Source organism: Hevea brasiliensis, chromosome 1, assembly GCF_030052815.1.
Source record: "Hevea brasiliensis isolate MT/VB/25A 57/8 chromosome 1, ASM3005281v1, whole genome shotgun sequence".
NCBI lineage: Eukaryota > Viridiplantae > Streptophyta > Magnoliopsida > Malpighiales > Euphorbiaceae > Hevea > Hevea brasiliensis.
Window position 1 is genome coordinate 112,123,318 of NC_079493.1, and position 72,089 is coordinate 112,195,406.

General features: G+C 35.2%; 6 protein-coding genes and 1 pseudogene across 9 annotated transcripts in view; 1 reads left to right on the top strand and 6 right to left on the bottom strand.

Annotated features, from left to right (window-relative positions):
* Positions 1–10,762: 10,762 nt before the first annotated feature.
* On the bottom strand, positions 10,763–11,503 carry LOC131183293 (uncharacterized). The gene has a single exon (XM_058153951.1). It carries the CDS (start codon positions 11,501–11,503, stop codon positions 10,763–10,765), a length of 741 nt encoding a protein of 246 aa, XP_058009934.1.
* A 1,131-nt stretch (positions 11,504–12,634) lies between these two features.
* LOC110644889 (uncharacterized) lies at positions 12,635–13,374 on the top strand. Its single transcript, XM_021797844.2, has one exon. It carries the CDS (start codon positions 12,672–12,674, stop codon positions 13,239–13,241), a length of 570 nt encoding a protein of 189 aa, XP_021653536.2. The 5' UTR covers positions 12,635–12,671; the 3' UTR covers positions 13,242–13,374.
* A 128-nt stretch (positions 13,375–13,502) lies between these two features.
* On the bottom strand, positions 13,503–17,167 carry LOC110644888 (putative pentatricopeptide repeat-containing protein At2g01510). Its single transcript, XM_021797843.2, has one exon. The coding sequence runs from the start codon at positions 16,383–16,385 to the stop codon at positions 13,923–13,925; it is 2,463 nt and encodes an 820-aa protein (XP_021653535.2). The 5' UTR covers positions 16,386–17,167; the 3' UTR covers positions 13,503–13,922.
* A 424-nt stretch (positions 17,168–17,591) lies between these two features.
* LOC110644886 (light-regulated protein, chloroplastic) lies at positions 17,592–18,619 on the bottom strand. Its single transcript, XM_021797841.2, has 3 exons — positions 18,207–18,619; positions 17,910–18,068; positions 17,592–17,809 (listed from the first exon to the last, which is right to left on the bottom strand). The coding sequence occupies exons 1-3, from the start codon at positions 18,398–18,400 to the stop codon at positions 17,734–17,736; spliced, it is 429 nt and encodes a 142-aa protein (XP_021653533.2). The 5' UTR covers positions 18,401–18,619; the 3' UTR covers positions 17,592–17,733.
* An 858-nt stretch (positions 18,620–19,477) lies between these two features.
* LOC110644891 (sialyltransferase-like protein 1) lies at positions 19,478–24,194 on the bottom strand. 3 transcript variants are annotated; one of them, XM_021797849.2, is made up of 11 exons: positions 23,866–24,194; positions 23,707–23,831; positions 23,325–23,411; positions 23,135–23,212; positions 22,962–23,053; positions 22,634–22,835; positions 22,210–22,300; positions 21,446–21,504; positions 20,984–21,132; positions 20,491–20,572; positions 19,478–20,392 (listed from the first exon to the last, which is right to left on the bottom strand). In XM_021797849.2, exons 1-11 carry the CDS (start codon positions 23,978–23,980, stop codon positions 20,015–20,017), a joined length of 1,458 nt encoding a protein of 485 aa, XP_021653541.2. In that variant the 5' UTR covers positions 23,981–24,194; the 3' UTR covers positions 19,478–20,014. The 3 variants fall into 3 exon arrangements, with proteins under 3 accessions (XP_021653541.2, XP_058003483.1, XP_021653540.2); XM_058147500.1 differs by having other exon boundaries at positions 23,707–23,783; positions 23,833–24,194; XM_021797848.2 differs by having other exon boundaries at positions 23,707–23,783; positions 23,866–24,193.
* A 29,325-nt stretch (positions 24,195–53,519) lies between these two features.
* Positions 53,520–61,119, bottom strand: LOC110650422 (uncharacterized; annotated as a pseudogene).
* A 2,608-nt stretch (positions 61,120–63,727) lies between these two features.
* The window catches only part of LOC110644887 (probable alpha-mannosidase At5g13980), a 12,041-nt gene continuing 3,679 nt past the window's right edge, over positions 63,728–72,089 (bottom strand). The window contains exons 9-29 of one of the 2 annotated variants that reach the window (XM_058147514.1): positions 71,382–71,482; positions 71,195–71,288; positions 70,930–71,097; positions 70,765–70,854; positions 69,660–69,725; positions 69,521–69,577; positions 69,104–69,323; positions 68,843–68,982; positions 68,605–68,679; positions 68,385–68,444; positions 68,229–68,300; positions 67,721–67,768; positions 67,391–67,510; positions 67,112–67,177; positions 66,620–66,732; positions 65,870–65,954; positions 65,436–65,546; positions 65,266–65,361; positions 64,978–65,025; positions 64,265–64,333; positions 63,728–64,188 (exon numbers count right to left, since the gene is read on the bottom strand). In XM_058147514.1, the coding sequence (XP_058003497.1) occupies positions 63,967–64,188; positions 64,265–64,333; positions 64,978–65,025; positions 65,266–65,361; positions 65,436–65,546; positions 65,870–65,954; positions 66,620–66,732; positions 67,112–67,177; positions 67,391–67,510; positions 67,721–67,768; positions 68,229–68,300; positions 68,385–68,444; positions 68,605–68,679; positions 68,843–68,982; positions 69,104–69,323; positions 69,521–69,577; positions 69,660–69,725; positions 70,765–70,854; positions 70,930–71,097; positions 71,195–71,288; positions 71,382–71,482 (2,121 nt within the window). In that variant the 3' untranslated portion in view covers positions 63,728–63,966. The remainder of the gene's footprint in view (positions 64,189–64,264; positions 64,334–64,977; positions 65,026–65,265; positions 65,362–65,435; positions 65,547–65,869; positions 65,955–66,619; positions 66,733–67,111; positions 67,178–67,390; positions 67,511–67,720; positions 67,769–68,228; positions 68,301–68,384; positions 68,445–68,604; positions 68,680–68,842; positions 68,983–69,103; positions 69,324–69,520; positions 69,578–69,659; positions 69,726–70,764; positions 70,855–70,929; positions 71,098–71,194; positions 71,289–71,381; positions 71,483–72,089) is intronic. The other variant, XM_058147515.1, reaches the window with a different exon arrangement.

Consider the following 72,089-nt stretch of genomic DNA (forward strand, 5'->3'; position numbering starts at 1 on the left):
TTATATCCATAATTTGGGTCAGTTGTGTGAAAAAGGACTAAATGTTATTTTTTCTCCCCATGGTGTCTAGGTACAGGATCCACAAACGAGACAGATTCTTAGGGAGAGTCGCAGAGTGGGTCGATTATTTGAGCTTGCATCTTTACATCTTCCTTAGAGATTTGTGTCTGCAGCTACAATCCCTAATTCCTCCATTCACCAATGGCATCTTCGTCTTGGTCATGCTTCTGCTAGTAAAATTCAACCTTTAATTTCTCGTAGATTATTAGGATCTACTAAGTTTGAGTCATTTAATTATTTAAATTGTCAGCTTGCAAAACAACCTGCATTATCATTTTCTCATAATAATACTACCTCAGACACTCCTTTTGGTTTAATTCATTCTGACATTTAGGGTCCTTCTCCTATTTCTTCAATAAATGGTTTTCATTATTTTGTAATATTTATCGATGATTATTCTCGATTTACTTGGATATATTTTTTGAAACATCGATCTGAGTTATCACAAATTTACATCACATTTGCAAAAATGATTAAAACTCAGTTCTCTTGTGACATTAAAATTCTCCGAACAGACAATGCCATGGAATATTGGGATTCTTCTTTACTTCAATTTCTTAGTCAACAAGGCACCGTTGTTCAACGTTCTTGTCCTCACACCTCTCAACAGAATGGGCGAGCCTAACGCAAGCATCACTATATTCTTGATTCTGTACGTACTCTTCTTCTTTCTGCCTCATGTCCAGAAAAATTTTGGGGAGAAGCAGCTCTTCATGCTGTTTATATTATTAACCGTCTTCCTACCTTGATTCTTCATAACTTATCTCCTTTTGAAAAGTTGTTTGGACAACCTCCTGACTATTCCATCCTTAAACCTTTTGGATGTGTTTCTTTTGTTCTTTTACAACCTCATGAACATACCAAATTAGAACCCCGTGCTCGTCTATGTTGTTTTCTTGGTTATGGCATTGAACACAAAGGGTATCATTGTTAAGATCCTGTTTCTAATAAGTTACGGATCTCTCATCATGTTACCTTTTGGGACAATACTATGTTCTCTTCTCTTTCCAAATTTCATCACTCTGTCAATACTGACTCTCTATTTTTCACTGACTCCTCCAAATAGCTATTTCTAAGTCCTGATCCAGGTGATTGTGATGTGCTCAATATTAGCCCAACTACACCTGCTCCTGTTGAATCTGCACCAGTTGTTGATCCAGTACCTGCGCCTGCATCTCCTCCTAGCACAACACTTCGTCGTTCTACCCATGTAAGAGAAACTCCTCATTATCTTTCTGATTTTCACTATTACTCTACTATTGCAACCCTTCATGAGCCTCGTTCTTATCGTGAGGTAAGTACTGACCCTCTTTGGCAAAGAAGCTATGATCGATTTAACTTCGTGCTTTAGAGAAAACTCATACTTGCGATTTAGTTGATCTTCCACCAAACAAGACCCCTATTGGTTGCAAATGGATTTACAAAGCTCGCTTAGTAGCCAAAGGGTACACTCAAGAGTATGGTATTGGCTATGAAGAAACTTTTGCTCCGGTGGCCTGATTAACATCTATTCGCAGTCTCTTAGCTATTGCTGCAGTTCGTAAATGGAAACTTTTCCAGATGGATGTCAAAAATACTTTTCTTCATGGTGATTTAACAGAAGAGGTTTATATGCATCCTCCTCCTGGTTATCATTCTCCTCATAAGGTTTGCAAACTTCGGCGCGCCTTATATGGATTAAAACAAGCTCCTAGGGCCTGGTTTGCCAAATTTAGTTCCATTCTTGCTCAACTTGGTTTTCTCTCTAGTCCACATGATTCTGCATTATACACTCGGTGAACTGACAGTGGTATTGTTCTTCTGTTGCTTTATGTTGATGATATGATAATAACAGGAGATGATTCATCTGGTATTTCAGAGTTACAACATTATCTCAATCAACATTTTGAAATGAAAGACCTTGGTTCTCTCAGCTATTTTTTAGGCCTTGAAGTTTCTCAAAATTCTAATGGCTATTATCTATCTCAAGCCAAGTATGCATCCGACTTACTTTTTCGAGCAGGCATCACTGATAGCAAAATAGTATCAACCCCATTGGAGCTCAATTGCAAACTTACACCTCTTGATGACACTCCTCTTGATGATCCTACTTTATATCGACAGCTTGTCGGGAGTCTTGTTTATCTCACAGTTATTCGACCTGATATTTCATATGCTATTCATCTGGTCAGCCAGTTTATGTCTGCTCCTCGCTCAACTCATTTCTCTATAGTACTTCAAATCCTTCCTTATATCAAAGGCACTTTTTTTCATAGTTTTCACTTTTTCGCTACCTCCTCCCTAGTATTATCCGCTACTCGATCGATTGATTGGTGATCTCGATGCATCGTTGCTCTACAACTGGTTATTGTTTCTTCTTGGGTAATTCTCTTATCTCTTGGTGTAGCAAAAAGCAAACTGTTATTGCACGTTCTAGCATAGAATCTGAATATCGTGCTCTTGCTGATGCTACATCTGAAATACTTTGGTTACGGTGGTTATTAACTGATTTGGGTGTCACTAATTCTTCTGCCACAATGCTTCATTGCTATAATAGAAGTGCCATACAGATTTCTCATAATGATATATTTCATGAGCGTACCAAACATATTGAAATTGATTGTCATTTTGTACGTCATTATGTTGCTCATGGCACCATATGTTTGATTCCTATCTCTTCAGTCAGCCAAACCGCTGATATATTCACCAAAACGCATCCTTCCGCTCGCTTTCAGGATCTCTTAAGCAAACTCAAGTTGGCACCTGTGCTACCACCTTGAGTTTAAAGGGGGGGTGTTAGCATAATTACAGCAATTAGCATGATTATAGAAGATTTGTGTAGCATAATTATAGCAATTATTATTCTTGTCTAAATTAGCTCATATTCTCATGTATAAATAGATGTAATATCTCTGTAAATAAGACACAGACAAATACACAATCCTTTCCTTCATTATTTGTATTCTTTCTTCTAACAGACAGGTATACATGGTTGAGATATTATCACAATAGATGGTTGGCATGGGAACTGAATACCCAAGTTCACAAAGAAGAGACTTAACCCATTGAACCTCTGTAGTTGTCGATGCAACCGCCCTATATTCAGCCTCGGTAGAGGAACGTGTAACTGTTCTTTGCTTCTTAGAGCTCTAACTAATTGGAATCTAACCAAAATATAACAAATATCCAGAAGTAAAAGTCCTATCTGATGGATCACTCGCCCAATTGGCATCGGAATAGGCATGAAAAATAGGATGACTTTGAGGTGTGATATGGATACCGAAATTGATTGTGGACTGAGGTATCGCAACAATCTCTTGAGAGCTTGCCAGTGAGAATTGCTTAGACAATGCATAAACTGAGACAGTTTGTTGACGGAGAAGGCCACATAAGGTCTAGTTAGATTTAGATACTGTAACCCTCCAACCAGTTGATGATACTCAGTAGGATCTATTGCCTGTGCATTATTAGAAGACTTAATTAGATGGGAGGCAGTAGCCATAGGTGTGGTGAACTCCTTAGCACCATCCATGTGAGCAAGTTGAAGAAGCTTGTGAACATAATGGTGTTGAGAGAGAAAAATTCCTGTTGATGTTTTCTGCACGTCAATGCCAAGAAAAAGGGAAAAATCTGTTGGATCTTTTAAGGAAAATTGAGGTCCAAAATCTTGGAGAAACCGAGAAATAAATGCTAAATTGTTGCCTATCACAATTAAATCATCAACATATGCCAGAAAATAACAACAGATGGAACCTTTCTGAAATATAAAAAGTGAATGATCACGGCGAGATGTTTGAAATTCATATTTTAAAGTGAATGATTTCAAGGCTTAGTACTAGGCCCGGGGTGCCTGTTTGAGGCCATAGAGAGCCTTAACTAACTTGCAAACATGATTAGGCTTGGTAGGATCCACAAAACCCGGAGGCGGCTTCATATACACATCTTCTTATAGAGAACCATGTAAAAAAGCATTGTTGATGTCAAGCTGAAGCAATGGCCATGAATTAGTGATAGCCAATGTGAGTATAACCCGAATTGTCATTGGTTTCACTATAGCACTGAATGTGTTACCAAAATCAATGCCTGGTCTCGGATTGTACCCCATTTGCAACTAAACGGGGCTTGTATCGCTGAACAGAGCCATCTACATGTCTTTTAATCCTGAAAATCCACTTAAAACCAACTAAATTTTGGTGAGATTCATGAGGAAAAAGAACCCAAGTGCCATTCTTAAGTAAAGCATTAAATTCCTTTGACATTACAGACAGCCATGGGAATGAGAGAGAGCTTGAGTGACGTTAGTTGGTTCTGGTATTTCAGGTAAGGGATCTTTGGTGACTTGATGAATGATTTTGGCTTTGAATATATTATTTTTGGACCGAGTGACCATGGGATGGTGATTTTGGGTTGAAGTGGATGACGTTAAAGCTGGAGGGTGAGAAGGAGACGTAAATTGGGAAGCTGACTCTTCTTGGGAAGTGGACGGAATGGGTGGAGTTAAAATAGGATATGAGGTTTGCATAATAGATGGAGAATGAAAAGGAATGAGGATGTGTTGTGGATCAGCTGAAGGAATATCAAACCAAGTGGAGGAAGATAAGGACTATGTAGGTGATTGAGATTGAAAAGGAAAACTATTTTCAATAAATATAACATGACAAGATATAAGGAATTTTTGAGATTTGAAATCATAACAAATATACGCGCTTTGATTAAGAAAATATCCAAGAAACACGTAGGAGACTGATTTGAGATCAAACTTTGATTTTGCATATGGTATGAGGGACAAATAATAGAGACACCCAAATACTTTTAAGGAATTGTAATAGGGAGATCGGTTAAATAATTTTTGGTAAGGTGAGGAAAATTTGGGAAGGGGTGTGGTTAATCGGTTAATTAAGTAAGCTGCTGTTTGGAATGCAAAGGACCAAAAAGATGATGGAAGTGAAACAGTGTGTAATAAGGTGAGACCCATTTCTACCAAGTGTCGATGGCGACGCTCAGCAGCCCCATTATGTTGGGGAGTATGCGGAGGTGTTTGAAGGTGATTAATGCCACAAGATTGAGAGTATCTTTTAAGGGCAATGTATTCCCCTCCCCCATCAGTGTAAATGGAGTGAATTGTCGCATTGAAAGTATTTTCAACCAATTTTTGGAATGCTAGAAAAACGCTGTAAATATCAGATTTTGCCTTTAATGGGAAAAACCGTATATATTTAGTAAAATGATCCATAAAAATTATGTAATAACGAAATCCATTTATTGATTGCACTGGGGCTGGACCCCATAAATCGGAATATAAAAGTTCAAGAGGTCTAGAACTGGAAAGAGTTGAAGTACCAAAAGATAAACATTGACTTTTATTACACTTGCAAGGATGGCAAACGTCCTCCTTGATAGAAGAAAAAGGCAAATCAAATTTAGATAAAAGAAAATTAAAAACTTTGGAGTTTGGGTGTCCATGACATTGATGCCAGGCAGTTGAGGAATGGTGAACATTGAAGCAAGCTGGTGCAGGTGAGGATTTGAGCTTGTAAAGAGATTGATCAATTTTGCCTTTGGACAGAATCTCCCCCGTGAATTGATCCTTGACAAGAAAAGAGTTAGAAAAGAATTCAATAGACACTTGATTGGAATCATAAAATTGAGATACAGAAATAAGGTTTGTTTTGGTAGATGGGACACAAAGAACATTCGATAGATGACACTTTTTGGATGGTAAAGACACAATACCAGAACCAAATGTGATATAGACAAACCTGAACCATTTGTGAGATGCAGCTCATCATTCCCATCATATGGTGCGTCTAGAGAGAGATTCTTCAAGTCATTGGTGATGTGATGAGAAGCCCCAATATCTAGAAGCCACTGAGAATTCGAATTAGAGTTGGTTGTGGAGTGTTGAGCCTGTGGATTTTGCGAAAAGAGATCCCTGAAATAATCTCTAGACTGAAAACACTTCTTCACATGGTAACCATATTTGTCACAAAACTGACACTGCACTTTGGCTTGGGAGATGGAATTTCGAGATTGTAAGGATGACGTAGATGACTGATGGTATGATGAGGAGTTGACAAGGCTCGAAGAGTTCTTTGAAAACTGAGAACTATTGTTAGCAAACTGAATTGGATTGGATTATAGGAATTTCCTTGTCGTTGATGATAGGATGGCCTGCTAGAATTTGCCTTGCGAACATGATTTTGCAGGTTGTTTCAAACAAAGAAGTGGAGAAAAAACTAGTTTCATTCCTTTAATACATATGCATATATAGCATTACAAAAGGTGCATCAGCCATTACATGTTTAATTACTGTTTACATCAGCTTTTCTACCTAAAAAACAAAGAGCCATACTTGGCCATACTTTCAAGACCAAAAAATTAGGCAAACTACATTGATTAAAATGATACAATTTCTGCATAATGTGACAGCAAAAATGTCATAACTATCATCACTCCTCCTTGGCATTTTTGCTGGAAACACCAAGGCTGCTCCTCAATGTTTCAAATCTTGCTTTGGACAGGCCCTTGGTCAAAACATCTACAATTTGAGCTCCTGAACCACAATGAACTAGCTTGACTTCTTCATCTTTTTCTGCTTCTCTGATGAAGTGGTATTTAATCTTAATATGCTTGGTTTTCCCATGAAAGACAAGATTCTTAGCCATTGCTACAGCTAATTGATTATCACAAAAAAATGATAGTAGCCTCTTCTTGATCATGCTTTAAATCCTTCATAATTTTTCTGAACCAAAATGCTTGATTCATAGCAGCAATAGCAGAAATATATTCTGCTTCAGCAGTGGATTGAGCCACAACATCTTATTTCTTTGAGCTCCAGCTGATGACTCCTGAGCCAATAGAGAACATAAAACCTGAAGTGCTTTTCATGTCATCAATTGAGCCACCCCAATCACTATCTGCATAGCCAACTAGCTTTGCCTCCATGCCACTTTTGAACCAGATTCCAAGATCAATGGTTCCTTTCACATACCTGAGAACCCTTTTTGCAGCTTTGAAGTGATTTTGGCTTGGTTCATGCATAAATCTTGATAATAAGCTTGTTGCATACATGATATCAGGTCTGGATGCAATGAGATATAATAAACAGCCAATCACACTTCTGTAAATTCCAGAATCTATCTTCTCAAAACCTTCTTCTTTGCTCAATTTTTCATTTTGAAATATAGGAGTATCAATGCTGTTGCAATTTTCCATCCCAAACTTCTTCATAATTTCCCTTGCATATTTTTCTTGACATATAAATGTTCCTTGGTTTGTTTGATGAACTTCCAACCAAGAAACAAAGTCATTTTCCCAAGATCAGTCATCTCAAACTCAGATTGCATCTCCTTCTTGAAGTGATTTATAAGATCAATATTACTACCAGTGATTAGAAGATCATCAACATACAATGACACTAGTAGTGTTTCACCATTTCAATCTTCACATACAATGTGGCATCACTTGAGCTTCTTTTAAACCCCAATTGCAACAGATGATTGTTTATTCTGCTATAACAAGCTCTAGGGGCCTGTTTTAATCCATATAAAGCTTTCTTAAGTAAGAAAACTTTATCTTCTTTTCCCTTTACTGTGAAACCATGAGGCTGTTCCACAAATATCTCCTCTTGCAAATAACCATTCAAAAATGCTGATTTAACATCTAGCTGATAAATTCTCCAATTTTTCTGAGCTGCTAAGGCAATGAGAAGCCTTATTGTATCATACCTTGCCACTGGTGCAAAGGTATCTATGTAGTCAATACCAAATTGCTGTGAATATCCTTTCACAACTAACCTGGCCTTGTGTTTATTTATAAAACCATTGGAGTTTAGTTTCGTCCTATAAACCCACTTCACTCCAATTACTTTTTTATTCAGTGGCCTATCAACCAATTTCCAAGTTTCATTCTTGTGAATCATCCTCAGCTCCTCCTGCATTGCATTCATCCAACTTGATGATTTCATTGCTGCTTCAAGACTTGTTGGCTCAAGGAATCCCACATTACATCTCTCATGAATATCCTCTAAGGATCTAGTGCCTCTCACTGCAAATTCTGAATCTGTGTCACTATCAGACTCAGCTTCTTATTATGCTTCTGTTATTTCTTGTCCTTGAGGAATGTCCTTTTGAATTGAATTGTTATTCAAAGGCTCTACTTGTAATTTCTCCCAATCCCAATATGCTTCCTCATCAATTTTTAAATCTCTACTAATCATCACCTTTTGTGTTTGAGGATTGAACACTCTGTAACCTTTTTCATTACTGCTATAACCCAAAAAGATTCCAACTTGAGACTTGTAATCCAACTTATCCCTTTTTACTGCTGGAATGTGAGCATAGCATATGCTTCCAAAGACTTTTAAATGCTCAACAGATGGTTTTACCCCAAACCAAGCTTCAAAAGGAGTCTTATCTCTCAATGCTTTTGTTGGAAGTCTGTTCAGAAGGTAAACTGATGTGTTTACTGCTTCTGCCCAAAATTTCTTTAGCAGCTTCTTCTCAAACAAAAGGCATCTAGACATCTCCATAATAGTTCTATTTTTTCTCTCACTCACTCCATTTTGCTGTGGAGTGTAACTGACTGTAAATTGATGTTGAATTCCTGCATCTTCACACAACTTTGTAAACCCTCTATTGCAGTATTCAGTCCCATTATCTGTTCTAAGAGCTTTAATCTTGAAATTGCTTTGATTTTCAACCATAGCCTTGAATTTCTGAAAGATATTCAAAACTTCTGATTTCTGTTGTAGAAAATACACCCAGCAAAACCTTGAAAAATCATCAATGAAAAGCACAAAGTACTTGCTCCCATTGAGTGAAGGAGAACTCATGGGACCACAAACATCACTGTGAATAAGCTGCAACTTTTCAGTAGCTCTCCATGACTGATTTATAGGAAAAGGCATTCTTGTTTGCTTACCAAACTGACATACACCACAAACTCCAACTTGATCTTGCATAAAAGGTAAATCATGAACTAAACCTTTATTATGCATGTGTTTGAGTGACTGGAAATTTGAGTGACCAAATCTCCTATGCCAAAGTGAGGATTCATCAACAACACCAGAAAATGCATGAGCATCTAACTTATTCCACTTCAAGGAAAAACTTCTATCTTTCATTTTTACTGACATTAATTCAGTTCCAACAGAATCCATTATAGTGCAAGTCATATCTTTAAACAACAATGAATAATGCTTTTCAAGTATTTGACCCACACTTAATAGATTTTGATCTAAACCAGGTACGTACAAAACCTCAGAGATGAGTTTGATACCTGTTGAAGTTCCCACTGCAATTTCACCTCTCCCTCTGACTTCTAGAAATTCTCCACTTCCAATTTTAACTCTAGAACTAAATGATCTGTCAAGCTTCTTGAATAAATCAACTTTTAAGGTCATATGATGTGTGCATCCACTGTCAATAAGCCAAGAATCACTGCTGGTAGTAGCTCCATAACATGTTGCAACAAACAATTTTCCCTCTTCCTGCTCTTGGTTCTCTGCAACTTGTGCTTGTTGTTCCTCTTGAGTTGCTTTTGATTTGCAAACTCTCTCAACATGTCCAAATTTTTTACAAGATCTGCACTGAATGCCAGGTTTATACCAGCAAAACTTTTCTAGATGATTAGTTTTTTTACAATTTGGACATGGAGGGTATTTATTTTTTCTTTCCCTTGCTTTGATGTTGTCACCCTCCCTTTTGTTTCTTCTATTAGTTGTCTTTTTGCCTCCTGAGTTGAACTGATCTCTACCTTTGTTCTTCATGACAAATGCATTCTCAGTTTGATCTTCTAGTCTCAAAGATCTTCTCTGTTCAGTAGCTTGCAGGGCATTAACTAACTCTGCAAGTGATATTTGAGAAAGATCCTTCGAATCTTCAAGAGAGGAGAATTTTGCTTTAAACCTTTCAGGAAGACTCACAAGAATTTTTTCTACCACCCTTTTATCTGGCAAATCCTCTCTAAGAAGTCTGATTTGATTGATAACTTTTATAACTTTATCAGAATATTCTTTAACATTTTCTGTCTCTTTCATCTTCAAGGCTTCGAATGCCCTTCTCAAATTCAACACCTGCATCTGTCTTGTACTCTCACTCCCTTGAAACTCTTCTCTAAGACTATCCCAAGCTTCTTTTCCAGTTTCACATGCCATAATGCTTGTGAATATTGACTTAGACACAGCTGAGTGTATGTAGGAGAGAGCTTTAAACTTCTTAGCTGATTCTTCAGCATAATGCTTGAGTTGAGTAACTATTGGGTTTGCTCTTAAAGGTGGAGGATCAACTCCCATTTCTACTGCCTCCCATAAATCCAACCCCTTTAACAAAGCCTTCATTCTCACAGCCCATATTTGATCATTTTCACCATTAAAGAATGGAGGTGAAAGAGCTCCAGCATTGCTTGAAGCCATTTAACACAGCATATTTTTTTTTTTTTTTTTTGGTGAGGTTTCCTTGCTTGTTTTCTCTCAGAACTCACAGTCCCTCAAAGATCATGGAAGGCTCTGATACCATTTGCAGGTTGTTTCAGATAAAGAAGTGGAGAAAAAACTAGTTTCATTCCTTTAATACATATGCATATATAGCATTACAAAAGGTGCATCAGCCATCACATGTTTAATTACTGTTTATATCAGCTTTTCTACCTAAAAAACAGAGAGCCATACTTGGCCATACTTAGCCATACTTTCAAAACCAAAAAATTAGGCAAAGTACATTGATTAAAATGATACAATTTCTGCATAATGTGACAGCAAAAATGTCATAACTATCATAAGATTTGCTATTACAGGGGTGGGATCAAAATTGGGATCAATCTGTTTGAGATGTAATTCATGGTCAAGCAGCTTATCTTGCAGTTCATCAAATGAAATGATAGTATCTCTGGCATGCATTGCCGTAGCAATGTCACGAAACTCTGAGCCAATTCCACCCAATACATGAATGATGAGATCAACATCATTTACGGGACTGCCACACAAGGAGAGTTCTTCCGCAATGGATTTGACAAGCTGAAGATATTTAGCAACTGGGCGAGAATCACGTTTGGTTCGTGATAGCTTTTCTCGTAAAGAAAGAATTTGTGTAGCCGATTTATTTGCAAAGGCTACCTGAAGTTTGTTCCATGCCTCCGTTGAGGTTTTAGCATCTACAATGGTGTTCAAAACCGAGAAGGAAACCGAAGCAATAATAGCAGCTAGGATTAACTGATCTTGGTATTCCCAAAACTCATAATCTAGATTAGAAATGTGAGTACCATTTTTCTCAATATGAGTAGGAGGAGAAGTGATAGTGCCAGTGACATAACCCATGAGATTGTGTCCTCGAAGAAGTGGAGTGATCTGAGCACGCCATGTAGAGTAATTTTGAGCTGAAAGCTTCAATGGAAGTTGAGTTCCATTGATTACAACAAGAGATTTACCAGAGGTATGGATGATGTTACTAGTACTGGATAAAGCCATAGATTTGCAGAAAATAGAAGAAAAATTGATGATTATGGATCAAGCTCTGATACCATGAAAAGCTTTTGATAATAGGTGAAAATTTAGAACTGAAAACCTTGCTTTTCTTTTGTTCATTGATGATGTTAATAAATACATAGTACGAGGTTAGTTACAAGATCCTACAAACAAAGTAATACAAATTCAAATATTTGAACTAATAGATATATCAGATAACATTTGAATTATTATGTTTGATCATGTCCGGATTTGAGGCTTGGAGTAGCAGTAGTCTTAACAAGCTCAACTCTATTCAGTTGTAATCTTGGGCACATGTTTTGTTTTATCCACTTTCATTGTTATGCTGCATTTTGCCCTTTGGTTATTTGGTTCATGTCCACATCAATGACCTGCACTGCAAGTCTTTAAATTGTAGAATTGAAAAAGAAATTTCTAAAGGGGGACCTATACAAAAAGAAAGATTGCTTGTTGATGATTACAAAATACAACAAAAAATGCAAGAAGAAGTATTGGAAAATGCTTTGATTACTGCAGAGATTAATGTCATGTGAAAATATTGTATTAGTCAAGAAGATAGAAACCATTTGTTATGTTTTAAATTTAAATATTAAACAGATTTTTATGCAAGCTATTATGATTTTTTATTGAAACTTTTTTACAAAAATCATCATTAAATAAAAAATAAATATGAGATTCAAGAAAAGAAAAAGAATAATATGTGACAAATTAGACACAAGCTATTTAGTTCACATGTAAAAAATAAAAAATATAATATCAAGTCAGTAAGAGAATAAGAAAAACTTAAATTTCCCCTACGTTCATATATTTATATATATATTATAGATTATAAATATATTTTATAAATCAATTAATCTGTATTTTTAATTTATTATTTTAATTAATTATTTTTTATAAAATTTTATATTTAATTAAAATGGGTATAAATATAATTAAAAATTTTAAATTTATATAAATTTTAAAATTAAGATTTTTAATTTTATTTAAATATTAAATAAATTTAAATAATAAAAATATAATTATAATTAAAGAAAAAATGGAGGACATTTTTGGCAAATCAAACGTCCCCCATTTGTATATAAGCATAGATTTAGGGTTTCGGCAGTTAAAAAAAAAAAAAAGTAGGGTTTTGTAATTCAGCAGCGACGCAATGGCTTGCACCATAGATTTCCGACGCCTCGATGAAGGCTTCGGAGGCAAAACCTACAAGCGAAAACGCGAAGCTCAATCGCATGTCACAACAGACGACGGCGACGCTTCCATGGAGATCGACGGGGACACGATTCCTCCAGCAAAGAGGTCGGCGGTGCCGTCATCGGAGAATCCAGACAAGCCGGTATTCGGAAATCCGACGTATGACGGCGTGATAGCTGGGAGAGTGTCGGGTCGGAAGTGGAAGCAGCCAAGGAAGCAGAGGGCGTCGGCGAAGCTAGTGAGCAGGAAGGGCACTACGTTCGAGCAGAGGGAGCAGCAGAAGGAGATAAAGAGAGCTTACAGAGAGAGAATGAATGAGTTGAAGGATGAGATAAAGAGGAATAAGGAGCAGAAGAGGAAGAAGAGGGAGGAGAGAGAGAAGAAGAAGCAGGAAAATATATTGAGGTCTGGGACTAAGTTGCAGAAGATTACGAATCCAAAGACATTGAAGAAGATTGCCAAGTCTAAGGATAGGAAGTTGCTCAAGGTTGTTCCTGATGATGTATTCAATAAGAACAAGAAATAGCTTTACTGCTTTGGCTTTTTTATTTTTTATTTTTTTTGAGCATTAGCACTTTCCTTTCTAGCAAGATTTTGGTGTAATGGATGTAAGAATTTCAGATTTTGGTGCTTAATTATATTGATCTTTTTTCTGGGTATCAACTGATTCGATTGGAATTATTGATCTTGTTTTGTTCTTTCAAGTAGTAATTGGATTTTGGGTTAGGTGATGATGATAACGGTGCCGAGTTACTGAATAAATATAATCGCATATAGTTTGATTCACAGCAAATCTTCGACGATAAAAATGCATGATTCACATAATTACAATGAGCTTTCTGTATGTCCGATCAATTTGATTATAGATTTGTCTAAGTAGTAATTGAATTGTTAATAAATCATTTGTCATAACATAAAATGTAAACCCAGTTTGTATTTTTTTTTGATTCATAGCCAAACTTGGAGGCTCCAAGTGTACGATTCATTGCAAGATTTTCTTGCTGATTCTTGGGGTAGACACTTATCTCATTAAGCCTCATTACCAATTCCAAACTAGTTCTGTAAATCTCTCTCTTTTCAGGGCCAACCTAGTATGGTCTTGGGTAAATAGGAGTTGCCTTCCAAAATGATCTGTTAATATTCATCAGTCATCACCAAGTAACTTTGAGGAAGGGCAAAGGAACTTGCTTCTTCAAATCTTTTTAGCTTACCAGTAATCCCTACAAGAGCAAATCCCATCTCTAAAATGATGAAACCTGCTTGAATCTCTAACTGTAATCTCCCTTCCAACAATTTTTGATATCACCTTGATTGCAGCATGACAGTCTGCACAAGCTCGCAAATTCTTCATCACCAGAATGGGTGATCCCTCTGGCGTATTGATCAGCGCAAAAGCAATTGCTATGCGTTCGCTATGATATTTAAGCGATTCAACTTTAACATCTTCATCCACATTGTGAAGTGCACAACTCGTATCAGGCATGTATCCTTCCCTTTCCATTTGCTCTGACAACACATCAATTTTTAGCATGATTTCCTTCATCTGTGGGTGGCACTTATCATTTGCTGAGAATACATGGACCTTATGCTTAATTTCAACCCAACTATAAGCTGGAACCTTCTTAAGTCCACGTTCCCTCATTTCCTTCTTTACCTTCCTAACACTGTCCCACTGACCTGCTGCTGCAAGAATATTAGACATGGTGACATAAGGAGAAGCATCCCTCACCTCCATGTTGAAGAGTTGTTGTGCGGCTCTCTTGGCTAAATCGTGGTTCTTATGAATCTTACAAGAGTTCAAAACTGATGACCACATAATCTCATCAGGTTCAAATGGCATTTGAGTCATCAACTTCTCGGCCTTGTCAAATTGTCCACTCCTACATAGCACATCAACTATAGACGTATAGTGTTCTCTCTTTGGAACAAGTTTATATACTTTAGTCATGGAATTGAAGTATCGCAATCCTTCTTTGACCAGTCCACAGTGGCTGCAAGCTGATAAAACACAAAGGAAACTAACTGAATCTGGTTGATAACCTGACCGAACCATCTCTTCAAATGATCTTAGAGTGGCCTCACCATCCCCATTTTGAGCATAAGCTGTGATTAGTGCATTCCAAGAGACTACATTCCTTTCAGGCATCTCTTCAAAAGTTTGAATTGCATCTTTTACAGATCCACATTTGGCATACATGTCGACGAGTGCACTTCCAGAATAAACATTTGACATGAATCCTGATCTGATTATACAGGAGTGCAGCTGTTTCCCCAATGAAATTGAAGCCACATTTGCTGAGGCTTTTAAGACACTGGCAAAAGTAGCCTGGTCAGCACTTACATTGGCTCTTCGCATCTCACTGAAAAATTTTAGGCCTTCTTCAAGACGTCCTTTCTGAACATTAGCAGAGATCATAGCTGTCCATGGAACTGTGCTTCTACTGCTCAGTTTCACAAATATCCTTTCAGCTTCCTCATATTGTCCACACTTAGCATACATGTCAACCAAAGAATTTGCTACCAAAACTTCTGAATCAGCTGCTGTCACAATGGTCTGTGAATGAAGTTGCTTGCCCATCTGCAAGTCTAGTGTATTTGCTGCTATACTCAACATGGTTGCAAAAGGGAAATTTGTCCTATTAAATTTTGTAAACTGCAGCTCTCGGAAAAGATCAATAGATTCTTTTACTTTTCCAATCCATGCATAGGCAGTAATCATCACATTGTAAGAAACACCATCCAACTCTGGCATCTTATAAAAAAGTTTCCTAGCTTCATTTATACAATCATGCTTTGAGTAGAAATCAAGCAAGGAATTCCCCACAAATACATTCCACACAAGATTGGTCTTCACTGAATAACCATGGACTTGTTGGCCAAATGCTATACCGTCTAAGCCAATACCCGCACCTAAAACTGCTTGAAAGGTAAAATCTGAAACGTCAAGTCCCAAACTTTGCATCTCCATGAAAAGCTTTATCGCTTCTTCATTCAATCCTTCTTTTGCATATCCTGCTATCAAAGCATTGTAAGTAACAGAATCCCTTTCAGGCATTTCCTTAAAAAACTGATAAGCTAAATCTGAGCGATGTGTTTTGCAATAAGAATCAACCAATGAATTGCAAACTTTAAGGGCCAAATCGTGTCCCAGTTTAACAACAAGGGAATGAAGTTGAAATAATCCCTTCACCATTTGGGGGTCATTGCACCCTGATAAAAGAGTTACAAAAGTCACATAATCAGGCCTGGTGTCACCCCCATGCATATCAACAAAAAGCTCAAACGCTTCTCTAAATTGATCACAATGTGAATACCCGCCAATCAAGATAGTATATGTCACAGCAGTACGTTCAACCATGCTATCAAAAAGTTGTCTGGCAATAAAAAGATTGCCCGCTTTTACGAAGCCCAAAATCATCATGTTTGTTGAGACAGTGTTCTTATGAGGCATTTGATCGAACAGTTGGCGTGCTTCAGATAGCTGGCCGCTTTCAATAAGATTCTTGACCCGGTAATTGGATCGAGAAGTGTTTGGGTCAAAACCAGTTTTGATAATTCGGGCATCGATACAGATTTTGACATTTGGGTGGGAGCAGTTCGAAGGTTGGGAGGCTGCTAGAGTAAGAGAAGCAAGGTTTTTAAGGGGAATTTTTCTAAATGGTAATTTCATGTACGAAATGATTTATGCTCAAACTCCTGACTGTCTCCTTAAGCCTTCAATAAGCCTACTACCTTCTCTTTACTTGTCCATTGGAATCCACTCTCAAGATATGAGCTTTTCATTTAGGAACGCAAACATTAAATATAAGCTTTTAGAAACTCATTTGAATTCCATTAGACCCAGTGGAAATCAGAGGAATAAAACCAATACAGAATCAGGACCATACCAAGAGACTACTACCACTGTGCTCTAAATTCTTATATAGAATCCCGTCAGATCTAAATTTTATCCTGTCAAGTTAGGATTCAATTCGAACTTCAACTGGTTCAGACCTTGTTTATAAACAGCAGATCTGCAACCCGCCACCTGCTCTCATTTGGAAGCAAAAGAAGTGGCCTGCGTTGGAGCTTGGAGGATTCACAGGGAAAGCACCTTACAGTTATAGGAGCTCAATCTCTTGGATTCTGGTAGCAGTAGTCCCGTGGAAACCATCTAGGCCACGAATATGGCTTCTTAAGCATGACAGGACTCAGGAGCTATAAACCAATCTTAGATTTGAGTCTTGCGACACGCACGCAAGTTTACATGCAGGGCCGAGAGAGAGAGAGAGAGACAGCCACTCTAAATTTTACAAGTCCGAAATCCCATGTTGGCTTACCTTTAATCCATTTGCTTGTCCAAATCCGCAAGGATTAATTGTGTTTATCAAATATAAAAATAAAAATTTATAATATTATTAAATTTTTCATTAAAAATATGAGTATTAGATAAATTCTTGCCCTAAATTGATTGATTATAAATTTAAAAATATAAACAAATTCAATAAAAAAAAATTATATATTTAATCTTTTGCAATTTGATTTAATTATAATATATTTTTATTTTATTATTCTACTCGCATAGATATTTAGACTTTTGAAAATAAACTTTTAAATTATTTTAAAAAATATATTTATATTATATTAAAATTAATTCTAATTGAGACCCGAATTTAACATGATAAAATTTCAGCTTCTTGATTTTCTATTTTCATGTTCAAATCAACAAGAACGGATTCCAGTAGCAATTTTTTTATTTTTTTATTTTAACAACCTGCCACATCTACGTTTCTTAATCGCATCCTCTTATTGGCCATCATGTAAAGAGTTTTTCTTTCTGTCAAATTCAACCAGAAAGCATGGCAGATACCAAGATAGAGGCTGGCTTCGAAGTATGTAATCCCAAAGTTAAATATATACATTATCATTAGGTAAATGATGATATTAAATTACACTGCCAAGCAATAGCAGCAAGTATATACTTTCAACAAAAAAGAAAAGTTTGATAAGATCATAGTATTTCTGGACTTGTCTCTCTTCTAATAGACTCCCCTCTGATATGCACTTTCACAGAACTCTCCCCCAAGATCATCGCAAGCCTCTGCGCAGAAAACCCTGCAGAAAATATCATCATTGATTAGTACATAATAATAGCAATAATAATATTCAACTTGTTACAAAGATTATTCCATTTATTGGGTTCTTGAGGAATTACGTCTTTGCTTCATTGTACTCCAGATACTCTCTTTCAAAAGGCTCTGAAGGAATTCTAGCTGCTTCATTTCTGGCATCGCTTTCAAGCGTTACTTCAGGAAATATGTCTGCCAAGCAGGCATCTCCGCCGATGGTTTCACATGCTTCCGCTGGAAACACACTGAGGAAGAAGATCGAGCACTGTGTTTTAGTGAAAGCTAACTGAAAAAAGGAAAGCCTATCTCTAACCTAGGGAACAGTTCCTATTTCCTACAAACAAATAAGAAGATTGAATGAAATGAGGAATTAAATGGCTTACGAGATCACAGAGCTGTAATCAACGGTGGTGGATGCGTCAGTGTCATAAGCCACAGTAGCAGCTGCTTTGACTGCAGAGCCACGGGGAGCAACAGATGAAGCACCCAACTTTGGAGGAGAAAGGGTCACCTGAGAGAAGTTCTTGGAGGGTTTTAGAGGAAGAACAGGAGGTGCAATGCTCAAAGCTGCCTGCATCTTGACAATGTTGGGTTAGTGAGATACGGTGTTGGGTGATTCACAGGTAGAGTGTGGGCTCCAATTTATAGAATACTTGGTAAGAGCACGATACTTACACGTGTTTTTTGGATAAGGGTTACATTTCAATGGAAGAGATGGAGAAACTTTAGCAGGTTCCCATCACCCTAGGAGATATTTTTATATCTTTCAGATATTTTACTTTTAATCATGCTCAAAATAATATCTATACATGCCTTGTCATTTGCTCATGGGATTGCATTGTCTGTATTTACCTTGTCATGATCATGGCACTAAGACCCATCAACAATTCTTGACTTGATCATTTTGGTGAAGGAACTATTTTTACTGGACCTTACCCATCATTTATTTGGTTCTAAGGGTAATTCAGCTAAAATATTACCCTTGACCAAAACAACTGGGCAAGGTTTTGACCCGAAAGAGCCTTTTGCTAATCGGGTTCAAAGAAAGCAGGATTTGAAATTACCTATAAAATACCTTAATAGACATGGAAATCAAGATTTAAGTAGTATCAAAATTTTTCATCCCCGGACGCAAACTGTTTCCCCTGCACCCCCATCCCCATGCTGCAGTCTGGGAGAAGGGCTCAATGATATTTTAACCCATTCTTGGAATCTACGATATTGGAAGAAATCAAGATTCAGGGGCAAGTCTGTGTTCCAATCCAGTAATTTGACAACATATGCAAATGTATTTGAGCTTCATTTGTTACTAGATATAGTACTTCATCTGATGTCCTGTTTCCTGCGTATCTCAACTCTTCACAAAGTATAAAATAAAAATAGCAGGGTAGTTGTGAGCTCTTATAAGATCCTAACAATCTTGTTGCAGGGAAATGTGTCCATTTCCTAAGATATATTTTCAATAGTTCAACAATATTTCCTTGTGACTAAATTGCACAAAAAATAGTTCTTCATCTTAAGCTTGAGTACAACAGTATTATAACATGGCAAAATTTCATTGAATGATAACGGCAAGCTAAATAGTATGAAAAAATAAAATAAAATATAGCTACTAAATGAACCACCAAGCCCCTCAAACCACTGGATGTGATGCTCTTGAAACTCCCAATGTTAAAATGCATTGAAGCAGTATACATGTCAAACCCTCTTTACCCTATATAAAGAAAGCACAAAAAAAACTCACACAGCAGTTTCTATGATCAACAAACCTTTGCCCATCCAGAATCCCTCAGAATAATCCTCCAAAAGCTGGAGGGATTTCACCAGTAAATTAATAATGTCTCCTTTGTGTGTGCAGAAGTTGAAAATCCTATAATGTCACTTTCTCAGATGAGATTTAGTTTTCATTGCACAGTAGTTTGTATTTCATGCTATTTCTCCTTGCACATGGATATATTGCTACAATGGGCTCTAAATTTCAAGGCTATCTTTGGTAACAGTTGATAAATATTTAATCACTTCTCTTGAGTAATTAAGTGATTGTGGCAGAAATGATAAGCTAACATATTCATCATCCAAAAGGCTCATCTCAAAGGAAGTTTCATGGCAATTGATAATAACCAGCAGAGATCTTTCTCCTTGCCACCAACTGAAGCACAAATCACAGAGTTGCACTGTTGCATGTTGCTGCTTATGCCTCGGATTTCAAGGAATGCCTCACACATACCAAATCATCCAATTTATTGCCATCCATTTTGTAGAGAGAAACACTTTCCATCTGGGCATGGTGGTCACGTGCCTCCTTTCTTAGACTTTCAAATGGCATGACCTCCCATTTATTGTAATTTGAGTATTTCCTGACATCACTCATGTCTGAAGATCCTGAGGTGGGCCCACTGCTGTCAGGGTCCACATTGCCCCACACCTTACAACTTCCGAACTGTCCAGGCCCATGACCCCTCTTTAAGCGCAAGGCAGCAGCATGAGCTCTGCCTATCATTTCTCGACTGGGGACATCTGACCAGTCATGTTTCCTTTGGGCTCTCATGGGGGAATGAATCCTAATAACCTGAAAATTATAAACAATAAAACACGATCAAGATATAAACTTAGCAGTTAGCACAAATACTGCATAACCCTTTGCTGTGAGAAGAAATATAGTCGTACACCAAGGCACTCTAGGAGCTGATAATATGCACGTCCTTGAAGCGGATTGTGCCCTTTCCTGGGAGTAGAGAAGTACCGTGTCCTACAAAAAAATATCACAACAATAGTTAGCAAAAGAAGAGGACAAAAAACAGCATCAAATATCCCATGTGTGCATAAAAGAAAAACTGAAGCTAATCACAAAGGATGACAACTATGAAAATTATACAGCATTGGAGATAGAGAGATGTCCACTTATTTAACATGTACATAGTGAGGAAAGAACCCAAAAAAAAAAAGAATATTTCTGTAAAATTTCAACAATCTAATGTTTAACAAATTCTAATTCGTGTTCTCACCCACATTTGGAAAACATCGATGACAGGTGTCGATATATAAAATTTATGGCTTAATTATGAACATAGCATTTAGGAACAACTACAAGAATCTCTGTAAAATAATGATTTAAGAACTAACCAACAAAACTAAATCGAGGACTGGAGAATTAATTTACCATTCAGTATAGCCAGGATCAACTGTGAATCCATATATGTCAACAATGTCACACATTGAAAGTGCTAGTTCAATAGATTTCATTCCAGTTCCCTTGGCACCTCTGCGTAGCACAATTCCTTGGAAAAGATAAACAGGATTGGGAATACTCTGCAAGACAAATGTGACAAGATGTGATCAACGCAGCCAAGGAAGGTTTGTGTTATCTAATCAGAATCAGACTACAATATACTACACAAACTGAAGAAATGATGTTGTAAAAGAACGGCAGCAAAGGTGATATATATTGGATGGAGTGTAGTGAACCACTCCAAAGTTTCTGTTGGCCATGAATATGATCTAATAGATGATAAATTACCAACCATTGTTTAGGCAATCCAGTATGATAGCTACTTAGTATAAAACAGTTTCCTTCACTTTACCATCTACTTCTATAGAAAAGACAAAATCGACTAACACTTACCTTTATCATAGCATTAAAGTCTCTGTGGGTCACACTTTTGATTATAAGTACTTCATCGGCTGCAGCGGAAAAAGCTGATTAGTATTGCCTTTTGAACTCGTAGAATAAAAACAAAACACCCACACATCTTTGTCAAGTAGGCAACACAAAATCAGAGAACAACCACATAGGTGAAAAGATAAGTGGCAACCAGAAGAGATTGGTTCATTTGTAGTATATTGTTTTACTATCACACTTTAGACAAACTAAAGCCAGAAGTTAACCAATCTCCTACTTTTGTCCAAAACACCCCCCCTCTCCCTGGGCCCCTTGTTCCAAATGAAAAGAAAAGAAAGCAAGAAAAAGGTTCAAGTCTGTGTTCTTAAAAATACTGTGCTGACATGGATCACTTGAATTCATAAGTCTGACCTAGATTCTTTCATTCTAAAACTGCATTTGCTAAATTAAAAACAAAGGTTTTCACTTGAGATTTAGTAGAAGTATAACCACGCCAATGGACAGAGCTCACATTTGATTGCCTTCAACATAGAAGCTATCTGGCATTTAATATCCCATAATGTACTGCAAATAAAATAATAAACAACAATAGACAGGAAGACTACAGTAGCTACTGATGCAGCATTGAGCCAAAACTCAATGAACTCATCAAAAAATTTTTTTTTTCCAGTTCCCAGAATGTGGAAAGAAACATAATTAAACTAGGCCTGGCAGATATTTGTTATAAAAAAAAATGGTACTAACAGTTGCGGTTTCAAGAGACGTACTAGATCCATTGAGAATCTTAACCATGTTACGAGCAGCACCACGAACTACAAGGCGGAAATCCCTTTTTAGCCCAACATACTTGGAATATTTCTAAACAATAAAATGAAAAGCCAAGATAAGCATTCACAGAAAATTACTTGATTACACCTACAAAAAGAATACAGTTGACAACAAAACATCTAAAAGAAGAAAACGATGAAATGACTCCACTAAATTATGATTGCAATTCAAATATCTAATGAAAGGTAAAGGAAAATAAACTTTGACTGCCCTCATCACCCAAATAATACTGAGTGGAAAACATTAGGGTAAAAGGAGTATTTATTGGGGGCAGGGGATGGGGTGTTGTGAGGAGAAAGAGAAAGAAAAAGCAACAATTCATATTCAGGTTTGAATGTTTTGGCTCTAGTCTTGCCAGTTTACCGCATTAACTGGAGCTTCATTGTCTCGTATAACAGCCTCATGACCATCAATCTCTTCTCCAAACTCAGTCTTTAGGAGATCTCCTGAGTTACCAACAACAGCACAAGTGCGAAATTGCCGGGGATGGAAAGGGGGTTTAGCAGGTAGAATCAAATTAAGATGTTCCTCACAGAGAGTCCTGTTGTAGCATTTATCAGATCCCCTGCAACCAAAATAAATGCGTATTAAGCTTTCTCTCATACAAAAGTAATCCAGTCACAGTATTTGAGAAAGGCAAATAATGAATTGCAAAAAGAAATCATAAGAGAGGATGCAGTAAATATCATACAATTGAGCTATCCTTTTTGCTGCATACTCTAACCACCCATCTGGCCGGGCATCAAGGTATTCTCTTGTCAGCACTGTAGTCATGTTACGATACTGCATTTCCAAAGACATCAGAATTCATCATATCCACAAAGACAACTACCTAATGAAATGAAATTACTATCAGGCACCAACCTGTTCCCACAATAGAATTGCTTCACAAACATCATAATGGTACTCCAACGGTTCATAAATTTTGAATTGCTCATTGAACTGAGATTAAAAAGAGAATAATCAGCATGTAGCAGTTTTAAATTTTTGAAGGAGAAAAAAAAAGGCATTTTTAAGATATAATCGAAAGAGACAGAGAAAAAGAGAGGCAGACCCAGGTGCTGTTAGTGCCTTCAGGAAACTTAAGCGTCAATTTGCAAAGGTCAATGATTTGTGCCGTCAGACCAAGCCCTCTGTTTGCCTACATTTTGGCTTCAACCTTTTAGCGCATAATTGACAGACAGAAGGCACGCGCAACAACTACATTATTACATTATCAACAAGACGCATTCCCCAAGTTCACACACCAATTTAGATACTTGAATTTTTCAATATTCAATCTCACAAAAAAAAAAAAAAATCCAAAGATCAGAACCATCGAATAATCATGTTAACACCTAAAAATGGATTTTCAATCCAAAAATTGAAAAACAAGTAACAGAGATGTAGATCTAAGACATAATCTAGTAAAATTGGTAACGAATTGAAATGCCAACCACGCATTGCTGAACAGAGGACTGGAAATCGGATAAATCCCTGATTTGTTCTTTGCTGAGATCCGAGTTTCGACCACCTGCAAAAATCAGAGAAAGTGAAGGTGAAATGCTAGGGTTTATGGGAACTATAAAGGAAAGAAGAAATGGGGGGAAAAAAACCTGAGAAAAAAGAGGATTGGATAGCAAAAACAAGGATAGAGAAGAGAGCAGCAAGGAAGAGAAGGTGGAGAATGGGACGTCTCCTACTGAAATTTGTATTCTTGTGAAGTCTCATATTCGCCCTGCTCGCTGAAACTGAGAACTGCAAAATCAGCTAACTTTTTCTCTCATTTATTTTCTTTTTTTTTAGGATGGAAGATGCCATGCCTGTCATGGAAGAAAAGGGCCAGTAGAACTCTAGAGCATGGAACTTAATAACGACGTCGTTTTGTCTGGTGTAACCCAGTTTGACACCCTGTGAACTTAAGCTGTAGGAGGCTATCCATGTGCCCATCCATGTGGCGAGAGTAATTAGAGACGACAACTGTGATTTAATAGTTGATATGAAATGTGAAACCAATTATGCAATATATGATATATCAACAATCATATAATAATAAATTAATTGTGTAAATAAATAAAATAAATAAATAATAGTAGTAGTCAGTCTTATAAAGCAGTTGCTTTTGTTGAAGTTGACAATATTTGATAAGATTTAATTACACGATATAACTCGATATACAATTAAATGAATTTAAATTTAGCATAAATAAATTTGATAATAAATAAATAAATCCATCAATAATATGTTAAAAATAAAAATTTAATGAATTAATTCACTTAACCTAATAATATATGCATCAATCCGTTTATTTAATTGAGTTAATGGATTAATATATGTTAAATATAATTTTATTCTCAATATCTTATAGTTTATATTTTTTTTATTATTTTTATGAATTGAATTCTTAATTAATATATATAATTACGTAGTGAATTAAAAAAATTATGTTTAAATATTATAATTAATTTTATTATAATTATTCAATTTATATATGATAAATTTTATTTATTTTAAAAACAAAAATAAAAGAATAAATTTAATAAAAATTTACTATTGATTAAAAAATAAATTTTATAAATACACTAATAAAATAAATTATTGATATTATTAATTATTTTAATATAATTGATTATTAATTATAATCCATCCCAACATTTTCAAAATTTGTTTTAAGTAAACAGGCACAAGTAATTAAATAGGTTATACGAGTCGCGTGATCTGTTTTTAATAAATGGACCGTGTTTGGGTTAAGAGTTTATGATATGATTAATAATCATGTCGTGTTCAGATCGAGTATAATCATGTCGTGTTGCAAAGAAACATTACTTGTTTAAACACGACATTATACAAATTGCGACCTCTAATTTTTTTATATGTTAAAAATAATTTTATTCAAAAAATTATAACTATTTTGTTTATCTTATTGTCTATTAATTTATTATTTCAAGTGTTAATTCTACATAGAATAGCAGATGAATAATATAATTTCTCCCAAATCAGAACACACAATGAGGTCCACATTGTATGGTTCTAACTGGATTGTGATTTGAAAAGTAAAAAAAAAAAATATTATTCTAGTTGAAAAAGGATTTTTTTTAAATGTTAAATTTTATTAAAAAATCATCAAATTCTTAACCTAGAAGGTCCAAACTATTTCCATGTCAATAAACCTTCCCAATACACTCAACTTAGGACAAAAAATGTTAAGTGAAAAAACTTTATGTGACATCAGTCCTAAGAATATTACAGAGAAAATTCATGGCTCATACCAAAATGTAGGGCTAACATATAATAAAGCTGCCCTAGTCAAGCTATGAACTACTAAATTAGCTTGTCTTTGAATCCAAACCAAGGTCCAATTCAATCATTGGAACAACAAATTGCTACAATCCTTAATCACTTGACCAAATTTAGTCCAATCTTCTGCATTAGAATGGAATGCTTCCACCACCACTTTTGAGTCTATCTCAATCACATCATTAGAGAAATTATTTTCACGTAATCAACTAAGAACTTCCCTTAAGCCTATAAGCTCAACATCCCTAGGAGAAAGACAATCCTTCTGAAAACCAGAAATTCTCATGAGAAACTTACTTTTGTAACACTGTTAATTTTCAAATAATTATTTTATATATAAATATAAATATTTTACTCTAACCCTTGGTGTTGTGAGCTTTGCGTAGGTACTTTCGTTTCGTAGTAATTCGACAATCGCCCGGATCTACAATTTCGGGCTGAGCAGATAAGCTACCGGAATCACTTCAGCACCAGGTCAAAGTTATAGGCTACCCTACCATTTTCAGACACTCCAGACGAGTTCCAAGTGTCAGAATTGGCATCGGTAAACCCGAACTCTGAGTTTTTTCAATTTTATGGTGCTGAGTTTAGAATAAAGTTTCATAAAATATTCATGGGTAGTTAGAAAATTATAATTCCTTTTGTATTAGCTTAGTAATATTGCTGAGGACTGCAGGGTAAAATTTTAGAATTTTTAGAACTCATTTGGATATTTTTTACAACAAGGGTTAGTTGTAGGGACTAAATTATAATTTTCCAAAAGTGTGGTTGTTGACTGTTTGGATGGGCCCAGGAGGGGCCATGTGATGTGATTGAGATATGGTTGTATGACTTGTGGATATAGATGTAACACCCCTATTTGTATAGCCTGGTATATTTCACTATTCCGGTGACCGGTATCGGTCCGGATAATTAAGAGGGTTAGAACCACACTTAAGACAACTAGATAAGTCCTGAACACAAATAATTAGTAAATGTCAATTAATTAAGTATAAAAAAGAAAAACAGAACATAAGAAGTTAAACGAGCCGAGAGTCACAGCGATCGGTGACCTTCTTGGGAAGGATTGCGAAGTCGATTTAAACTCAAATTTCGAACCATAAAATATGACGCCGCGGTCCTTAGAACTATTGCAAACACAGTGAAAAAGAGAAAATCATGAAAAAGAATTGTTAAACCAGTCAAATAATTAGGTCAGGGATCCAAAAGAAATATTGAATTATTTACAAACAGGGTCGAACCAGCGAGGGGCAAATTGGTCAATTGACCCCTAGAGCTAACTCCTGACTTAACTGTCAAATAAAATTTAAGAAATGAAAATTTTGAAATATAGAATTAAATTAAAGAAGTATAGAAAAATAAGAGAAAAAGAAAAGAAAAGAAAATAAATTAATGACCTCATCAAGATGACAACATGCATGACTTCATATGTAATTTTAATTTAATTACTTAATTTGACTAAGTCAAATTAAGAGATAAATACACAAAAAGAAAAGAAAAAATTGGTTATCTTCCATTTTTTTACTTTCCTATCCACTTCTCTCTCTCTCTCTCTCTCTCTCTAAGCTCTCTCAGCCTTAAAACTCCATTAAAGCTCATTTTGAGCTTGATCAAACTCTAAATCCCACCATAAAAACTTAAGTTTCTATCATTAAATCTTGTACTCAAACCTTGATAAAGAGCTTGACAACAAAAAGAAAAAGAAAGGAGGAAGTTTTGAAGAGGTGAAAATTCCAAGTAAGGTTAGTTTGATTTCTCTTTTTATATCTTTATATTTATACTTAGGCAACTTGATTAAGTGATTATTTGTTGAAAAATGAAACAAAATTATATGTTAAAGGACTATATAAATTTTTGCCAGCAGTATTTAGGGTTGAGAATGAATGAATTTGATGCATTTGAATGGTTGTTTAAATTGAATTATGTGTGTAGATAATGGATAGATGTTTAGAATGCATTAGGTTTGAATTTTATGAAAATTAGGGTTTGGACCTAGGGTTTTGAAAGCCAAAAATTGGAGAATTGGTCAAATGGTGTGTTTGACCTAGTTTGAGCTGAAAAAATGGTCATTTATGACCAATTGTGGTGTGTAGGAAGTGTTGGAATTGAGTTTGAATTCGGATTGAATGTGGGCAGTATGCAGGCAGCATGACCAAGGTCCCTTTCAGGGACCAAAACTGAAAATTTTCGAGCCCAATTGGTGTGAGGCTAATTGGGAATGAAACTAGACACAAAATGACACATTTTTCATTTAGGAATCATGCCCAAAAAGTGACCATAGCGTAGTGAACAAATTGACCAAATCCGGACTTAGGTATTCTACCCAGTACAAAATGACCAAATGAATTTGTTCATTTGGCCATAACTTGGGCAAGGCAGATCTAAATAACTTGAAATTTTATCAGTAGAAAGCTGAGATATAGACCTATAACTTTCATGAAGAAACAAACCCAAATTATGCCCTTAACCAAGTCATTTAGCCACCCAAAATTGTTGACCTAAAACTGCTAGAACCAGAATTTGCCCAGAAAATCTGGGTTAAGTCCAATCCGGCAGCCATTATTCAAATGGCTATAGCTTGAGCTACAAAACTCCAATTGGAGTGATTCAAAAAGGAGAATAAAGTTAAAACAATAGAAAACATTTTCTATGAAGAAAATTTTGCCAAATTCTAATAGCAAAATGATCAATGGAATAGTGCAACATAAGATACCAAAATTGAAAATTTACAAATTTACCTAAAAGACTTAAGTTTTGAGAAAATAAATAAAACCAACAAAATTGGTGACTAAAATGTGGTATGTGAGTATAGTTGGAATTCCCATACTTATTAAACCTTAGAAAGTCAACAAATTGACTTGAATAGTATCGTGAATAGTAACCCCGAAATACAAAATTAAAAGAACACCAAGTTTAGCATATTAAAGTTAAGTATAAGTAAATTTGAATTTATTTTTGGATTTATAATGAGTTATGATACTGAAACACTGTGAAACTGTGTGTTTCAGCGGAAAAGAATACCGGAAAAGAACTCGAGGGATCGAGTCAAGGCCAAGAGGCGACTCGCTTAAGGTTTATACACAACATCAATATGCTTTAAAATTCAATTACAAAGTGCATGAAATGTGTATTATGTTTTTGCTTTGAATTGTTGAAAGTTTATTTGTGTATGTTTGAAATGGCAATAAATATTTAGTAAATTGTTAAGATAAGTTTTGAAACCACAGTGTCATGACCATATATTTGAACACCTCACTAGCATGACTAGTGGGGGAAATCAATTTCGAATTTTGATTCCTTCTCTGACTGAAGTGTTGAGGTGTGTGCCAGTAGAAGAAGAAAAAGAATGGGTTACCATATATTTAAGCTAGCTAGCCTTGTGTTGTGACTTCTCCTTAGCCTCTGGCTCTTGAGATTATATTTGTTTCGAATGGCATGATATAACTGTGTGTTTTTATGAAATTTGTTTTGAGACTTTTGAAATAAAATTGTTTGAACTAAAATCTTGTAAATCATGTTTTATATTGATATCGCATGTTTAGTTTAATTTTTGAATAAATATGTTTTAAATTATGCATAAAGATTATTTTAGTATGTTGTGTACCACTGAGTCCTAGTACTCAGCGATAGCTGTTATTGCTGTCACAAATATAAAGACTAGAGGAGCAGCAGAGTGAGCTGCTGAGGACCGAGGAGCTACCTACTTTGAAGTTATAGGGTATATTTTATACCCTGAATGTAAAAACTATTTTGATATATGTAAATGTATGTAACTATATGGACATGTAAAATTGGTTATGAGCAGTTGTATAAAGTTGTATAGAGTTGTATAAAGCTTGTAATAAATTTTGGTTTGAATTTCTCTTAATGTAAATTTTTACAATGATGTCTATAAATTGTTTTATCTTTAATGAAAAATGAATAGAAGTATTTTATTTTAATTTGAATGAAATTTATTAATAGTATTTTAATGATTGTTAAATTTTGGAAATTGAGAAATGATGTTGAATTTGGTTGGGATGGTTATGGAAATTGATGAAGTTGTTGAGATAAATCTTTGGAAGTGCTTTTTACAGGTATTTGAATAACTGTTTTCTCAAAATACAGACTGCACTCTGCCGAAATTTTTATAAAATTTGCGAAAAAATAAAATAGAATAAAAATTTTAACTAGTCTTCAAACTCTAATTAAATGTTTTAATACCTATTAGAAAATGCTCACCACTTATAAAAGTAAGAAAATTGTTTTAAAATCCCTTGTAGGGTACTTAATGAGTTATTGGTAGGTGAAGTTCGGTAGTTCATTAGGTATTCTACGGGATCATGTTATGCCTTACAGAGGGGTAAGGTGAGATAATGGAAGTGTATTTTTGAGCCCTTTTGTAGGTTGGGTAGGTACTAGGTATAGGGAAAATTCTGTCGGATTTTCGGCACAACTTAGAGTGTCTTTAGTTATTTTTTAAATTTTTATTGAGTCAATTATATTAAATAATTATAATAAAATTATCAGGTGAGCCGAGACAACCTTCCTCCTCCGCCCAGCCACCACAGTGACCTCGGTTTACGTCTGTGAGTAAAATATTGATTTTAATTATAATTTTAATATTATTATATGTTCAGGCATGCCCATGCATCACTTATAAATATATATCTATGTAATTAAATACTAGGCACATTTTATATTGCATTCTTACTTGATGAAATACTATAGATGTTGTTTTATAGTAATTTAGAGCAGTGTGCATGTGGTGTGTGGTATTGAATATGGACAGGACGGGTAGACGTGGCTGGAGCTTGATTGGCTGGGACCCGATCCTTTTATGGATAAGTCGAGGTAGGCACGACTCGAGATGATCTCGCTGGTCCCTGTATTTGGTCTATTAAGTGAAAGTCCGGCTTGAGATATACTCGCTGGTAGAGGTTGGATTAAGTGAGCTGTATAAGGGATCAGCTCCCATATATGTACTGTTTGAATATTATATGGGTGTGTGAGTGCTCCGAATTAACTTTTTGCTATTATGATGTAATTTATATGAAAATTATGATGGTGTTGCATTCCATTCTTTAGGATGCATTAGCTTTAGATAGCTATAAAAATTATACTTAAAATCGATTTTTACTCTCTAAGTCAACGTTCACTCCTGTTCCCCTTATTTTTCCAGGATATAGGAGATAGAACTTGTTGAGTTCTAGCCTACCTCTCTCCTTTGCAGGCAATCTATTAATACCTATTATATTTTGCATAATTTTACTAACTTCTCGAACTTCGCATGTATCAGAAGTATTTTATTTGAATTGGGTCTGTAATACAATATCGTGTAGGATCTATAAATTTATTAAATGCATATATGATTGAATTGGATAAGAGAGCTGAGCTCCCATTTGATTTTATGACATTATGAGTATGTGGAGGGTGAGTTGAGCTCCCTACATTGTTATATACTGTACTTATAGGCCGGGCGAGTAAAAAACTCCCCATTATAGGGTCTATGTTGTGGTCAGATTCTGTCTGGTTGAATTCTTGAAATTGGGCTAAAAAGGACCTTAGGATTAGGTTAAAGAATAGTTAAGCTTACTACGGGCCTCGAGGGCTTTAGGCTGGCCTAGGTCTTAGTGCCAGTCCGACCCATATGTTGGGTCGTGACAAATGTGGTATCAGAGCTTAGGCTTTAGATTCATGGGAAAGTGTGCACCTAGAATTGTCACATGCGGAGTATAGGATTATGCTTTGTCTTCTTCTGTAACTCCTTGTTTTTAGCTTTTGCATTATACCTCGGGTAATATAAGAGTGCTTCAGTTAGTGTCTTGATTTTTGTGGAGTACATAGAGAAGGGAAATAGAGTTAGCAGACATATTAAGGTCTGCCATGAGGATATGTACTCCAAGAAATGCTATGTTTCTGTCAGTATGGGTTTAAGTAGCGTGCCTATTTGGTGCAAGGCACGAGGACATAAAGGTGATTTTTAGCAATATAATAGCCCTAAGTGGGAGTGAGGGTACCACTGCTGGCAGTCATCGGTGGATAGCCTAATCATAGTAAGTTCATGCTATCAGTGGATTCAAGAGAGATAAGAGATCAAGAGATCTAGTATGTCGGGACGTACCATAATAACTATACAATATTCTCAATGTTTGCATTATAAGCTACAGATTACAATACCGATATGAGATTATTGTGTAGAGCTACATGCTTTCCCATGGTGCACCATGATTAGGGTATTTGTAAACAACCTCTTTTTTGGTACAGTTATGTCAAGATAGAGTTTTATTTCTACATAGGAGTTAAGAAAACTCCTAGTTAAGGTTTAAGACCCTAGGGATTGAACACCAAAGGTTGCGGTTGGGTGATAACTAGAGTCAGTGACTCGGTTATCCTACTTTGAGCGTAGAGTTAGAGCATAAGTGGCACAAGACTAGAGGTTTTTAGTATGATTGCAGTATAATGGTGACACCCACTTGGTGGGATCATCTGGTTTCCAGTATAAGATCATTGGCAGTGTTGGCATTACAGTGGACGTATTGCCTAACGTTTAATGAAGATAGCACCTCCTTCGTGTGACATTGGAGCGTAAGTATGAATCTACTCCCTAAAGGAGATTGGAGGTTATGAATAATATTCGTAGCCTGCGAAATGACATTCTAGGAAGGTTGACAATATAAAAAGAGAGCAGGTAGCTTTATATAGTTGTGGTAATGGGGTTGAGGTAGTACCTCTCTTACAGTCAGTTATACTGTAGAGTATGATAATGTTTTTTGAGGAGAGACAGAAGAGTACCACTAATATAACGATCTATGGAATGATATCCTAAATAGGACTGTAATGTGATAGGAAATAGTGGCTCAGGTATCCCCTTAGGGAGAGTACAATTTTTGTTGTAAGGATCATAAGAGATCAGATCATGATGGATGCAGAGCTTTGGAGTAGTAAGGGACAAAAAAAAAAGGATCCTGTAGATTCTCTCCTTGAGGTATTAGAGGGTAGTTTAGAGTTAAATAGAGGAAAGGACAATGATTGCAAGTCAGCTAAAATAAGTCATAAAATATCAGTAGATAAAAGGAAATATAGAAATGAAAATTTGGATAGTTGGTTTTAGATGCAACAGGAAAGAAATTTGAATGACAGTGGAAGTACCAGCCAGAGGGGTTAGAGCACCAATTTTGAGTAACATCAAGGTGTTGATAACATGATAGAGACAGTGAAGGGTTATAAGTTCCTGACATGATAGTCAGATTGTCACACCTTACCCCTCCATAAGGCATGACATGATCTCGTAGTATATCTAATGAATTACCGAACTTCGCTTATCGATAACTCATTAAACATACTATAAGGAATTTTAAAACCCTTTTTCCTTTCAATTTAAAATGGTGGGTCATATTTCTTAATTATTAAAATCCTTTAATAGGAATTTATATCAAAATTAAATTATTGATTAATTTAAAATCTCCGTAATTTTTGTAAAAATTTCGATAGAGTGTCGGCTATATTTGGGAAAAACAGTTCTTTAAAAACCTGTGAAAAATACTTCCAATACATATTTAAATCACAACCTCCAATATTCTCAAACCAAGTCAATCTCAATTCAACTCAATTTCACAATTTCAGAGAATTCTAAAAGAAATTTACATACTGTATTTATACATAAAAATAAATAAATGTAAACAAGTTTATATTACAAAATTTTACATTAATCAAAATAACAGTACAACTTTTAGATAACTGCTCAATGTGTACATATGGGTACATAAAATTAATTTACATCAAAAGGAAAAATTTACATAGGGTATAATTAATATACCAAGAAAAAGTCCAAAATAGCTTCAAGTTCAGCTCCAAGCAGCTTACTCTGCTGCTTTGTCCTTTTCCTTATCTGCGATAGCAGAATAAGCTATTGCTGAGTATTGATACTCAGTGGTACACAACTAAGTAAATTCAACTCATTACAAAGCATAATAAACCAAAATATGACAAATTAAAATTTTCATAATCACATGAGGTGTTTTTCAAAGTCTCAAGTTAACATGAACGATTTATTTCAAATGATTTTTCACAAATCACAAAATAAAGGTATTGCCAAGAACATACAGTCCAGACAATGACACAAAATTTCACAATCAATACCGTATTGTACACCACGACAAAGCAAATCACCTCACTAACTGTTATTAATGAGGGAAGGGCTAGCTAGCTAATGAATACTCATACATTATCATCCTACTAATCGTTATTAATAGGAAACATAATTAATGTCAATTACCCAACCCCGAATAGCCATTACTATTGGAGAGTTCCGAACGGGACTGTTATGCTAACTGTGGTTTAAAAACAATTTACAAGATTTTCTAATCACATAATTACAATTCAAATTCAATAATCACATTCGATTCATTTTCAAATCCATAAGATATTGGCAACACACAATTCATAATTGCAATGGGGAAATCATAATTGCAAACCATTGCCATTTATTCAAAACAATTTACAAAATTAAAATCAATTAAATCAATTTAGTTGTGTACAAACTTCTAGTGAGTCGCCTCTTTGCCTTGACTCACGTTTTTCTTCCCTTCCTTCCCAGTCTTTTTTTCTACTAAAACACACAATTTATAGTGTTTCAATACCATACCTCATAAGTAATCCAATAATTAAATTCATACATACTTGATTATACTTTTAAATTTGCTTAAAATAGAGTTCTTTGTGTTTGGCATATTGGGGTTACTATTCGTTTTACTATTCAAGTCAAAATGTGGACTTTTTCATACATACTACGTATGTTAATTCTAATTATCTCTACATATCACATTTTGGATCATATTTTTTATTGGTATTGATTGCCAAACTCAATTCAAGGTTTCCTAGGAGAATTGGCAAAATTTTAGTTTTGGATCATTTAATTCTACTGTTCCATTGTACCCTCTACAATGGGAATTTGGCTGACTTCCCTTCACCAAAGTTGTTCCTTAGTGACTTAGCTTTAATTCCCTTTTTGAATCACTTCATTTGTAGTTTTGTAGCTCAAGTTATGGCCATTTAACCATAACTAGCCAGATTGACTAAAGTCTAGATTTCTGGGCAAATTTTAGGTTCTGATAGATTTGGTGACCCAACTTTGGTTGGCAATTTGATTTAGTTATAGTCAAAATTTGAGTTTAGTTTCTTCATGAAAGTTATTCTACAATGTCATAGCTTTCCAATGATACAAAAACTAGGTCATTTGGACCTTTCTACATCAAGTTATAATCATTTGAACATATATTGTTCATATAGTCAATTTTGTCCAGTGGTAGGATACCTAATCCAGATTTGACTAAATTTTACACCAATTTAAGGTTAGTTTTAGGATTGGGTTTCTACACAAAAATTGTAGCTTTGGGTCTTAATTTTCATCTCTAATTAGCCTCACACTAGTTAGAGTAACAGAATTGCAATTATGGCCATGTGAGTAGACCATGGTCAGGCTGTCTAGATTGGGGTAGCATCACATTCAACCCCACTTAAATTTCCATGCATTCAATCAACTCCCAAACATACCAATTGACCACTTTAAACATCAATTTAGTCAATTGGCATCAATTGCTCAATTTCCCCAATTTTTTTCCCAAAACCCTAAGGGTTAAGAACCCTAATTCCTCAATTAGTTCAATTCATGAATTCAAAGTGTATAATTTGTATTTACACACTCATTCAAGCATACTCACACATTTAATTCAATCAATTCACATCAATTCCCTACTCAACCTCCAACTATCCGAATTCATGGGGTCCCTCTGCATGAATTTTTTTTTTCAATTTCTTTTACATAATCAATTAATTCTTCATTAAACTTAATTAGTTTCACGAAAGAATTAGATAGACTTGACTTGCCTAACTTGAAGAATTTCAAGCTTCTTAAATTCTTCACTTTTCTTCAATTTCTTTCTCCCAATCTTCTTTCCAAGACTCACAACCAAGTTTTAATCAAAGAAACTATAAAAATTATGGTTGAATTTAGGGTTAGGGAAACTCCAAAGTGAGTTTTAATGGAGGACTTAAGGAAAGAGAAAGAGATGAGAGAGAGAGGGTGACGGGTTGAAGATGAGGAAAAGAAGACCAAATTTTTTTTTCTTAATTTGACTTTTAATTGTTAGAAATTATCCCAAAATTTTCAATTTTTTTAAAATTAAAATTTATTGCATCATGCTTGTGTCATGGATGATGTCATATCTCTTTTAAATTTTGAAATTTTCCTTTCCTTTTTCATTTTCTTCCATACAACTCTCCAATTTGAATTTAGTTTTCACTATTTTAATTTCCTGTATTTTATTCGACATTTAGGCCCAAAGTCACCTCTAAGGGTGAATTGACCAAATTGCCCCTTACCGGTCTGATCCGTTTCTCCAATAGTATTTAATTGCTTCCGAAACCCTAATTCAACTATTTGAACTGGTTCTTGGTTCTTTTCTGTGGTTTTCATAATACCCTTAGCTTTGCAATAATCCTTAGGCCTAAGGTGCCATTAGGTCCCACTCGAAAATAGAGCAGCGACTGATCTCGCAATCATTTCCCTGTACGGTTACCCATCGCTGTGACCCCTGCTCATTTAACTCTTTATATCTTGTTTTTCTTATTTCCATTTTTCATTCATATAATTTCTATTAATTTTGGTTTATTGCTTTTCTAGGTGACTTAAATATGGTTCTACGCCTTTTGACTGTCCGAACCAACACTGGTCATCGAAATAGTGAAATGTATAGGACTAATGAACATAGGGGTGTTACAATTCTCCCCCCCTTAAACAAATTTTGTCTCGAAATTTTACCTGATCTTAGTCTCTGAACAGTTGTGGGTGCTGCCTCCTCTTGTCCTCCTCACGTTCCCAAGTAGCTTCTTGGCCTAAATGATGGTTCCACAGCACTTTACCCAGTGGTATCTGTTTATTCCTCAGCTGCTTCACCTCATATGCCAGAATCTCTATGGGTTCTTCCTAATATGTGAGGTATGGATTTACTTCAATCTCTTCTACTAGTAGAACATGAGATGGGTATAATCTATACCTCCTCAACATGGACACATGGAAGACATTATATATCTTCTCTAGCTCTGGAGGCAGTGCCAATCTATATGCCAAAGGACCTACTCTTTCCAAAACCTCATACAGCCTAATAAAGTGAGGACTCAGTTTCTCCTTTCTGCCAAATCTCATAATTTTCTTTCAAGGGGAAACCTTGAGGAATACCTTATCACCCACTGCATATTCAATATCTCTCCTTTTCAAATCGATGTAGGACTTCTGACAGTCTGATACAGCCTTGAGCCTGTCTCTAATAAGTCTGATCTTCTCCTCTTTTTGCTGAACAATTTCTGGGCCAATCAGTTTTCTTTCACCCACTTCATCCCAAAATAGAGGAGTTCTACATTTCCTGCCATACATAGCTTCATATGGAGGCCTCCCTATGCTTGATTGATAGCTATTATTGTAAGCAAACTCAATCAAGGGCAAGTGTGTATCCCAACTACCTTCAAATTCAATCACACAAGCCCGTAGCATATCCTTCAATATCTGAATCACTCTCTCAGACTGGACATCTGTCTATGGATGGAATGTCGTATTGAAGTTCAATCTAGTTTCTAGGGCTCTTTACAAACTACTCCAGAATCTAGAAGTGAACATTGGATCTCTGTCTGATACAATTGATACTGGCACCCCATAAAGTCTTACAATCTCATCGATGTATAGTTTAGCCAATCTGTCTAGACTGTAGTCCATTTGTACTGGCAAAAAGTGAGCAGACTTGGTCAATCTGTCCACAATAGCCCATACTGCATCATGATTCTTTTGTGTTCTCGAAAGTCCCATCACAAAATCCATTGTGATTCTTTCCCATTTTCACTCGGGAACTGGCAATGGATGTAGTAACCCTGCTGGCACTTGGTATTCTACCTTTACTTGCTGACAAGTTAAACATTTAGCTACATACTCTACTATGTCTTTCTTCATCCCATTCCACCAATAATGCTCTTTTACTTCTCTGTACATTTTAGTGCCACCAGGGTGCATAGCAAAAGGAGAGTCATGTGCTTCCTTCATAATGATTTGTCTTAGTTTCACATCATTAGGAATGCACATTCTGCCCTGGTGTAACAGTAAGCCATCATCATTCATAGAAAATTCAGGTTTCTTGCCATCCCGAGCTTCGTCCATCAATTTCTGATATTTTTCATCATTCTAGGCTGCTATTTTAATTTGATCAATCAACACTGGTTGTACATGCCATGCAGCTACCATCAATCCCTCATCATCAATCTCCAAACTAGCATGCAATGCTCTTAACTCATGTACTATAGACAAAGGAGAAATTCTCAGACTAGCCATAGTCTTATGACTTAAGGCATGAGCTACCACATTAGCTTTCCTTGGCTAATAGTCTATCAAATAGTCATAGTCCTTTATTAGCTCTTACCATCTCCTCTGTCTCAAATTAAGCTCTTTTTCTGTGCCCATATACTTTAGGCTCTTGTAATCTGTGTAGATGTAACACTTTTCCCCATACAAATAGTGTCTCCAGATCTTCAGAGCAAATACAATAGCTGCTAGCTCCAAGTCATGTGTAGGATAGTTTCTCTCATGTAGTTTCTACTGGCGTGATACATAAGTAATGACATTTCGATCTAGCATCAGTACACAGCCTAGCCCATTGTGAGAAGCATCACTATAGATAGTGTATTCTTTACCCGGTGTAGGTAAAGTAAGGACTGGAGCTTCAGTCAAACATCTCTTCAGCTCATCAAAGCTTTGCTGGCATTTATCAGTCCACTAAAATTTCACATCTTTTCGAAGCAACTTAGTTAGTGGAGATACCAACATAAAAAATCCCTTCATAAAATGATGATAGTAACCAGCTAAACCCAAAAAACTATGAACTTCTGTAACATTCCTAGGTGGCTTCTAATTAAAGATACCTTCAATCTTACTGGAATCCACCTTAATGCCTTGAGCTAACACAATATGCCCCAAGAAAGAAATCTCTTTCAACCAAAATTCATATTTTGATAATTTAGCATACAACTGTTTCTCCCTTAGAGTCTGTAGCACAATCCTTCGGTGCCTATCATGTTCCTCTACATCCTTTAAATACACCAAGATGTCATCAATAAACACAACCACAAATTGATCAAGATAGGGCCTGAATATATTGTTCATCAGGTCCATAAATGCAGTCGGAGCATTGGTTAACCCGAATGATATAACCAGAAATTCATAATGGTCATATCGAGTTCTAAAAGCGGTTTTTGGAATGCTCTGCTCTTACACCCTCAACTAATAATATCCCAATCTCAAGTCAATTTTGGAGAACACAGCTGCACCCTTCAACTGATCAAACAAATCATCTATGGAAGGCAACGGATATCTGTTCTTTATTATCACCTTATTCAACTGCCTGTAGTCAATGCATAGAAGGAGAGTGCCATATTTCTTCTTAACAAACAACACCGGTGCTCCCCAAGGTGACACACTAGGGCGAATAAAGCCCTTATCAAGCAATTCTTGCAATTGCACCTTCAACTCTTTCAACTCGGCAGGTGCCGTTCTGTAAGGTGTAATAGAGATTGAGTCCACACCAGGCATAACCTCTATTTCAAACTGCACTTCTCTTTCCAGAGGTAACCTTGGCAATTCTTCAGGAAACACATTTGGAAAGTCTCATACTATAGGAATATCCTTCACTGTGGAACTCTCTACCTGGGTATTTATCACATGAGCCAAATATGCTTCACACCCCTTTCTGATCATTTTTCTAGCTAGTGCAGCTGAAATGAGATTTGATGGCAATAACTGTCTCTCCCCATGTATAACCACATCACCATACTGAGGGAGATCAAAAGTGACTGTCTTCAGTCTACAGTCAATCATTGCATGATGCCTGGCTAACCAATCCATGCCCAAGATAATAAAATAATCTCTAAAGGGCATTTCAATCAAGTTGGATAGGAATGTGTGTCCTTGGATCACCAAAGGAAAATTCTTATATATTCTGTTGACCTGACCTCTTGTCCTAGCAGATTAGATACTAGCACCTCAAAATCCATTTTCACATAAGGGACAACAAGATAACCAATGATGCTAGCACTAAAATAAGAATGGGTGGAACCAGGATCAACAGCACAAACACATCTTGATCAAGAATAGAAAATGTACTAGCAACTATATCATAAGTTTCAACCTCTTCTCGCTGCCTCATGGTGTATACCCTCGCCGATGCACCACTCTGCTCAGGCTGATTTACTGTGGCCTGACTGCCAGAAGTATTACCCCTGCCTCTGCCTCGACCTCTACTAACAGTTTATGAACCTCTAGAGGCAGAACTCTGAACTGAACCTTCAGCTGTAGTAGGTGGCCCAGATCTGCGGGCACTAGTGCAGTCCCTAGCAAAATGTCAAGTCTCACCATAGTTATAGCAGGCTCCTATGGCTTTATAACAAACCCCTCCATGTACTCTTCCACAAGTTTCACAAGTACGGACTGGAGCTGTTCCTCTGGATGTCTGCTGGCTAGGTCGGGGTGGCCTCTGACCTGAAGATCTACCTCTACCAGACTTGCGTGAGCTAGATCCTCCAAAGTGCTTTCTCTTTCCAGACCCACTATCAGGAGCTTGCTCAGTAATCTTTCCAGTTTTCTCTTTCTCTTCTGAACTCTTTTTAGGTGCTCCTTCCATTTCAATTCTTTCTAGTTCCAATGCTTGAGATATCAGCTCGGAGAAATTTTTATGTCTGAATCCCACTACTTGCATCCTCAAACTGGGCTTCAGACTAGCCTCAAATCACTTACATCGGTCTCTGCTCGTAGTAAGCAAGTTCCCCGCATAGTGACTTAAGCGAGAAAAGTCTCTCTTATACTCAGCACTGATATGTTCCCTTACTTCAAACTCAAAAATTCTTGAAGCTTCATATCAATATACATATCTGGGATATATTTATGTCTGAACTCTCTGAGGAAGTCATCCCAGGTTAGGACAGGAGGCTCCACCAAACTGTTGGAGATGATTTTCCACCATTCATATGCATCCCCTTGCAGTAATGAGACTGAGTATTCGAATTTCAGGTCATCCGTACAATGTAGCTTCTTAAATACCAGCTCCATCCTTTCCAACCACTGTTCAGCTTCTAGCGGATCCACAGTTCCCTTGAATTAAGTGGCCCCAAATTTAATTAATTTATCATATTATCTGGCTGGAGGCTGTGGTTGTGCTGCTGGGGTTTGGGTTTGGACTGATGTTGGCAGGTTTCCAGCCATTTGTTGAAATAGTGCAGCCATCTGCTGAGCAAACTGAGCAGGAAACTGCGGCATTAGAGGAGTTGGAGTGGCTGACCCACTCACATTCTGGAGAGCTGGGGCTTCCCCCGGTGCCTCAGCCTCAATAGATTGCTCGACGGAATGATCTTCCTCTTTCATTCTGATTCAAAGAAATTATCTACTCCCTAACAACAAACACGAGGAGAATTATCTCCATTAGTTCGTATTCATGATGTAATGCATCATATGTATCCATAAATGATATTGAGCAGTTGTACTAATTAAGAAAATAATTTAAATTCAAAAGTCAAAACTCATTCAAAACGTTGCTCTGATACCTCTAAAACATGTCACACGTTACCTCTATATAAGGCATGACATGATCTCGTAGTATATCTAATGAATTACCGAACTTCGCTTACCGACAACTCATTAAACATACTACAAGGGATTTTAAACCCTTTTTCCTTTCAATTTAAAATGGTGGGTCATATTTTTTAATGATTAAAATCCTTTAATTGGAATTTATATCAAAATTGAATTATTGATTAATTTAAAATCTCCGCAATTTTTGTAAAAATTTCGGCAGAATGCCAGCTGTATTTGGGAAAAACAATTCTTCAAAAACCTGTGAAAAACACTTCCAATACATATTTAAATCCCAACCTCCATTATTTTCAAACCAAGTCAATTTTTATTCAACTCAATTTCACAATTTCAGAGAATTCTAAAAGAAATTTAAATACTGCATTTATACATAAAAATAAATAAGTGTAAACAAGTTTATATTACAAAGTTTTACATTAATCAAAATAACAGTGCAACTTTTAGATAACTGCTCAATGTGTACATATGGGTACATAAAATTAATTTACATCAAAAGGAAAATTTGACATAGGGTATAATTAATATACTCAGAAAAAGTCCAAAATAGCTTCAAGTTCAGCTCCAAGCAGCTTACTCCGTTGCATTGTCCTTTTCCTTATCTGCGATAGTAGAATAAGCTATCGTTGAGTATTGATACTCAGTGGTATAGAACTAAGTAAATTCAACTCATTACAAATCAAAATAAACCAAAATATGACAAATTAAATTTTTCATAATCACATGAGGTGTTTTCCAAAGTCTCAAGTTAAAATGAACCATTTATTTCAAACCATTTTTCACAAATCACAAAATAAAGGTGTTGCCAAGAACACACAGTCCAGACCATGACACAAAATTTCACGATTAATGCCATGTTGTATACCATGACAAAGCAAATCACCTCACTAACTGTTATTAATGAGGGAAGGGCTAGCTAACTAATGAGTACTCATACATTGTCATCCTACTAACCGTTATTAATAGGAGATATAATTAATGTCAATTATCTAACCCCGAATAGCCGTTACTATTGGGGAGTTCCGAACGGGACTGTTATGCTAACTGTGGTTTAAAAATAATTTACAAGATTTTCTAATCACATAATTACAATTCAAATTCAATAATCACATTCGATTCATTTTCAAATCCATAAGATATTGGCAACACACAATTCATAATTGCAATGGGGAAATCATAATTGCAAACCATTACCATTTATTCAAAACAATTTACAAAATTAAAATTAATTAAATTAATTTAGTTGTGTACAAACCTCTAGTGAGTCGTCTCTTTGCCTTGACTCACGTTTTTCTTCCCCTCCTTCCCAGTCTCTTTTTTTTACTGAAACACATAATTTACAGTGTTTCAATACCATACCTCATAAGTAATCCAATAATTAAATTCATACACACTTGATTATACTTTTAAATTTGCTTAAAATGGAGTTCTTTGTGTTTGGCATATTGGGGTTACTATTCATTTCACTATTCAAGTCAAAATGTGGACTTTTTCATACTTACTAGGTATGTTAATTCTAATTATCTCCACATACCACATTTTGGGTCACATTTTTATTGGTATTGGTTGCCAAACTCAATTCAAGGTTTCCTAGGAGAATTGGCAAATTTTCAATTTTGGGTCACTTATTTCTACTATTCCATTGGACCCTCTACAGTGGGAATTTAGCTGATTTCTCTTCATCAAAGTTGTTCCTTAGTGACTTAGTACTCCATTTGGAGTTTTGTAGATCAAGTTATGGCCATTTAACCATAACTGGCCGGATTGACTAAAGTCCAGATTTCTGGGCAAATTTTAGGTTCTGGTAGATTTGGTAACCCAACTTTGGTTGGCAATTTGATTTAGTTATGGTCAAAATTTGAGTTTGTTTTCTTCATAAAAGTTGTTCTACTATGTCATGGCTTTCCAATGGTATAAAAATCAGGTCATTTTGACCTTTCTACACCAAGTTATGACCTTTTGAATATGTACTGTTAATATGGTCAGTTTTGTCTAATGGCAGGGTACCTAATCCGGATTTGACCAAATTTTACACCAATTTAAGGTCAGTTTTAGGGTTGGGTTTCTACACAAAAATTATAGTTTTGGGTCTTAATTTTCATCTCCAATTGGCCTCACACCAATTGGAGCAACAGAATTGCAATTATGGCCATGTGAGTGGATCATGGTCAGGCTGTTCAGATTGGGGCAGCATCACATTCAACCCCACTTAAATTTCGATGCATTCAATCAACTCCCAAACATACCAATTGACCACTTTAAACATCAATTTAGTCAATTAGCATCAATTACTCAGTTTCCTTAATTTTTTCCCCAAAACCCTAAGGATCAAGAACCCTAATTACTCAATTGGTTCAATTCATGAATTCAAAGTGTATAATTTGTATCTACACACTCATTCAAGCATACTTACACATTTAATTCAATCAATTCCCTACTCAACCTCAAGCTAGCCTAATTCATGGGGTCCCTCTACATGAATTTTTTTTTCAATTTCTTTTACATAATCAATTAATTCTTTATTAAACTCAATCAACTTCACTAAAGAATTAGATTGAATTGGCTTACCTCACTTGAAGAATTTCAAGCTTCTTAAATTCTTCACTTTTCTTTAATTTCTTTCTCCCAATCTTCTTTCCATGACTCACAACCAAGTTTTAATCAAAGAAACTAAAAAAATTATGGTTGAATTTAGGATTAGGAAAGTTCCAAAGTGAGTTTTAATGGAGGACTTAAGGAAAGAGAAAGAGATGAGAGAGATTGGGTGATTGGTTGAAGATGAGGAAAAGAAGACCACATTTTTTTTTTCTTAATTTGACTTTTAATTGTTAGAAATTATCCCAAAATTTTCAATTATTTTAAAATTAAAATTTATTGCATCATGCTTGTGTCATTGATGATGTCATGTCTCTTTTAAATTTTGAAATTTTCTTTTCCTTTTTCATTTTCTTCCATACACCTCTCCAATTTGAATTTAGTTTTCACTATTTTAATTTCCTTTATTTTATTGGACATTTAAGCCAAAAGTCACGCTAGGGTGAATTGATCAAATTACCCCTTATCGGTCTGATCCGTTTCTCTAATAGTATTTAATTGTTTTTGGAATCCTGATTCAATTATTTAAACTGGTTCTTGGTTCTTTTCTGTGGTTTTCATAATACCCTTAGCTTCGCAATAATCCTTAGGCCTGGGGTGCCATTAGATCCCACCTGAAAATAGGGCAGCGACTGATCTCGCAGTCATTTCCCGGTACGGTCACCCATCGCTGTGACCCCTGCTCATTTAACACTTTATGTCTTGTTTTTCTCATTTTCATTTTTCCTTCATATAATTTCTATTAATTTTTGTTTATTACTTTTCTAGGTGACTTAAATATGGTTCTACACCTCTTGATTGTCTAGGCCGGCACTAGTCATTGGAACAGTGAAATGTATAGGACTAATAAACATAGGGGTGTTACACAGATCAAGAAAGAGAGTAGCACTAAAGAATAAAATAGTCAAGTTCTACTTTGGGCAAGAGAAGAGATGAATTAAAGAGCAAATCGAATAGCCAAAAATAGGAAAAGGTTAAGAAGATCAAAGTGTGATATAAGGTATATAAAGTGTCATCCTGAGCAAGGTAAATAGGATGAACTGAAAGGCAATATTAGAAAACCTAAAATGAGGGTACATGAGTGAGGATAGCTGTCAAGATATAGAATCCAAAAGTGTAGGACTTAAGGCAGGTCATGGTTCGGGCAGTGTCAGGAGCCAAAACATGGGATTCAGAATTGCAGGATATGGATCAAACTCTGTCTATTCCTATTTCCAAGATAGAGTAAGTAGCAATGGGATAAGTCCATTTAGACTTCTAACAGTGTGAGGAAAGTTAGTTGAGGGATACAACCAGAGCAGGCAAAAGTTATAGGATATGCAATGGTATCTTGAACTGTCCTATCAGGCAAAAGAGTGAATTAATAAGTGGTAAGTTAAATAAAAGTAAACCAAATGGTTTAAATAGGCATTACGAACAAAAAGGGTAGTGGAAAATGGCACATAGGCTTAGGACCTGAGTAAAGATGGTGAGATAGCAGTTATGGGGTCTGCGATCAAGGATTAGGTAAGCATTTTTAGTATGACCAATAGGGTCACTTTATAAGGAAATATGAATGAAAATGAGTGACAGAACGACAGAAAGAGATAGAGCAAAAAGAGATATGTATGAGTGACAATCACAAGTCACTGAGAAATACAAGGATAAGAGTTACGACAGTAAGCATGATTGGAATCCATTTTGGAAGAGTTTATTAGTGAGAGGTATCTTCTTGAATACAGTAAAATATAGGGATGCAAAAGAGTTAAGGTAGGCATAAAAAGGTAGAAATGGAGTACAAGTAGAGATAGAAAATCTTAAGATAATATATTAGGCAAATTGGTGGTACAATAGAAGGATTACTGTAGTTGATATCTTATATAGAGATGATAAAATTTCAGGGAGAAGACCAAGGGACATGAATGGTGTGTTGATGTCAGTAGGAGGAGATTTCTCCTTCTCTTCAAGTTTAGATCGTACCTTTGGCTCTAGAAGTCTACATAAGCAAGGGAAATAATGTTGTGATGACCTAGTATTTAAGAACCTGATAGGCACAGTCTGTACACATTCTTCTTAAAAAGAAAATGATGGTAAGCATGTACCTGATGTTATGTATGAAAGAACGATCAGAGTAGTGATCGAAATTAAGTCGAGTTAGTCACTAAGGGTCGCAACCCTTCAGAACTATAAGCTAGAGGAAGAGCTAGTTGTGAATAAGTTTTAGTGGATGAAATTGTTGCTGATGGGTAACTTTAAGGTTGAAGTCTTGAGAGCCGTGGGCAGTATGTGTGGTTGTATTAAGAAGAATGAACACGTGAAGTATCTTGATCAAAATTATAGCCTAACACACATTTCCCATAGCCATGTTAGTTCAGCTGCAACTTATGGTTTCAAGGGCTCCTATCTAACTATGATGAGCAATTTCCTATAGTAGAAAATGATAATATTCTAATGGTTAAGTTAGGAAAGGAAACACAAAAAGAATTTTCTAGGGTCAATTACAAGTATTACATAATGTGAAAGATGTGCTGATAGAAGCCAATCGTACGGTTAGAATCCCAGAAGTAATGGAATTTGTAATCAAGATAGGACTAAGAGATAAAAAAAAAGTCAAAGTAGATGTTGGGATGGATATCCTTGAAGGAAAGGCATAAGGGTGAGAGAGGACAAAAGTTAAAGAATAAGTACAATAAGTTGGAAAGATATCAACACTAACAGAAATAGAAAAAAAAAAGTAGATAAGATCCAAAGGATAGGTGAAAAGCTCAGTAGAGTTGGTTACAATAATGAGGATAAGAAGGAATAAGTACGCTAGGGACATACTAAGGGATGTTTAAAACAAATTATGATGAAGTGGTAAGATAAAGGAATAATGGAGCCTTGATTTAAGTACCAATGTGTCAGGAAGCACATCAGATAGTAAGAAATTTCAAGCAGAAGGCAAGTAACTCTCTTTTTAGAAAAAGATTAGGATATGATAAGTTGTTTTGACTAGATGGCTTAGGAATACATAGACTTTTGTTAGGTTAGAGAAGAGGCCCAGCCCACTTTCTACTATTAATAGATAGAATATGAACGCTCAACACTTGGATAGAGCTCTACATAACTAGTTACATAAGATGGATAATGGTTGATTTGAGGACCTTAGTAATGACACAAGTAAATTGGGAATTCGAAGTATCATTGGAATGAGAAGATGTATAGGTGTTGACCAATGGGGCCATAGGATAAGTAAAGATATCGAACAAGATACCTATGATAGGCGCTACAGGAAAGCGTCTCATAGGATACTATAGGATAAGGAACATAAATCATATCTGTAGGAAGCAGAGATTGTTGAAATAGAGATATGGGGACTGAAGTCACTAAGAGATATGTTAGGGCACAATGAAGGAAAGGTAAGCACCAAAGTTGATGGAAGTTATGAGATATCAAGTCAAACACAGTGGAGATATAGTGAGTACTGAAGAAGTCAAAAAAAGATTAAGAAGCGGTTTGAGGTATGAGTTTCGCTGTTAAATGACAATGATAGCTAGGATACTACAGTAGGTAAAAGAGCTATGTGGATCTTAGGCGAAAGGATATAGAGTTTGCAGTGGGTGATTATGTATTCCTAAAGGTCTCCCCAATGAAAGGAGTCATGAGGTTTAGGAAGGAAGGCAAGCTGCCACCTAGATACATAGGACCTTTTGAAGTCATTGATAGAGTTGGAACAGTTGCTGACCAGTTGGAGTTACTATCAAGCCTTTCTCACGTCCACCCAGTGTTCCACATTTCCATGCTTAGGAAGTACATACATAATCCTTCCCATGTGTTACAACCAGATACAATAGAGTTGAAGGAAAACCTAACCTTCGAGGAGCAGCCAATAGCCATAGTGAACTTTCAAATGAGGCATCTATGGTCAAAACAGATCACTATGGTTAAGGTTTTGTGGAGGAACCAATCAGTAAAAGTGTACCTAGGAATCAGAGTAGGACATGCGCAACAAGTACCCATACTTGTCCACTGTGTAATCTTATAATTCTTTATTATATCTCGTGTAAAATTCGAGGACGAATTTTCTGTAAGGGAGGGGGGGGGGGAGAATGTAACATTCCTAATTTTCAAATAATTATTTTATATGCAAATATAAATATTTTAGTCTAACCCTTGGTGTTGTGGACTTTGCGTAAGTACTTTCGTTTCGTAGCAATTAGACCGTCACCTGAATTTACAATTTCGAGCTGAGCAGATAAACTACTGGAATTACTTCGGAACTGAGTCAAAGTTATAGGCTACCCCACCATTTTCAGATGCCCCAGACGCGTTCCAAGAGTCAGAATTGGCATAGGTAAACCCAAACTCTGAGTTTCTTTAATTTTATAGTGTTGGGTTTAGAATAAAATTTCATAAAATATTTGTGGGTAGTTAGAAAATTATAATTTCTTTTGTATTAGCTTAGTAATATTGCTAAGGATCACGGGACAAAATTTTAGAATTTTTAGAGCTCATTTAGGTAGTTTTTGCAAAAAGGGTTAGTTGTAAGGCCTAAATTATAATTTTCTAAAATTGTGATTGTTGACTGTTTTGGATGGGCCCAGGAGGGGCCATGTGATGTGATTGAGATATGGTTGTGTGACTTGTAGATATAGAAGTGTATTTTTAAACCCTTTTGCAGGTTGGGTAGGTCCTAGGCATAGGGGAAATTCTGTCGAATTTTCGACACAACTTAGGGTATCTTTAGTTCTTTTTAAACTTTTATTGAGTTAATTATATTAAATAATTGTAATGAAATTGTCAGGTGAGCCGAGACAACCTTCCTCCTTCTTCCAGCCGTCACAGTGACCTCGGTTCACGTCTGTGAGTAAAATATTAATTTTAATTATAATTTCAATATTATTATATGTTCAAGCATGCCCATACATCACTTATAAATATATATCTATGTAGTTAAATACTAGGCACATTTTATATTGCATTCTTAATTGATGAAATACTATGCATATTGTTTTAATTTAGAGCAGTGTGCGCGTGTTGGTGTACATGTAGTGTGTGGTATTGGATATGGATAGGACGGGTAGATGTGGCTGGAGCTTAACTCGCTGGGACCCAATCCTATATGGATAAGTCGGGATAGGCACAGCTCGAGATGATCTCGTTGACCCCTACATTGGGTCTATTAAGCGAAAGTCTGGCTTGAGATATACTCGCTGGCAGAGGTTGGATTAAGTGAACCGTATAGGGGATCAGCTCCTGTAACACCCTCCCCGTAGCAATTCCGTACATTCTATTGTTCCAGTGACCGGTGTCGGTCCGGACAGTTAGAACGTTCGGAAAAATATTTAAACTTGAGTGAGAAACCATAAATAACTCAAATATTGACAAGAAAAATTTAGTAAAAATTTTAGAAATAAAATATAACCAAGTTAAACGAGCCGGTGCCCTAGCGAGGGGTAACCCAGAGGGAAGTTGCGGTTCTCGCAACTAGGAGCCCTAGACCCGGGGGAAAAATTATAAAATAATTTTTGGGACTCCAGAGAAGGGTCATTGAGGTTCCTATGGCATTAGAATGCCAAGAAAATATTTAGAAAAATTTTTCAATCGGTACAGACAATTTTGACCCGTTAAGCCAAATGGAGGGCATTTTGGTCATTTTGCCTTCAGAGGTGATTTTTGGCCGACTTGTCCAGTCAAGTAAATAATTAATATGGCATAAAATATGAAGAAACATTACCAAAAATTAAAGTGAAAATGAGTAGAGAAGAGAAGAAAAAAAAAATGGAAGAAAATACCAATTATGACATCATATGATGTCATTAAACACTTACCCACCAATCACATTTAGTCAACACTTAAATTAACTAATAAAATATGTATAAGAATACAACAAAAACTCCTAAAATTCCAGCAGCCCTCACCTTCACAAAGCTCACCCGTAGCTCTCAAATTCCATAGCCAAACCTCCATTGATTTTCAACCAAAGCTTCATTTCTCTCCTCTTTTCACCATAATTCCTCCTACCCCTTTCACTAAAATTTATTCTTGCACCTTGCATAACCTTTTGGCAGCCTAGAAAGTGAAGGAAAGTGAAGTTTTAGCTTAGGAAAAATCTGCCCCATTCAAGGTTAGTGCTTACTTATGCAAAGATTTCTTTATTCCCATGTTAGGGACTTGAATTTAGTAGGAAATTGTAACTTAAATGGACTAGAGATTATGTTTGAAGTAAATTATATATGTTAGAGTATTTTCAATTTTTGGCAGCCTTAAGGAAGGATGAGTTTGATTGTTTTAATGGACTTAGAGTGGGCTAGAAATGATATTTAAGGTATATATATGCATGGATATTGAACTAGTGTGCTAACTAAGGTGTATGAGTAAATTGAAATGGATGCTAGGGTTTTGAGAAGTGAAAATTTGGCTTGGCTTAGGAAATTGTTAGAGAACATTTTAATGGTCAATTATTGACCATTTTAGGTAAGTTGACCATAATTTGGACTGAAATATAGCATGGCAAAGTGAAGGAGTATGCTGCCTAGGGATAGCAGCAGGGTGACTGAAATTTCAGTCCACTTGGACTGCCATATCCTTGGCTGTGTTGGTCCAATTGGTGTTTGGCCAATTGGCCATGAAACTAGGCTTATAATGGCACATTTTTGCTGAAGAAACCATGCCCAAAAGACCAAAGCAAGAGGACCAAAAGTTGGCCCCAATCCGGATACCCTGCAACAGCACCTGCAGAAATGACCAAATGAACAGTAACTGTTCAATTGGCCATAACTCACTGTAGATATGGTCAATTGACTTGAAATTTTTACAGCAACAAGATAAGATATAAAAAAAAAACTTTCATGAAGAAACCTACCCCAAATTATGCCATTAACCCATTCAAATTATTGAGCAAAATTAAGTTATCAAACCTGCAACTCTGCAGATTTTCATTTGAGCAGTAATGTTTGGATGATTATAACTCTCTCTAGAAAACTCGAATTTAGGCGATTCTTGAACCAATGGAAACCTAAGGTATGGTAGAACATTTCATATGAAGAAAGTTAGACCAAATTATGAACTTAACTTGGTCAAATTACTGACCAAATTTGGACCAAAATCTGCCAAAACCCAAAATTTCAGCATGAACAGTACACATGAACAGTAAACTTATTTTGGCCATAACTTGAGCTACAAAACTCCAAATGGAGTGATTCAAAAAAAGAAATTCAACTAGACAAAATAAGGAACAACTTTCATGTTTACCATTTCCTCAAATTCCCACTGTAACAGTGCTTAATGGAACAGTAAAATTAAGCTTTAAAAACTGAAAATTTTGTTTCCCTTGGTTTAAGCCTAGAAATGGTAATGGTGATCACTTCCAACAAGTTTTAAATGAAAAATGTGGTATGTTTGAAGTGCCAAAGTCAAGGTACCTACTTTCTATGCAAAAGTCAACTTTCTTGTTGACCAATGAAATGAATAGTGACATCAAAAGTTAAAATTCAAAGATTGAAGAATTTTAAAGTATCAAATGCCCTAGTATACCTAACAAGATTGGTTTAGATAGTTTGGCATGCCAATAGGGTATTGTTTTAGCAGTACTGCGAAAGGCTTTATGCCTGTATTCATGGCTTTATGCCCGTATTCATGGCTTTTATGCCCGTATTCATGGCTTTTATGCCCGATTATGTGATATCATGGCTTTTTAGCCATACTGATTGCATACGTGGTAGACGCTCAGGCCCCATGGTATGACGGCCCGAGGCATCATGTCGGTGCCAGCGACCCGTTATCCATCGATCGTCCAAAGATAGGTTACTTGGGCATGGAAAAGTATAACTGTGGTTGCACTGATTATTAAAGAAAATACGAAAATTAAGTATCAGGAATGATTACAAAAATACAAAGAAGCTCAAGATCATGAAGAAAATAATTAACGAAATGCATGAAGAAGTTAATATCATAAAACATGATTAGCCCTCGACTAAACAATAAGTTAGTAATTAGTCAATTCTTATGAACACAATAGCAAGGAAATTATTATTTTTATTTGCATATATTATATTTTCTTGTATTATTGGCACCACTAAGCTTTATGCTTAGCGCATCGCTTTTGCAACGCTGTAGGTAATCAAGATTTGGACAGAGGGCCCTGAGACCATAGATTGGGTAAGGCCATTCACGCTCGCATAGCTTCCGTGTCACCTCACGGACTACAAGCATTGGTAGGACACTAGGTCCCATTTTGTATTTTGAGATTTTTGTAAATTTGGTAATTAAACTCTTATTTTATCATATGTATTTGAACAAATGTAATATAATTTTGTATTAATGTAAGTACTTGTAACTTGTGATTATAAATCACATGTGAGAATTTATTTATGATTTGAGTCTAATGATGATGTGAAATGACAAATAGAGGAATCGTTAAGAAATTGCTGTAACTTGATGTGATACAAAATGTGAATTGTATATGAGTACCTGAGATGAATGATTGAGAAATAAATGAAATTGATGAAATTATTCTGAGACTTTGTTGATAATTGGAGTTGGGATTGATTGAATATGATCATAGGAAGTGTTTTTCACAGGTTCCGAAGAACTGTTTTCTCCATTTTTAGCCGGTACTCCGCCGGATTTTCTATAAAATTTTCGGAACCTCAAATAAATTACAATTTCAATAAATGAATTATATTTCACAAATTATTTTCAAAAACTATAATAAAAATGAATTAAAATAAAATAGAGTGCTCCGGCACACTGAGTGGCATCACTTGCTCGGCTACACTGTAGTCGGGTAAGGGGTGTCACAGCTCCTATATATGTGCTGTTTGAATATTGTATGAGTGCGTGAGTGCTCCAAATTAGCTTTTTGCTATTATGATGTAATTTGTATGAAAATTATGATAGTATTGCATTCCATTCTTTAGGATGTATTAGCTTTAGATAACTATAGAAATTATACTTAAAATCGGTATTTTACTTTCTGAGTCGAACGCTCACTCCTGTTCACCTTATTTTTCTGGGATACAAGACATTTCTTGTTGAGTTCTAGCCTGCCTTTCTCCTTCGCAGGCAATCTATTAATACCTGTTATGTTTTGTATAATTTTATCAACTTCTAGAACTCTGCATGTATCATAAGTATTTTATTTAAATTGAGTCTATAATATAATATCGTGTAGGATCTGTAAATTTATTAAATGCATGTATGATTGAATTGGACGAGGGAGTTGAGCTTCCATTTGATTTTATGAATTATGAGTATTTGGAGAGTAAGCTGAGCTCCCCAAATTGTTATATATTGTGCTTACAAATCGGATGAGTTAAAAACTCCCCGTTATAGGGTCCATATTATGGTCGGATTCTATACGGTTGAATTCTTGAAATTGGGCTTAAAATGAACCTTAGGATTGAGTCAAGGAATAATTAGGCTTACTATAGATTTCGGGGGCTTTACACTGACCCAGTCCTAGTGCCGGTCCAGTCAATAGGTTGGGTCGTGACAACTTTGGTGATCGCAAAGAAGAGCCTCATAACTACACTTCTGTGCCTTTTGGAAAATACCTCCATCAATATTACACTTTACGAAATCTACACTAGGACACTTCCATGCACCGTGCTCTTGTAGAGTAGGATTAAATATAATTGGAGCCTCAGCCTTGGCATTCGGCATTTGCCAATCATTTAGGAAGATTGCAGCCTAAAGCAACTATTTCTTTCGAAATACTATCTTTACCCTGCCATAGGAGCACATTTTGACAATACCATATAAACCATATAACTGCACATAACGTAGGAATCATATCATGATTTAATTGGAAACATAGGGTACAAATTTTGCACATGAAGAAAACAAGTTTGCAAAAGAGATTCCCCACTTTCACCCGACACTGCTGTGCTTTATGACACCTAACAAAAACATGAACCGCATCTTCCAATTCATCGCAGAATAGACAAGATGTACAAGTAGCAATGCCCCTGTCTGCTAACTTAGCCTTAGGGGGAAGAATATCCCCAGCCAAACGCCACATAAAGTTTTAAGTTTCGGTGGAAACAGCCAACCTCCAGATATTTATCCACTCCCTAGGAATCCTAAAAGATGATAAAACAGTATCATGAGCCATTAACAACTAGTACCCAGACTAAACACTGCGTACCAAACTTAGTGTAGTGCCAAATCCTTTTATCATTTTGTGAAGAGTAGCTAAGAGGGATTTTAGAAATCGCATCCACATCATATGGTAATAATAATTCAGATCAGAGATGAACATTTCACGTAATTCCATCTTCATTAATAAAGTAGGAAAAAGAAAATTAATTTTTAGAAAATATTGTTTTATGTATTAAAAAATAATTGGAGAAAATTATTTAATTATTTTATAATTCTGACAATTAATATATATTAAGTTTAATTTTTTTTAATTAAATTTTAATATATTCTATTTAATATATTTAAAGAGGTATTTCTTTAATAATAATTTCAATAACAATGTTATTGACTTCATGAGTTTTGTACAAGCATCAAGAATTGCTCAAGTCTCAGGTGCCTAAAATCCATTGAATTAATGAAACCGTAAGCACATCCAAAGCATGTTAAGGAATTGAAAACACCTACTTGGAGAACTAGAGGAAGATCCTCCATTCCAGAAGAAATTTGAGAGAACGAGACAAGTAAGCGCTTGACATTGCTCAAATAACAAAACAAATTCGCTCCTGAATGAGGTGGCGACAACTGTTGATGCCACCAGACAAGCTTCACCCTGCACAATCTCGATCACAGAAGGAAAGAATTTGCACAGTGGGTGAAGATTCAATGTGCAGCCATAACTGATGTAATAAGCGGAAACTTAACACCTGAGAAGTAGATCTGAAAGCGGCGACACTGATGGCAAAACCATTGATGAACAAGCCGGCGCAAACTAAACAATAAGTATAAACCAAATTTCGCCAACAAACATGAATCCTAAGCATAAGGAAATCAAGCTGTACATTTTTGGAACATCTTAATGGTAATATTATATTCCCAGTGCCATCTACAAGCAGTCTCACATGTCAACACCGAATTTCATTCACAAGGTCAATGTTTCAGAATACACAAGCTAAGTGTCGTTGAAGAGTTTGAGGCTTATGCTTCAGTAGAGAGAGAGAATCACAATGTGGGGGAAAAAAAAGAACTCCTTCAAAATGCAATTTTTTTTTTGTCATTTCACATGAATTATATTGTACTTTCATGCAGATCCACAGATTTGGAGAATATTAAAACTCAAGAGTTCCTCAAACCTGTGTGGAAGCATATCATAGCTCCCATAATGATGTAGAAGACACTTCATGTTTAGAGGGTGAAGAATGAGATTCTGACCATCAACTGCCTGAAATAGATATACAGGCAAGCATAAGTGACAACTTCAAATGCCAAACTTCAAAAACTGGTTAAAACAGGACTGGCATAAATGAGGCTATATCATGTCAAAAGAATACAATAACAAGATGAAAACAACTCAATCAACTCATGAGATCACCAATAATCAAGTAAATGAGTAAAAACTATGGCATTCACTACACCATCTTTTGGTACATTACTATCATAGGAATGTCATACCACCCATTGCAGTTCACAATCCCCACAAAGCTGCCAGTTAACAGGAAGCCTCGTCTTTTCTTATTAGATTCATGCTTAAAAGAAAACTGACACTTCAATATTCATACCCACTCCAGTAAAATAATCCACTAAATGCAGTAAGTTTTTTTTTTCTTATCCATAAAGTTCATTATTTACACATGATACCAACAAATCATGTAGACACATTATACACCTGCGAATAAGGGGCATGTCCTTCGGGCACAACAAGTGAAAACGGTCCCCACAAAGCTGCCAGTTAACAGGAAGCCCCGTCTTTTCTTATTAGATTGCATGCTTAAAAGAAAACTGACACTTCAATATTCATACCCACTCACAAGTAAAATAATCCACTAATGCAGTGAGTTTTTTTTTCTTATCCATAAAGTTCATTATTTACACATAATACCAACAAATCATGCAGACGCATTATACACTTGCAAATAAGGGGCATGTCCTTCGAGCACAACAGAGTGAAAACGGTCCCCACAAAGCTGCCAGTTAACAGGAAGCCTGGTCTTTTCTTATTAGATGCATGCTTAAAAGAAAACTGACACTTCAATATTCATACCCACTCACAAGTAAAATAATCCACTAAATGCAGTGAGTTTTTTTTTCTTATCCATAAAGTTCATTATTTACACATAATACCAACAAATCATGCAGATACATTATATACCTGCAAATAAGGGGCATGTCCTTCAGGCACAACAGAGTGAAAACAGCTCATGAAGATTACTGACATTCTGGTGAGTATTAACCTTGGCATTCAATTGTTGTAGCTACTACCTTCCATCCAATATCATGGGAAAGCCAACCATTGTAAGTTAAACCAACTTGCTGATTAACCAGAAGCCTTGCCCTTTCATATTGACTCCACAATTACCAGTATCAGTATGCATGTTACGCAACAAATTGTTACCATTCAGTTGCATTTTCCTTAACAACATTCTGCATCTAATTGAAAAAGAACAGATTATGCAAATGATCAAGACATCATGCAGACCCATCCTACACTTACAAATAAGGAGCATGTTTTCTGGGCACAAGTTCAGTTGAACCATGCTTGCTAAATCAAGTTATGAATAGCAGCACTAAGAAGGCAGCTAGTACATTTTATAAAGTGAACTTCTAGCATGTTCCACATAAATGATCTACAATGATGCCTGTTGCACTGTCTAAATATGCAAAATTTCTATCTTGGTAGCTAAATGGATTGGTTGCTAAAAAATAAATAAGGAAAAATGCAATCCTTATAGCACTAACCTGGTAAAAATTGTATGAATCATTGTCCTTACCATCTCTTTTCAGCAAATTCTTGCTTTCATCATATGAGGATGATAAAATTGCATCTTGGCCTTCTGGTGAACCTACCAAATCCAATTTCACATTGTCAAACTGCTTATATTCATCATTGGCATCAACAGATTGTGTTGCATATCTTGAACTAGAATCTTCATGATAATTGCAGTTCACATTCGTGGTTAACAAAAGCTCTTGAGATTGTTTCTGACTGTTAGAACATTTATAATTTCTATCATTGTCACACACTTGCTGCTCATTCCAATACTTCTTCCTCTGTTTTAATTGATCCATTGCAGCACAAACATATGGAAGCTTTTCCAAGTCATCCACAAGTCCTGAATCTGCTCTAGCCAACTAGCCATCCAAATCTGATATTGCTTTTCTCACTAAAAGTTCCACATCTGATGTAAATGTAAACTTTGAGAATGGATCAGATACCTCATCCATGCAACTCAGCATGGTATCCATCTCCGGTTTAGTTTTCTGAGATGCAGTGAATGAATCCTTATGCCAAGTTAGAAGCATGAACTCTATGGTATCACCAACATAGTACTTGTTAACATTCTCAATATAGAGGGTGTACAAATCCTTTTGAGATATATCATCATGAAACATAAAGGGCATCTTTTAAAGCAATCACCTTTGTGATCCTCCCTGCCCATTAGCAAGTACTGAAGAATACACGAGAAACAAAATATATGTCCACATGAAGTTATCTGTAGGCATAGAGGATATTCCAAACAAATAGGACACTGCACTGGACCTGGGGTTGCATACCTCACACATATAATATCATCCCACCGAAGCATTTTATCAGGATCTATCAATTCAAGAGCATAATTCCCTGTATCTAACACAATAAACTTGTAATTAGCCTGAAGGAACAAATCCTTGTTGTAAGGCTTTATCTTCTGCTGCCGTCTTGGAGGAGGAACTCTTGGTTGAGGACGAGCAATGGGATCACAGTGAAAATTCAGTAAATAGTTAGCGTTCATCGTCTGGGCTCTTCTTCCCGATGCATGTGCACTGCATCCTTGACTATTGATAGGACTATTACTTTGTTGACCTTGACTAGAGCTGACAGTCTCTGATATTCTTCCTTTGGGTTGAGCAGATCCAACCCTTTGACCACCAAGGGGAGACTAGGCATGTGTCTGACCATTTTGTTGAGGCAAACTTCTCTTTCCATTTGGTGTCCTTAATTCACTCACCTAAAGAGGATAAAAACAGAGCAAATTGAAGCAGTCAATATCAGTAGCCAACTTCTTAAATTATTTTAATTCTCTGGTTTATTTTCTGTTGTGAGGACGTCCATTAGAATGATTAGAACCGCTTTGTCAAGGTTCAGTATTAAATGGGCACTTCGCAAAAATTAGAGTAAATTCTAGCATTGAATATATATACTCAACTCAACTCAATTCAACTAAGCATTTATCCCAAAAATTTGTGGTCAACTTTCTCCACTTTAAACGATTTTGGGTTAAATTCTCGGAAATGTGTAATGCTTCTTGGTCATGTTGTACTACTCTCTTCCAAGTCAGTTTAGGTCTACCCGTTCTTTTCTTTCTATCCTCTAACCTAATGTGCTCTACTTTTCTAACTGGAGCCTCCATATATCTACGCTTCACATGACCAAACCACCTCAATCTCTCTTCTCTCAACTTATCCTCAATTGGCACCACTCTTACCTTTTCTCTATTACTCTCATTACGAATTTTATCTAGTCTAGTATGGCCACTCATCAACCTTAACAATCTCATCTCCGCAACTCTTATCTTAGACACATACGACTCCTTAAGTGCCTAACACTCACTACCATATAACATGGCCAGTCGTATGGTTGTACGATAAAATTTTCCTTTCAACTTATTGGGAATCTTGCGATCACATAAAATTCCCATGGCACGTCTTCACTTCAACCATCCGGCTTTAATCCTATGACTAACATCCTCCTCACATCCCCCATCTACTTAAAGGATTGAGCCGAGATACTTAAAGTGATTACTTTGGGATAGTACCACTCCATCCAAATTAACTCCTTCTCTATCACTAGTTCGGCTTTCACTGAACTTGCAATGCATATATTCTGTCTTCGTTCTACTTAACTTAAAGCCCTTTGACTCTAGAGTACTTTTCCAAAACTTTAGTTTTCTATTGACTCTTTCTTGTATCTCATCTGTTAGAACTATATCATCGGCAAACATCATGCACCAAGGGATACTCTCTTGTATATGTTTCGTTAATTCATCTAAAATTAATGTAAAAAGGTAAGGGATTACAGCTGAACTTTGGTGCAATCCAACTGAGATAGGAAAATCTCTTGTGTCCCCTCCCATTATGCGCACAATAGTAGTTGCTACTTCATACATATCTTTCAATACTTGTATGTACCTAATAGATACCCTTTTTGTTCTAACACTCTCCATTAGACATCTCTTGGAACACTATCATAAGCCTTCTCCAAATCGATAAAAACCATGTGTAAATCTTTCTTCACATCTCTACATTACTCCATCGAGTTCTACTGAGAAAGATCACTTCCATAGTTGAACGACCGGGCATGAAGCCAAATTGATTGGGAGAGAGAGAAGTATCATAACGTAGTTGATGTTCCACAACTCTCTCTTACAATTTCATAATATGGCTCATAAGTTTAATTCCCCTATAGTTTGAGCAACTTTGCATGTCTCCCTTATTTTTAAAAATAGGTACTAATATATATATATATATATATATATAAACAACCTTTTTGGAAGATCCACTAGAATCTTCTGCAGCTGGAGCAAATAGGCCTGTCATATAGAATGAAATAAAAACGATAAGCCATTCGCATGTAAAAGCAATTACCAAGCAAATCAAAACTAAGTCCAATCATCACTCTAACTAGTGAGTCATTCACATGTAAAAGCAATTAGCAAGCAAATCAAAACAGTCCAATCATCACTCTAACTAGTGACAATGCTCTAACATCACAAAAAGAATATACTAAAATTGCAGATTAAACAACCCACTTTGATAAAACAAGAAGTAGAATTAAACCAAGACAAACAAAAGCATAACAATTGAAAACCATACAGCAAGCACTCAACTTTGCCTAATACATAAATGGACATGTCATATCAAATCGGAAACCAAATTTTCAGGTAAAAAAACTCCCTAGGATTCCATCCACACAAGTCAGCGACACAGAAAAGAAGGGAAAAAAAAAAAAAAAAAAGGAAGGAAATGAAAACCCTAGACATGCAAAATAGAAAGAAACAAAAATAAAGAACCTGATACAGCGATTGGAGATTGAGCATCGGGAAATTGCAGGGATTGAATCAGCAATTCAATCTGTTTTACATTCAACTCGATCATGATCTATTAAATCAGCAACCCAATTGATTCTTAAGGGATAAAAATTTGGACGTTGAACTCTGAAACTTTTTTCTGATGGAATCCAAGGATCCTCCCAAATAAGAGTATAACAACCATCACCCACATTAATTCTCACTCCTTCCTTAGGAATCTCCTTGCCAGTAAGTAAACCTTGCCAAACCCATTAGCATCGTCTTGTTTTATTTGCTTGCCAAAAAGATGTTCTAGGAAAATAAAGAGCTTTGATGATTCTTGCCCACAAACTGTTACGATAAGATGAAAGTCTCCAGCTTTGTATTGCTAAACAAGCTAAGTTAAACTTTCCAAAATCCTTAAAACCCATTCCCCCTTTTAATTTAGACATGCAAGCCTTCTTCCAACTAACCCAGCTTATCCTCCTTTCTTCTTCCTTCCTGTCCCACCAGAAGCTCGAGATTAAGCTATTTAACTGAGTACATACTCCAGCATGGGAAAGAAGCTTTGGTTTCCAGCTTTGAGTTTTAGCATTAATGCGATCCTTGATGAACTTGAGGGCTTCCGATTTAGACCTTCCCCACAAGGCCGGTAAACCAAGATACCTATCAACAGTATTCATCTTCTTCATACCAAACAGCTGCAGAATGAAAGTCTTAATATTTGGCGGAGTATGCTTACTGAAAGAAACAGTGGATTTGTGGAAGTTTACTCGCTGACCCGAGGCCCTCGTGTATGCTTGAATAGCCATGGCTTCTTCCCTTGAAGCTCTACCAAAAAATAAAGAATCATCTGCAAACAAGACATTCGCGATTTATGGAGTGAATTTGGATAGCTTAATCCCCTTAATCTAGCCTTCTTCCTTCGCTTTGGCCATTAGGCACGACAAAGCCTGAGAAACAAAGAGAAACATATAAGGTGACAGCTAATCTCCTTCTCGGAGACCCCTTGATGGAGTAAAAGGAGCTGATGGGAATCCATTATTTAGACTTGAAAAGCTAACAATAGTCTATCATACGATCGCATTAACACAATTCAAATTGATTTGGTGAAATATCAATTACAAATTTTCCTTGTGAAGTTGAATGTTAAGTCTTAATTGAAATTTTTTTTTTTTTTTTTTTTTTTTTTTTTTTTTTTTTTTGTCTTTTTAAAGTGGCAGTCTTTTGACCTTTCTAAGGTGAAGTTCTTCATGATTTTAGTCACATTTATTTTACTCTCTTGCGCATGGCCCCAATTCAGAACAATGCCCTTTTTGTTTTAGCTTTTGTTTAGTTTCCCTTGCTGCGTCCCTTCATGCTTGCCCTTGCTTCTTTTTAGTTCATAGATGCTTTCTTTTATTTGTCTTTTGATGTTTCTTCCTCAAATCAATCTCTAGATTTTTGAAAAATTTAGATTTCTTGCAACCTCTAAGAGATTTAGTGATATGCGATTTAGTTAGATTTTTCACCCTGAGAAATATGCATTCAATCCTGTGTAAGATTTGGCTAGATATGTTAAGATTTGCAAACATATTCCAAGGAGAGAGAATGAGGATAGGAGTAATGAAACAGGAGAGGGATGAGAGAGAGGAACTGGCTTCCGGTGATGCATATGAGAGAAACAGATTCTGCCACCACCCCACTCTTAGACCATCAAACTGTTGTCCCACCACCACCACTCCCTTTCATAAATGTCCGGAGAACCCAGTAGTGTTAATTCGGCCGCCTGGCGTGGTTGACAGCCGAAGATTCACTAGGACCAGGTCAATAGGCAGCACAAAGGCCTAGCCTTTCAGATATGTGTGTGGTAAAAAAAATTGCATTCCATTTATGGAGAAACAATTAAGTTAGCTTGTAAATCATCTAACCAAACAATTGGAAAATAAAATAGAGTTTCATTAAGCAGAGATAAAAATCTTTAGTACAAAAATTTATATTACTATAATAAAAAATTAAAGATAAATTATTTATATAAAATATAATAGTAATTATTTTTATTTAAAGAACGATTTAAATTGAGAGAATATTTAAATTGATTATTGATCGAAAAACACACTCTACTCGGTAACAATTTACTATTGTTCAACTAAACTTTGATATATTTATAAAGAGAAAGTTCAGATAAATTGAAAATAAATATAAATTTATTTCAAAATAATATAAATCTGAAGATTATTGAAAAAAATATAAAATAAGCATAAAAAGCACAAAAGGGAAAAGGGGATGGCAAAAAAAGAAAATAGTAACTAAAGAATTAGAGTTACATGTAATTAAAAAATATATGTTATGCGTGTGTATTTTATTAAAAATTTTATATTATTTTATAAATATAAAGAGAAAGATACAATTACCTACTAAAAAAGAAAATGAATGATGCAATTAACATAATAATAAATAATAATTTAATTTTTTTTATTGCCTTTATGCTATTATTATTGTTAAAAAAGAGAAATTATAAATGGAAAATTTTAATTTTAATGTAATAATGTCCACTTCTAAATAATATTCATTAATAAATCAATTAAGGCAACATTTAAAAAAAATAATTAAAAATATACTTATATAATTTCTCTACTTTAAATTATTTAATTCATAATAATAATTTTCTTAAATTATCTAAATTTAAATTGAGGATCCATATATATATATATATATATTAAAGTTGAAACATACGTATAAACTTATAAATGAATGTCACATATTTAAATAATTAACTTAAAAATATATCATCTATCAGTCAATTATCATTCATTTATATAAGCCAATTGACAAAAAAAATGTCAATTGATGAAGGTAATTGATATGTCATGTAGCAAAAAATATTGATTAATTGATATGTGAATAAAGATATAAAAATTATGATTATTTAAAATTCACATGAGTTTATTTTTTAATTTTTAAAATTTCAATTAAAAAGGATATTGAATATTAATTCTATTTTCTATCTGATATATATATATATATATATATACTAATTAAAAAAATAAAATAATATATTATTAGTTAAATTTTAAAATTTAATAAATTTATTAATACTAGAAAATATATTATTTCTTTAGATATTAAATATAGTGCTTATTAAAATCTTCCTCTTTTCACTTGTTGATTTCAATAATTTAATTGTTCTTTATATAATTATATTTTCAATTATTCTTTTTCAAAATCTTGATATTTATATTTGATAAATTGTTTATCAAATCTCATCTATTTGTATGTATAAAAATATATTGTGCTTAAAATATAAAAAAATTTAGAGTTTGAATTCATTTAATATTTAGAAAGCATAAATATCATAGCTAGCTTTTATTCATAATTTAAAAATAATATATTAATCAATTTATTTGTTTATTCATACTTAAAATAAAATTACAATTAATTAAAAATTTTATCATTAATAAAATTTTATAGTATAATTATATAAATATAAAATACAAAAATATATATAAATTTATATTTTTAAAATAAGAAATAATCCATGTAATACACGGATAAAATATTAGTTATATTATTAAAACTACCATTTAAAACAGATATATTAAATATCTATACATTATGAAATATGAAAAGTCAAAGTCACAAATCATTTTTGTTGTGTTATTTCTACACCTAGATAGGAATTGTTCTATCTTTTTTTCCAAATAGAAAATTTTTTTTCTTATAATTTTTTTTAATCTTCATAACCCTCTATTTACATATTATTTGATCCACACTTAAAAAATAAATAAATAAAAAAAACCTTGACAGTGATGTCCAACATAAATAATCAGAACCTCTGAAATTTATTCTCATATTCTCATTCCATTAAGATGGAATGTACAAAGTGATCATATTACACCGACACAACCTTTATAATACAAGGCGTACATGGTGAGCAAATTGCCTCTGTGACCGTAAGAGTACAGATATCAGCTTAAAAAGATACCAGAAATCACAATGCTATGCCTGAATTAGCAAGAACTTCATCAGGGAACATTTCACTGCCATTACACATCATATACAAGGTGGGATTTCTGATCAAAATCAATAAGAAAGGTGCGAATTTCCATCGGGGCAAGTTCCACAACCAGTTTTGCAGGATCAACCGGTCCACCCCTCGGCAATGGTTCTTGTATAACTGAGCCTTCAACTTTCCAGACAAGTCTCTTCTTTTCCAATTCTGCTCTTTCTTGATTGGCAGATAGGCTCATTTCTGTCACTTTGTGAATCTGAATAAAAGATGGAAACAAAACATTATTAGAGCTAGTAGCCTGGTTAGGTGTGATGTGAGATCATTGCTTCTACCTTCTTGCCAGGAAACAACTTCTTCAGTTCTACACTTGTCATCACAGAATAATTATTGTCCTCTCCAATCTGCACATTATTTCATGAATCCGAGCAAATAGACATTTCAAAATCAAAACGAATATATGGAGTTTAGAAATTCAAATAGATGGACAGATAAATGAATAATCAATCCTGTCAAATGTTTGCTAATATTGTCATTGAAATCATGTATGTGCAATCATGTTCATGAAAGACACAGAAGAGTGAAAAAGAGAGATTCTTCATAGAGAATACTGCTTGTTTCAGCCGTTTCTCAGTTGGTGTAGAATTAATGAGCAACACAATATCAATAACAGCAAGTTGCTGGCTATATCATTTTGATATTCAAGTATGATATGCCTATAGTCCCATAAAACTACATTAGAAAATTTGACTTCGTTGTCTTGCAAAGAAATGGCTGAAATTCTACCAAAGATCTAGCAATATTGACTATTAAAACAAAAATTTTAAGTTGAGTGATTTTGATGATACAATTTGAAATTTAGCGGTCATGTTGAAATTGATGATAAGTTTGATGGCCATCAGTGAAATCAAACTGCCCAATTATGCTCAGATGATGACAGTATGTAATTCAAATAAAGATGAAAAAATGATGTAAAGATTCCTAAAATCTCATCAATAAACGAGGTGCATCAAACACAAACAAGATTAGAGTGCGAGAGAATTAAAACCTGATATAAGTGTGCTAAACGAAGTAGAACTTTTCCATTATCAAGCTCCTGCATATTTCAGGAGAAAGAGAGGACTATTAGCAAGGAAGATACACTGATTCAGAAAAGAAAGGGCCAACACCAAACAACTAATTAGTTATTGCTTTCAAGCCATACTATGGAGCAGCTGTTTATTAAGGTGCTACATTCAGGTAAAATTGCCGTTCCTTGTCTTACCAAGTCAACTATGCAAGGGAATAAGGAAACAATAAACAATAATGCCTTTCACAACAATGAGGCCCCATCTACCTGGAGAGTTATAACTGCAACAGTATCAGGTAAACTATAGGAGGAATCAATGCCTGAGAAAGTGGTTACATGAGAATTCATCCAGTTATCTCCATCCTGCAAGAAGAAATTACTTTTAAGAAACAAATTAACAAGACTGTTGTTTTATTTAATTCTAATTTTATTTTTACCTCTTCAGCAAAGGCCAGTAAGAGAGGTGAATATATCTCCTGGCCAAAAGTACGGCGCCAGTTAGCACCTTCTCCTAAAGGATCAATTCTGAAATAATATTTTCCTTGGATCTGCAAAAATAATAGTCAGTTAATAGATGTTAATTTTTTAAGCATGCAAGATTTTTTTTTTTTTTTAAAGGGGGACATTAGTGGCAACTGGCAATTATCAATCAAATTATAAAAAGGACCAAAATAATAGTTTCACATGTAAAGAATCCAAGAGCATTTTCCTTCCAATAACAAGGATGATATGAGGTGAAAACAGTTAAATATTTGTTAAGGAAGCAAGCAAGCAATCAAACTGCAACAAGGGTCTCAAATTGTAAAAACAGAATTTTTTGAAGAATTAGCTAATTGCTGTACTTGTATTTGATACAGTGAAATGTGCTTACTATCAATCCTTTACATTGATCAAGAACACAAACTGTTTCATTTAAAGCCTCTGCAACACCCCTGGAATCGTCAAGTAGCAGTCTCCTGCATCAAAAGAGTAGTACCAATTGTGACTCTGATAATATTGTGTGATAAGCATAATGGACAAGAATTGCACTCATTTACATTTTTAATAATTGCTATAGAAGCACATAACTCTTGGATACTGGAAGCATTTTATCCATTTCCATACATTAAAACATGATTTTTTGCAGAAGATATGTTGCAAAAAAACACCTCATATAAGTGGCATTTTAACTTCCATCTCCATGACTCCATAACCTTTAAACTACTTTTGGACAGTTTGGAGAGAGAATGTAAAATGAAGGCCTATGAGGGAGAGGATAAATCTCTGCCCTTTCATTGATGGTTTAGGAGTTGGGACTGATATGTAAATGCTCAAGTATAAGACTTCAGTTTAATGGATATTTGTGAATGTTTTTGATGTTGTAAATTTTATAAATTGCCATCCAACTGTATAATATCTCATTTGTACATGGTCTGCATCCCTCTGGTACCATATACCGATGATGTTTTCCTTTTCAAAACAAAAACAAAACAAGACAACCCCCCACCCCACCCCCACAAAAAAAGGGGAAAAAATAAATAAAGAGAAATCCATTGACTACTAACTAAGAGTGATTCTTCAAGATAGTATAACAATTGCTCAGACGCATGGCAGGTCAAGTATCAGAAAAGTGATAACATACCGATGGAGCATCAGCTCTATTTGTCCATCCACTAAGCTAGATCCTCCAAGAGCTCGATCCACCAGAACTGAAAATTCTTTTTTATCATCTTTGGTGTAAATTCCAAGATTAATCTGAATCACAAACATAATGATAATTGGATGTTAAAGGAGGAAATTTGAATACTTATGGAAGTTAAGTGACTTATCATTGACTAGGATAATGGTGAACATTCTTACAGCAAAACATGGACAAGCTAAAAGCAAGAGCAAAAGGCATGGTAAAATTACACACACAACAGCAAAATTTCTTCCTCAGCACTTCCAAGTGATTCAGTCTATGAAAAAGCAAAAAAAAAAAGAAAAAAAAGAAAGAAAGAAAAAACTCATCCCTATCAATTATAAGCAGAACACAGGCTCTCTTTCTAATTTAAAAGATGGATAGTGTTGATGTTAAAGCAAAGCTGAAGTCTTTCCCCGGTTAAGCAAAACATTTGCTGTTAGAGAAACATACCGGATAGTAATTTCCAGCAGCTGGTTGGTTCACTTCCAGGTCCCAATCTGTCCTATAATCACGAATCTGGAAACAGAAAAATTCATTGCTTCATTTGATTCTCAAAATTAGAAAGGGAACAATCATAACAAAAAAGCATGTAGGTGCCACCTACTTCAAGTTTATGAGGGCATAGTTGAGAACAAATTAAAACTTTAAGCCAATAACCATTCTGATCATCAGAATAAAAATCCAGCTGACTTGGTATAGTGCAAAAAGAATAGCACAAATTCAACTTACTCTTTTGATAAAATCACGTCCATTAGAATCTGTATAGAATGTTTTGTTGGTCCCCATTGTAGTTGTAATCTGTGTTGCAACTTCTTTTCCAATTCCATCATCAATGGGTATAGGCCCAACCTGGTATGGTAGGTACCATCAATGCACCACATGGAATGTGCAGCAAGATGCAGCATACATATATATTCTTTTGCACCCAAAATTCCACCACTAAGATATATATATATATATATATATATATATATATATATATATATATATATATATATATAAACAAGCTAAATTGCTTAAATAGAATTAAGACTAAAGCAGCCCATCTACTAAGCTTACAAAAAATTCAACTTCAACATGCTCTTTCCCCTTGTATAATCTGGTGATCTGCACGCCACACATGTACAAAGCAATATTAATTTAGGGTAACGTGAAGCTTGATCTTTATGAGGAAAAATTATGTGTGTAAACCAAAGAACTACTCTCCTACAGATTCCCTGAAGTTCCACAAGCAGATAGAGTTCCAAGTATATAGCCTACTCTTTACCAATCATGACTTGTAGTTAAAACTATGAGAATTTATAACACAGATGATTTGTTGATTTTTCTAAACTCATACATTCAGAATTTTCCAAACTTTACTAAAAGAAATGAATTTATAATTTCTAGCTAATTGTGGTCCATTAGGCTTAAGTTTGACTAGAAATTTGAATTCCTCGTTGATTCTTCTTTTAAACTAATATCCTTTGAACTTTAGCATGTACAGTCTCTAATTGTGGAACAAAAGAAAAAAGTCTATAAAGAAACATGATAAACATGCAAACAACCATGTTATATTGAAAGGTACCTGATATATCCATTGATTGATCTGTTGATGTGCTTCTTCTACTATAGGCCCACGCATGATAGTCAACGGAATCTGGAATTTTGAACAAAATTTTCTAACTAGTAAGCATATGATTACTTGTTCATGTGGAGAATCATTTTAGAAGGCATTGCAAACCTGTCCTTCAGGCTTTATGAGAAATGTCCCATTGGGTCGGAAGATATATGCTCCAGCATTCTTGAAAAAGGGAGTCGGGGATGGGGCAGAAAAGAATGCATAATATGAGACATGAACTTGGAAAATGGGATAATTTAATGCTGCAATCAAACTGAGGTAAAAAAATATTTGCCAGAAAACAAAAGATAAAATTGCAAGAACTTCTGTCCAGTATGCATACCTGTGGATCTTTATCATTTCCAGTTCCATTATATCCAGCATAAAAACTGAATGACTGTTCAACCAATTCCTCAACCTTCACAAGTCAGGAACACATTTATTAGCTACACAAACAATTCTGTATCACCTCATGAAAATACTAAGAACTGCTACAACAAGATGCAAGAACAATACTAAGAATCTCAAAATTGGCTCAGAAGAAACACGGATTAAAAAGCATTATTTAGTTCATTACGTACTGAGCTTCTGCTATTAATATAATTAGTGTGTTTGCTTTTGTCTGCCGAAAAAGCAAGCTTCAAATTTCCTCGACCAACTTCTATAATAGATTGCTCACTTCTTCGAAATGTGTATGCAGATGATTTGGTTAAATGAGCACCTGCAATTGAAAAAAAAACCATTAAAATGACAGATGAAAATCAATAACTAAGAGAAATGAACTTCAACATTGTTCTAGTTGACAAGATTAATTCCAAAAGATACTAACTGCATAAACTAACCTCCACTTTTGGAACCTGAGATTGTGTAAGTGTTGAAACCAAAAGGCGGAACAGATACCGTAAATGCAAGCCAATACTTGGGTGTATCCATTGGCGGTTTACCCAAGTATGCCTGAACATAGGAGTTCCTTAGGGCCACATAAACATCTGCTAGAGGAATAAGTTGTGATTCAACTTCTCTTCCCTCAGAATCACGCACTACAACGTCATCATTGATAACCTACAGCAGATTAGTATCTTGTAAGTTGAGAAATGAAACACAAGCCACATAAGCCAATCTGCATATGCCGAGCTAAATGTAACGTGCCAATGAAAAAATTATATTCTATAAAAATATATTGCCTCAGTCCAGATTAATCATGCATACAAACTGAAGTTCAGGATATTAAGCACAAAGGCCAAAACAGAAGCACTCACTGGAATTTGGATTACATCATCTCTCTTCCATCCAAGAGAATTGTAAACCACAACCACCTATGAGAAGATGCATAAATGAAAATTTTCAACATGGAATAAGAAACTCCAAGTCAATTACAATGAAGGAAACATTACTTACCAAGTTTTTCCCATGAGACTGATTAATTTCTGATGCAGGACAGTAACTTATATTCAGCAGTGGGCACTGGAGGAAGAGGAGGGGGAAGAGAGAAAGAAGGAAAGAAAGAATGAAAATCCACATGTGAAAATCCAGTTTAGCTTGAATTTCAATGACAAAGAAAAATAAAATGGCCAATTGCCATGCAATTAGTGCACAATGCTAAGTTCAATATTTAAATTATTAGAAACCCTCTCCATGGCAAATGTGACTTTAAAAAGCTATGGTGAAGAAGGTTATAATGTCCACAGTTCAAAAATTTCAAATCAGTGATTGATTTATTTCATTTATCCTTAGGGTAGATGGGGGGGGGGATGGAGGATGGGAGAGGGGGGGGTTGATTGAAGGGATTAAAGGGGATGGTTGAAGTGGAGTTTTATTTTTTTGATTTTTTGTATAAAATAAAAAAAAAAAAAAAAAAAAAAAATTTTTTCCATATATGATATATATATATATGCTAGTGATGAGTGAGTTGTTAAAGAGAAAAGAGCATCTAAGTAAAGAAGATAGAGATGAGAGATGATAAGGTGGATGTGGTCATACTAGACTAGATAATACTATAAAAGAAAAAGTGAGAGAGAAGTAGAGAAAAGGTGGTGGAAAAGATAAGTTGAGAGAGAGAAGAGAGAGAGGTGGTTTGGGGTGTGAAGCGTAAACATGACGAGAGGCTCTAGACAAGTAGAGAGACATTATAGCTAGAGATGAGAGAAAAAAAAAAAAAAAAAACCTAAATTGACTTGGGGAGAGAGTAGTAGCATGACATAGAAGCATTACACATTCAGGATTTAAATTAAAAAAAAATAGAGAAAAAAAAAGCGAATCCATATAGCCGACCCCAAATTTTTGGGATAAAGGCTTAGTTGAGTTGAGTTGAGTATCATCACCGTAACCACATAAAAGAGTTCAATATTGTAGATACCAAAATAAATATTACATAAAATGTCTCCAATGTACCATATATTTTTAAGAAAGAAGCTTATGATGAAAAGGGATTCAGAATTATTCATTCTTCTTAGAAAACAATGGAAATGTAGACTATTCAAGCTCTGAGATTTATAATTTTTGCCTGTTGAAATTTTATAGCTGGACTCTGACATCCATTATGTGATGTTGACTCAGCCAAGCAAGCAAGTGAAGAGGCAACTAATTTTTCGGCCTGCAAAAGATGACCAAGCGATTAGCATGTAAAACAAAATGAAACACCAAAGTTACCACACAAAGTAATACTCACCTCTGTGTAGCCTATTGACAGTCGCTTTGCATAATCATTAGCCACATGCTGCTTTTCTGTACCAGTAACTGCATCATGATGCTGAGCAATTGCCAAAGCATCTGCCAATGATTCAGTGTTTGGCCCTGTATTACTTCTCCCTTTAAAGAACTCTAGTTGCCTTGCAGCCTATTTAAATAAGAAATATAAAATCACAGCCTGAGATATTGCTGCTGGATCATGATGGAATATTTCTTCAAACAAATTAAAACAATCACATGGATACCAAGTAGTAGCCACTCATCATCCTAACATAGCGTTTCAAGGCTGGTCTACTTGTAAAGTATCCTGTCCAGTACGCATTTGCCCGATCTGCATACCTGGAGTTATAAATGTTTCAAATTCTGAGAGTTATTCAAAGTGCAGAAGCAAGCCGCAAACAGATTATAATGACATTTAGATATTTAACTCACGGGAAGAAGTCACCAGTCTTTGCTGGCCAGGATTCATTTGTAGCATGTTTTGCATCAGTATATATGGATGGGGTAGAATAAAGAGCATTCACACGTCCATCCTAGAAAGTAGTCAAACCAGGCCATTTAGAATTAACAGACTTCAGAGAATAAGATGAGATAGAATCGGCAGGGGTGCAGTTTAAAGTTTCCATATAAATAAATAATAACTCCTAATTTCAAGATTAGTTTCCTATTATAATAATTTATTAAAACAAATAAATCTTATTATAATTACATTCCAAAATTTAATTATAATATATCTTCATCAAAATAATGATTGAATTATTTTACTTATCTAAATCATTAAACTTCATTTGTTTATTATAATTTTTCTTTAAAATATTTTCTTCAATTTGTGACACTTTAATTTAACCAAATTTAATTATATTATGTTGCATAAAGTTTATTATAAATATTAATCATTCTAACACTAATTTTTAAAACAAAATTTGATGATCTACTCAGCCCCCCAAACCAAATATCCTAGCTTCCCATTGAGAACAAGGATTTGAGATCCCATGGGATTGCAAAAGTAGATTTATTTGTAACACTAGAATGTTAAATTTTGATTGAAAAAATCATAATAAAAGAATTCCAAGGAGCTATCACCATCTCTAAAGATTAATCCATCATGAGAACAATGGCATTGATATCACAAACCCCTTG

Coding starts and splice junctions, on each gene's coding strand:
- LOC110644886 (XM_021797841.2), bottom strand. CDS start 18,400: ATGCAGGCAGCTTTGAGCATTGCACCTCCTGTTCTTCCTCTAAAACCC. Junction 18,069..18,206: donor GATTACAGCTCTGTGATCTC/GTAAGCCATTTA, acceptor CTTCTTCCTCAG/TGTGTTTCCAGCGGAAGCAT. Junction 17,810..17,909: donor GAGTACAATGAAGCAAAGAC/GTAATTCCTCAA, acceptor TATTTTCTGCAG/GGTTTTCTGCGCAGAGGCTT.
- LOC131183293 (XM_058153951.1), bottom strand. CDS start 11,503: ATGGCTTTATCCAGTACTAGTAACATCATCCATACCTCTGGTAAATCT.
- LOC110644889 (XM_021797844.2), top strand. CDS start 12,672: ATGGCTTGCACCATAGATTTCCGACGCCTCGATGAAGGCTTCGGAGGC.
- LOC110644891 (XM_021797849.2), bottom strand. CDS start 23,980: ATGAGACTTCACAAGAATACAAATTTCAGTAGGAGACGTCCCATTCTC. Junction 21,133..21,445: donor ACTTTAATGCTATGATAAAG/GTAAGTGTTAGT, acceptor TTTGTCTTGCAG/AGTATTCCCAATCCTGTTTA. Junction 20,573..20,983: donor GATCCTGGCTATACTGAATG/GTAAATTAATTC, acceptor ATTTTTTTGTAG/GACACGGTACTTCTCTACTC.
- LOC110644888 (XM_021797843.2), bottom strand. CDS start 16,385: ATGAAATTACCATTTAGAAAAATTCCCCTTAAAAACCTTGCTTCTCTT.